This window comes from Chanodichthys erythropterus, chromosome 5 (assembly GCF_024489055.1).
Source record: "Chanodichthys erythropterus isolate Z2021 chromosome 5, ASM2448905v1, whole genome shotgun sequence".
Taxonomy (NCBI): Eukaryota; Metazoa; Chordata; class Actinopteri; order Cypriniformes; family Xenocyprididae; genus Chanodichthys; species Chanodichthys erythropterus.
The window spans coordinates 9,633,941-9,706,029 of record NC_090225.1 but is presented as its reverse complement, the minus strand read 5'-3'; the positions used below and the strand labels follow the sequence as shown (position 1 = coordinate 9,706,029).

Sequence of the window (72,089 nt, the reverse complement as noted above, 5' to 3'; positions counted from 1 at the left end):
GCACGCAAGGACAATAGCGAAAAATGGCAGATCGAACAATAATAACTGACAGGATTCATGATAACATACGTTTAGTGATATTTGTAAATTGTCTTTCTAAATGTTTTGTTAGCATGTTGCTAATGTACTGTTAAATGTGGTTAAAGTTACCATCCTTTATTACTGTATTCACGGAGACAAGAGAGCTGTCGCTATTTTCATTTTTAAACACTTGCAGTCTGTATAATGCATAAACATCTTCATTCTTTATAAATCTCTCCAACAGTGTGTAATGTTAGCTTTAGCCACGGAGCACCATCAAACTCATTCAGAATCAAATGTAAACATCCAAATAAATAGTATACTCACATGATCCGACGCATGCATGCAGCATGCATGACGAACATCTTGTAAAGATCCATTTGAGGGTTATATTAGCTGTGTGAACTTTGTAAATACACTGTATTATAGTCGAGAGCTCAGGGGGCGGGGAGCGTGTGATTTAAAGGGGCCACGTGCTGAATCGGTGCATAGTTAATGATGCCCCAAAATAGGCAGTTAAAAAATTAATAAAAAATAAAAAAAATCAATGAGGTATTTCTGAGCTGAAACGTCACAGACACATTCAGGGGACACCTTAGACTTATATTACATCTTGTAAAAACTGGTTCTAGGGCACCTTTAAGCAGCACAGGTGTTTTCAATTTTGATAAATGTTTCTTGAGCAGCAAATCAGGATATTAGAATGATTTCTGAAGGATCATGTGATGCAGAAGACTGGAGTAATGATGCTGAAAATTCAGCTTCGCATCACAGGAATAATTTACATCTAAAAATATATTAAAACTAAGCTGAGACGAGCTGAGATGTTGCATTTAAGTCTGGGGTGCTAGGCACTTACCATCAGGTACCTGCACTTCCCTGTAGCGAATTAGCTGACTCGGTAGCAGGGGTTTAGTGTGAGCATGCTCAATGAGAGTGTCCTCCAACATTTGCATCATGCCCAGAGCAGACTGGAGACAACAGATGGATGGACAGACAAACAAATCACATTGTCATATACAAATATATTGGGATGTCAGTCACATTATGTATATCTATTTCATATCAAAAACAAGACTGAAGTAATAATGCTGAAAATTCAGCTTTACCATCACAGGAATAAATGATATTTTAAAATATATTCAAATATAAACAACAGTTGTTTTAAATTGTAATAATATTTCATAATATTACTTTGGATTTTGATCAAATAAATAAAGCCTTGAGGAGCATAAGAGACTTCTTTCAAAAACACTTAATCTTACCGACAAATTGTTGAAAGGTAGTGCTTCTTATTAAAAGTGTTTTAAAATACAAGATTGACAGATACAAACATGTTCCAAATCATGGGTAGCGAATGGTACATTTCATTTATTTTTACAGGAATAGTTCTTTCCCTACCTGCCTTTTCTCTACCCATCATCTAGAAGAAATTATTTTAAATCAAACCTGTTTGGTAATGTTGCCATGCAGCAGGGCTTCAATGTGTAACCGTGACAACAGCTGAGGTATGAACGCCTTCAGACGAGGTAATGTCACATCTGAAAAACAAATTTACAGCATGAACACACATACAGGAGATCACTGCGCTCATATTCACAGAGCAATGAAAGAAAGCCGCACCATCCAGAGAGTCTCTGAGTTCGTCTTTGGTCCAGGCCACCTCAGTCATGAGCAGCCGAAGGTAATACATGGCGTGCTGGTGGGGCTGCTCAGCGCGGAAGTTATTCAGTGACCTCATGTACTAAAAAAAAAATAAAAAATAAAAAAAAAAAAAGACGATAAGTCTCACACAAGGTTCTTTCAGATCACATTTTTACAGACCAAGCACATTTTCTCTTGGTGTTTACATCTGTATTTATATGATTTCCAGGAGGAATCCACAGATATTTCTGCATTTTCTTCTGGGGAAATTCTTGGTATAAACATGGTGAAATGTGTTAAGAGTAGGGCTGCCCCCTAACAGTCGACTAAATGTTAGTTGATGAGAAGAGTCGGTTAGTCGCAGAAAATCAAACGAACAAAAAAAAAAAAAAACCCCAGACAAAACACCCCTCCCAGTATATATTTAAGTCACTGAATTTAACAAACATGTGGCTAGTTGACTAACGGCTTAAATGAAAGACTACTAGTTGACTAGAAAAACTTTAAATCAGGAGCAGCCCTAATTAAGAGGAGCTGAAAATTAGCCAAAATAAATTACAAGTAAACTACTGCAGAAACCTGCAGAGATTCCTTTGGTTGTGCATTTTGTGTTATCTGTTGTTCTTATTAGTATTTTAAGGAGTGTTTGTGTATGCGTGTCTCACCGCTTCCTTAATGATATCAAAGCGCTTCTCATCGATCTCAAACGTGGCCATTTTCTCGATGATCTTCTTCAATAGTATGTGTTGTTTGTCATTATAACCCTTGACTGACAGCTGATACACAAAGACAAAGCCATGAATATTCATGAGAATGAGCGATGATAAAAAGTTCAAGAACTGAATTTTATCTTTACAATTGTGAAATGACAAAATGGAAGACACTAAGAGACATACACAGCTCAGCACAGATTTATGAGCTACTGCTGAACAGACTAAAAACAACGTTTTAAATTTAAGGATTAAATCTTCAGACAACCAATGCAGTGCATTCGGACTGTGATGAATGTGTGTGCAAACAATAAGGAGTAAGTGAATCACACAGCAAGTGAGGTTACAAACAGCCCAGCTTTGCAACGTCATCCAAACCTCAGTCAACCATTTACACCTGTTATTAACATCCATCTCAGTTGATCCTATCCAGTGATGGGGAAGCTACAGTTCAAGCAGCTGAAACAGTCAAGTTACCCATTAAGGCAAGACATTACAAGCAAAACCACCGTTTTATGCACTAGTCAATTTTGTGAATTTGGGCTATTTTCGTACAATAACATGTCTTCTTTCAGACAAGTGGAAAGAAAACCTCCACATTTAAGATTTTTTTTTTTGTTTAACTACACCTTTTCTATGTGCATCTTTAAGCTTAAATTACAATATACATCTTTAAAAGCAGTTTCTTAAAAACTTTAGTTTTATTCCTATCTATAGTCTTTAAGGTTAAGGGGTATGTTTGTATATAATTTACCTGATTTATAATTCACATCTCTCTAATATGCCAACATAATGAACCAAGAATTCTGAACCTCGCTTAATCCAATGTAACCTAGTAATATCTAGTTAGTACCTACTAACAAAACAACATTAACCACAACAATTTGTTTGTTTTTTGCAGTTAAAGTAGTATTTGACTGGCACAAACAAAAAGGTCTAAATTTATTTAATTTTAAAGCAGTCATCCAATGTGCAAATAAAATTCAGAGCTACAAAAGAAGGGAAGATATTTTGCAAATAACTCACTCAGTCTGTTCCTTGCACAAATCAAATGTATACAAGAGAATTGAAATAATGGTCATATGGACTACTTATAAAGGTCATTTTATTTTTGCAGCTAGACATGATTTTACAGTGTTTGTTTTTTGTTTTTTTTGTATATACCTTCACAAAGATGGGCAACAAACAAACACCTAAACCCAGCACAAAATACAACAACCCTTAACAGTTTCCAACTACCCAAGCAGACAGATCAGAGATATTTTGAAGGCAAAACATCACATCACCATCTGCAGAAAGCAGAAGAATAGACAAGCGACTGGCACACTCAAAAGCCGCAAGCTCCACCCTTCACCCAGTACATCGCCCGTCTCTCGAAAGGCTTATCACCATACTTACAAGGATGGCATTCATTCCCGAGGCTATGCCATAGACCAACCCTGCCAGGCGGGCTGCATATGTATACTCTCTCAAATCATCCTTCAACAACCTGAGAAACAGGTAAGTCATGTTGCAGTGCAGCGGGTCTGCATATAGGTAGCGACTAACAGGATGGAAGAAAGAAAAGGGGGGGGGGGAACAAATGGAGGGATATTTATATGAAAGGGTCATGACAAAACAAAAAGAAACGGATTGAGAGGGACCACAGACAGAGTATGAATATGCAGCCTCAGCTCCGGCGCCAATCTAAAGCTAGTCTACTGCTACTAATAGATACGCAGAAAAAAAAAAACACCACGGAAACAATCAGAAGAGTTTTGCTGTGTAAAGGCCACAAACAAATCTACATTTGTGGTTACTTTTACAAAGACAGAAACCACTGGTAGTCATTTGTTTGTGCGTGAAGTTGGACTGTTACCCTCACAGGAAGAGCATATTAGCGAGGGGGATATTAGCATACTTACATACATCCCATAGACGGTATTTTGAAGGTCATAGTTCAGGCCGGCTAGCTCGGCTGCATATGCATACTCGTTCAGGGAGTCCTTGAGCAGCTCAAGGTACAAATACGCCATGTTACAATGCAACGGGTCCACGTACGCAAACGGGCTGTGGAAAGAACGCAAGTGATAAACCCTGGTACTTGTAACTTCAATAAGGAGGGTAATGGAGAACCTTTCAGAGTAAAACAGAATTTAACAGGAATAAATGTATTTCAATAACTTGTATAAAGGAGTATAAAAAGTAAAGAAAAACAGGCTGACATTGCAGGTTTTACTGATATTACTGACACTAAGTAACATTAGTGCAGTGCAATGAACATTAACATTAACAAGTCAAGTAGTACTTTTGGGTGAATCTCATGACACTGGTCAAAACATGTCCTGATCATATTTCACCTAGAAAGCAAAACTAATATTTATTTTTATTATATAATTATATATTGCATATATTAAAAAAAAAAAAAAAAAAACAACAACAAAAAAACAATTAAAACCATTCTTAAAGATTTCTTCCTGACACATTTAGTACCCTCCTACTAGCTGTTACAGTTATGCAAAAAAAATAAAAATAAACACCACTGCATAGTTTTTAATTTATTCTAAACCTACCTGAAAAACTCAAAGTTTAAACAAGCCTTGGGCAGGAAAAACTTGTCATCCTGTTTGAACCAAACTTTGCTCATTGCGTTGTCCTAAAAAAATAAAAATAAATTAATATTTAGGAACAAAGAAAAGCCAGATGGTCCAGTGTTTGCAAGTTTGAGAGACTTTCAATTTTGCTCCAAGTAAAAACTGTACAAAATGAGTTTCAGCAAAACATACCTTTATCAAAGTGGGGGCAGATGGGGAATCCTTCTCTAGAGGGTAAATCTCAAAGTTTGTTGGGATGAATTCATTCTTCATTGGCAGTTTGAATTTTCCATTGAGGTCTGCATTTTGCCATTTCTGGAAAAATAAAAGGAAAATGATTTTATTTTCTTCAAATTAGGGTGGTCATATTAGAGTAGAGGTTAAGAAATTTAGCACAAGGCCAATCTCCTTTGATAAAGTATATAATGCTCAAAGTACATGGATCACCCATATTTTTATATATAGATACTGAAATATCTGAAAAGCTTCCAATACTCATTTTCCACAGAATAGATGCACAATACCAGCTGTGCTTTCTCACTCATCTCTCCAACAGCAAGTTAACACACACACCTCCCCTTACTCACTCGTTTTATATGCTCCAGATGAATATTGTTGGCCTGTGCTTGAATTTTGGTGTGGGATTCCACATATTGCACATAATTTTACTCATTATTGCACTTAAACAGTCAAATACAAACAAAAAGTCAAAATGCAGGTCTTGGCGAGCATTCACGTAAACACAGTCAGTCATGTTAAGTGAACGTAAACAGTTGAGAAAAAAAATTAAAAAAACACTTGTAACAGTATAATGGATCTGTGTGTCAAGTCTTAAAGTGACAGCAGCCTAATATACCTGCTTCCAAATTATGAGACAAAAATATCTATATTGCAGTTTTTCTCCATGGTATCTATCAAAATTGTGGCCAGTGAAAATGCTGAGTGGTTAGAAACTTTGGAAAACCACTAGCCACAGTGACTGTGAGCAGAAAAGTTAATGTCAAGCCCTGCATACAACCATTTTAGTTACCCATACATACCATTTACCACTAGTTTCGAATTAAACCAAAAATAAAGTTTGTGTATGTACATTCAACAGAAAAAGTATTATGGCACACATACTATGGCAACCTTTAAATCAGAATATTTAATGAAATCAAATGTGTCTCACCTTAATAGCCTCATCAGTAATGGCTTCCTGTTTATACTGCGTGCCATACCACTCCTCAGTTCGGTCCGTCTGTCCTTCAAATGATTTGGAGACAACAGCGACCCTAAAAGAAAAAAAGAAAAATGGAGCAAGAAGAATTGTAAGATCACTGCACCAGACACGGCATGACACCAGCAATTTCTCATGACTCCCTCGGGGAAAATGGGCAGTGCAATTTTGCTTTTATCAGATCACTGGCTCTATAAATAGATTGGGGAATTATGGTCATTACATCAATCAAAGGTTCGAGTTTCCCGGAGCTTCTCAATCTGTTGTGCAGGGCTCTAGATCAATGCACCATTTCTAGATAATTTAGACCGTCCTGATCGATAGAGAACTTTTGGAACAATGACATGCTATTCTGGAATCTCCTGCATCAATCAATTGCATAAGAGAGCTAAGAATAGGTTTCATCTAAAAACCTGAACACTCCTTTCCAGTCTAAATCACACAGCAGGATATAGCAGTCTCAGACCATTCTCACACCGTCTGATGCTTAGTGCACACAGAAACAGCAAGTGCCTTCTCAATCTGGCAAGCTTTAATTTGATTGGTGCTACACCTTTTCCAGCACTCAGGGTGCACAGATTTTAATCGGCCCTCCAGGAAATAAAAGTGGTGTTTACAAAGTACTGGGTTGCTGCAATGCGAACTTCTGAGGAAGAACTAGTTGCTGGATTTGGCTTTTCACAAGCACTTGAACATTCACTTAAAAGTAAACAGGATACATGGAAATCTGAGTTCATTTTGATTTAAATGCATTTCTTTTTGAAGTAAATATCAAAGTGAAAAGGTAATTTTGATTTCTGATAAACCCACAGCTAAATGACAATAACTGGTTGGTCATTTTAAATATGGTTCAAATGGTTTCTACCTGTCTAAGTTGGCAGTTCTTGGCCAGAAAAAACTAGATCAGATTTTACACCGATAGCCAGAAGCCTGGCTGTGTGAGACTACGGTCTTCTAGTGTTGCAATACTTTCAGAAAGGTCAGCAATGTAGTCAATCAAACAAAAAGAATTATGACAAGTCACAAATCACCAGATATGAAATCAAAGTCTTTGTCTTGATCTGAAAAGTTTGGAAAAGCCAAGACAAAATGAAACACAGGAACCCTACAAGTTCTTCCATCCCAAAAACAACATGAGTAGCAACGGTAGGGTTGAGATGAAGTTCAAACGGAGAGACAATGCTCTTTTAAATCTTGAAAGGAAATTGAATTTGAAAACCTTCATCACATTTGTAAGGATCTGAAGTGGGATTCTTACAAACACAGCAAGAAGATTCAGCTTCAAACACCACTTCAAAAACAGATAAAAAGACTAAGCAACCTGAGCCCAGTTTGGCCCTGAGCAGCAATGCATTAAAGAAACTGATATTTGCTTTGCACAGGTTCAAATATGAAGCTTCTTCAGTGGGTCTTTGAAGAGAGTGGCCAATGGCTGGACATCTGTGTTAAACTAATCTCATCCTGAGGGAACAATAAAAATCTTTTAGGTCCATCCACAGGTGCCATGACATTGTTTCAATTTAAGATTTAGGATTTGGGATTAGTGATTTGAACAAACCTCAAATCCTAAGTTCAAATCCTCAGAGCAATATTAATATATCCACCAATATGTAGAAAAAAAATAATATAAAGTGCTTTCTTTTACAGGTTATCATATAAAAGTGTGTATACATGTTATAAAACAGCAAGAAGCCCTTGTATGTGTGCTCACCTGACATTCTCCGGCCTCAGTTTATCAAGCACCATCTCAATGAGGTCTGGCCTGAACTCCTCCAGTAAGTATTCTGCAGCTAAAATTTCCTCCAGCGGATAGTACTGACACACAGAAAGGCGATTTCAGCGTCATACACAAAAATAGGGTGATTAAATTTGTGTATTGATGTGTACTGTTCCACACACCATTTTTGAAATGGACAGAATATAGTATACTGTACAGTATTCAGTACACTAGTATGTCATACCAAACATAAAATACTTGAAACACTGGCTATGATCTCTTGATAAAATACAAAGAAGCACCCTGATGACACAAGCACCTGTAACCATGGCAACAACCTTTTAAAGTCTTTCATGAGAGAGACACCTACATGCAGTAGTCCAGCCACTTTAGACGTGTATCCACGAGGACGCTCCTTATCCTTAAATCTGAAAGCCACAGTGTTCAAATCCTGCAAAAAACAAAATGTAGAGACAAATCTGTGATGTCCTAAATACCAAGTTACATGGTTCCATTGTCATCAGCAGTAGTAGTGTATGAAAATTCACCTGGTGTTTGTCAGAGTTTTGGAATGACATGAATTGATGATGAATTTTAATTATTGAGTGAACTAGCCTTTAATAGGGCACTATGAAATCATATTGATTTTTTTCCATTTTATTTTGTCTGGATTCTTTTATTAATGGTTTAATTATACTCAAATAATCAGAAAGCATGTCTCATCAATAGAATTAATAAAACTTTATAATAATCATTTTAAAGTCCCTGTAAAGTCATTTTAAAGTATGTGTTTTGAGCTTGTCACACCACAGAAAAATGTTATTAACCACCCAGCCAAATTTGAATGATTAAAAAAAATCTGCAAGTAAATGAAAGAAGTTATCAAAATCTCGAAAAAATAGGCAGCGCTCTCTGCTCTCAAACATTGGGGGTGTGTCCGCTGTCGGCGCTGAAACCATCGTTTACATATCGTTTTAGGAAATTTAAATAAGGAGACCGAGCATATTGTATATTTTAACAACCATGTAATATGCATTTGCGTGACGAAGGCATTACTAGCTAAATGTACAAAGATCGGTTTACAATTTTAATTAAAACATTGACAAAGATGTCTTGTTATATTTGTATTATAATGAAAACTCAAACATTTATATAAAAAAAACATTGACAAATAATTGTGCGATTTCCTAAGAGAACGTTTTAATAAACTGTATTCTTTTTGTTATATTTTGAGAAGTACATTCCATTGTACAATAGTAATATATTTCTGTCAGAATTTCATCAAATTAAACCAAACCTTTATTTTCAAAGGTTGCACAGAGTTTGTGTTTTTGACAATAGTTTTATTAAATGAAATGATGAAATGTGCAGCCATACTTTGAATTTGGTCAAATTTGAATGAATAAATCAAGTGACATTCCACATTACACACTAAATTCGTCATGGATTCACATCATGGAAATCATAGGGCCCTAATTGAACAAGAATGTTCATACCTTGCACTCCTGAAAGACCCACTCTTGAGGGCCCTCCGTCCGCAGCTTCTGAATGTACTGGAACATGTGGAAGATGATATCCTCGACATGTACTAGAGACAGAATATACAGCTCAATCAAAAACATACAGACCAGCACAAATAGACAAAAACATGCCATGTCCTTACACAGCCCCTCTTCTGTCAAATCCACATTAATTATAAAGAACATGAATCCTCTGGCTCCTTCTTTCTGGCCTCCGACTAGCGTGTTCACCCATCCTGAGGAGAGAGAGTGCTTCCATGAATCCATGGACACAACACACAACTGAGAACTAAAATATATGGATCCAAGCCAGTGTTTTACAAGTCAAATGCTATTTTTGATTCTTAAGTCACATGTTACTTAAGATTTTGTCGTCTGTTTTATCATTTGGACACTTAAAGCAAAATCTATCTTTCCTGACAAACTCTCTCACCTTTAGCCTTGAGCTCAGACAAAAGACTCCCTGGACCCTCATGTCCGATCAGATGGCCCAGATAATGACCGGGATTTGATTTGTAGTACTTCTGAAGGTCTGGGATGGGGAAGGTCACGTATAAGTTTCTAATGTCCTTGATAGGCACGACTTTATAAAATTGCTGTGGGGGAAGAGAGAAGAAAAGAAGATTGAGTCAGACGCTAAGAAAACAGTAGCAGCGAACACTCCTTAAGAGGAAAATAAAGGAAATTATGTGCTACAAACATAATTTTAATATCGATAGAATTAATTCAAAATTATTCATTCACAAAAATAAGTCATTGCTCTACACTAACGTTCAAACCTTTGGGGTCAGTATGATTTTTTGTGTTTTAAATTAATACTTTTGATCAATTTATTGCGTCCTTGCTGAATAAAAGTGGCAGTATGACATTTTAAATAAATTCAGTTCTTCTAAACTTTCTATACATGAAAGAATCCTGAACAAGATATATCATAGTTTCCACAAAAATATTAAGCACAACCCTTTTCAACATTGATAAGAAATATTTCTTGAGCAGCAAATTAGAATGATTTAAGGATCATGTGATGCTGAAGACTGGAGTAATGATGCTAAAAATTCAGCTCAGCATCACAAATATACTTTCAAATTATTCTTAAATAACAGTCATTTTAAATTTTAATAATATTTCACAGCACTACTGATTTACTGTATTTCTGATATATACAAGCATAAGAAATGTCTTTTTAAATACATTAAATATCAGTCCCACATTTTTGAACAGTATTGTATAATATTACAGTACAGCATTTCCATTTCCATTAGCAGTTTTAGGGTGTAGAGTGCACGATTAGGGCTTAGAGCTCACCCTCAGGTGTTCCTCCTGGAAAGGGTGTGTTGGGAATTCTGGGACAGGGACATTCTTGTTCTCTACCTCTCCGAAAAGCTTCACCACCATAGATGTCAAATCATCTAGCGTCTCTGTCAAAATGTGTCAGACACAAGGTTAAACTCAGAATGAAAGCACTTCATCTCAGCAGCCTTCAGAATACGTACTCGTCTGTGCAAAAACAAACTATGAATCATTCAAAAGAATGACAAAGAACAAGGCAGATCTCATGAAAGATTCAGCGTCAGACTGAGACCAAACTGAGAAATCTGCTGTGCACTGCAAGGCGCTCACTGATCGTTGCATTAGCTGTACATTTAGGTACAAAACTCTGAGGATTCAGATATTTTTATTGAAGAGTGTATGTGAACAGCTGGCAGATTGAAATGAGGAAAATGTTCTTTATCCACTAGTGAGTTCAAAATGTAAGAAAATGATTTAATGCAGCTGGTGACTGACCTCTGCCTAGCACACACAATCCCATCAGATTTGAGGAGTAGTAGGTGGAGTGAAACTTAAGCAGCTCCTCACGGATATCAATGCCCTGTTGAGACGGCCTCGTCTCAAGGGTTAACTTATTGCCTGAACAAAAGAGACAATCACAGAAAACAAATTAGTGGAAAAGAACCTACAAGAATGGCAATGTTCATTTGACAGTTTGTTCAACAGATAAAGTGATGGTTTCTCCTGAGAAAATTTTGGACTAAACCGCTTAATTCATATGGATTCATTTTACGATCTCTTTATGAACTTTTTGAATTGTCAAAGAGTCTGTTGAGTAGCTGTCTATGGAGGGACAGAAAACTCTCAGATTTCATCAAAAAGATCTTCATTTGTGTTCTGAAGATGAACGAAAGTCTTACGAGTTTGGAACAACATGAGAGGTAGAGTAATTAATGACAATTTTCAATTTTGGGTGAACTAACCCTTTAATTTCATCAAATTAATTCACATCTGCTTTTCTCTGAATGGTGCTGGTTAACAGAACAAACCACTTTTTTTAAGAGCAAGCCAGCCTTATTTAACTCAAGACCGCCACCATCTGGCTATTCTGGGCACAGATAAATCTTCTCAGAGTAGATTACGCTAAATTGATCAGACATTATCCTCTAGCTTTCTGCTGTCCTTCACTGAGAATGAAGTATAGACAGCTTTTACAGTACTCTATGGGGAAAAAGGGATGTTTCAAATGATATTAGGTCTGTAAGGACAATATCTACATGAAAAGGATGCAATCAAATCAGATGTGCAGCATTTCCATACCAGTGCCAAACTTGCTAAAAGGGTGTTTGGGGTTCCCAGTGGCTTTCTCCAACTGAAACAGCCGCCATGCATCATTCATGAGGTTCTTCTCATGTTCTGAATCCACTGCATTCACCTCTCGGTCCTTACAGCTCTCATCAAACAGAGGGCAGAGGAAGAACTGGGCAAACCTGGGATGACAAAGTCAAATGCCATTTAATGCAGTACTTGATGAAGTTTGCTTATACAGTCAATGTCAGCTTACAGCTGCAGAACACTGTTAATCATTTGAATAAATAAAATCTGATCTTAAAAGCATGCAAATTGACATGAATGGCAACTGCCATGCAAATAAACACTCTTGACTCTTGACACTAGAGCTTTGTCCCAAATGGCACACTTTATGTGCACTTGCAGTCTTGTGGACTTACAATACTGTAGGGCAGGGGTTCCCAAACACATTCCTGGAGCCTCCCTAACACTGCATGTTTTCCATGTCTCCTTGATCAAACACACCTGATTCAGATCATCTGCTCATTAGTCGAGACTCCAAGACCTGAAATGGGTGTGTCAGACAAAGGAGACATACAAAATGTGCAGTGCTGGGGAGGCTCCAGGAATGTGTTTGGGAACACCTGCTGTAGGGTGTCCCATTTGTATTCTACATTTCAGAAGGGTGCCCGCGAGCGCCCCCGCAAGGGCCAATATGCACCCTCAAAGCACAAATTCGCTGAGCCTGCAAGCTCCACAGCAGACTGTCAAAGCAGCATCACATCACAAAAGTGTTGACTCGGAAGATTGTGAGGGCTTAGGGTTCAATTTGGGACAGGGCCTAGCACTGCCGCAAGTTACATGTGTATCTGCATTTTTTTTATTTTGTCGTCAAATATGTAAAGCAGAAAACACCTAAATTATGGCACAGGCAAGTATAGATTTCAAATCAATAAAAATAATGCAAGGTAAAGTATCATACCATAATAAAGAGTTACCATAATCACACTATATTCTGGTGAGCCTGACATTAAAAATGGACAAAATAAATAAATAAAAGTTTAAGTGTGCCTAACAAACTAAAGTTTAAGATCTGTCAAAGCACTATGTGAATCCCCTGACTGCAAGGATTGTACATTGCAAAAAACATGCAACAGGCAAAAGTGACATTCCATCATGCAAACAACTACTGCTGGAAAAAAAAAAATAATAATAATATACAATATTATAATATAATAATAATATAATAATATATATATATAATATAATATTAATATACAGTACAGTCCAAAAGTTTGGAACCACTAAGATTTTTAATGTTTTTAAAAGAAGTTTCGTCCGCTCACCAAGGCTACATTTAATTAATTAAAAATACAGTAAAAAAAAAAAAAAAAAAACAGTAATATTGTGAAATATTATTACAATTTAAAATAACTGTGTACTATTTAAATAAATTTGACAAAGTAATTTATTCCTGTGATGGCAGAGCTGAATTTTCAGCATCGTTACTCCAGTCTTCAGTGTCACATGATCCTTCAGAAATCATTCTAATATGCTGATTTGCTGCTCAAACATTTATGATTATTTTCAATGTTGAAATGTGTACTTTTTTTTCAGGATTCCTTGATGAATAGAAAGTTCAAAAGAACAGCATTTATCTGAAATACAAAGCTTCTGTAGCATACACTACCGTTCAAAAGTTTGGGGTCAGTTAGAATTTTTATGTTTATTTTTTTTTTAAAGAAATTAAAGAAATTAGTACTTTTATTCAGCAAGGATGCATTAAATCAATCAAAAGTGGCAGTAAAGATTAGATTTCAGATAAACACTGTTCTTTTGAACTTTCTGTTCATCAAATAATCCTGAAAAAAATATTGTACAAATATTTTTTACAATTGTACACATTAAATGTTTCTTGAGCAGCAGATCAGCATATTAGAATGATTTCTGAAGGATCATGTGACACTGAAGACTGGAGTAATGATGCTGAAAATTCAGCTTTGCCATCACAGGAATAAATTACTTTGTGAAATATATTCAAATAGAAAACAGTCCTTTTAAATTGGAATAATATTTCACAATATTACTGTTTTTACTGTATTTTTAATTAAATAAATGTAGACTTGGTGAGCAGACGAAACTTCTTTTAAAAACATTAAAAATTTTAGTGGTTCCAAACTTTTGGACTGGACTGTACATCTGTCGACCAATGAGAATTTCAGAAAGCCAGGTCCAGGTGTGCTTTCAGTGCATACCTGATTGAATTCAAATGAATTTGGCTCTTTGTACACCCTCAAAATGTATCTTACACATTCCTACTTGTTAAACACTTCAGTGCTTTCCAAAATGTCCAGTCTGATTGGATTTGAAATTATTGTGAATATTTTTTTTAATAAAATTCGGAGTCATGACCCAGTTTTTGGAGATTAATCAGGAATCATTTAAATGTTTCAATGAGCAGGTGGTGCTCTGGGTCCCAGGAGCAGATGGGCTCCGGGAGAAACTCTCCTCTCTATATCCCAGCAACCCGATTCCTCCTGGACATGTAACTCCACACCGAGAGACACCATGACACCTGAAGGTCTGAACCCTGTTCACCCTTTCACAAGTTCAAACAGCGCACGCATCTCTTCAGCATCTAAAACAGACCAGCATTGCAGATGACTCTTTAATAATTCACCAATTGCCCTTTTTTGGATTCATTTACCTGTCCAATGCCCCTTGTAGATGCTCATGGGATACATCAAAATAGTAATTTGTGTGCTCTCCACTGGTGAAGGCGTTGGAGCTGCCGGCATGCTCGCTCAAAAACTGGCTGTACTCGTTCTCTTTGGGGTACTTCTCAGTGCCCAGAAACAGCATGTGCTCACAGAAGTGGGCCAGCCCTGAAATGTTTTCAGGATCTGACAAAGAACCTGCAGGGCAATTAGAAGAGAAAAGCAGGATATCAGAAAGAGCAATAAAACACTGTTTGTACTCTTGACACAAAAATTAGACAATCTTGAGCGTTGACAAACTTGTAAAATCGAGTTGACTTCAGTGGATGACAACAGGTTCAGGCATATTCAAGAACCTCATGCTTACTAAAACCCTTATATTTACACAAAGGTCTGCATGAAGGTAAGCTACAGTATTAAAAAGCATAGACAACTGACTGCATCATAATATACTGTCAGGCAGGTTTGCAAGTATTTAGCCATCATTCAGACAGGCAGCACAAATCTGTTTGAAATCTATTGAGTTGTTTCTAGTCTGAACAGCAAAAATAAATAAAAATAAAATATAACAAAACAGAAAAAGCATCACATATACATGAACACATTGATAGTAAACCACTTTTCTTCCCCATTTCAATTGTTACATTGAATTAAATAGGACAACGCATGTTAGAATCATTTTATGAATCATTTACTCCAGATTCATGTGGACTCAAATCAGACCGTTGAACACTTTCAAGAAAAAATGCAGAACGAATGTGCAAATCACTCATAAAACATCTTTTACACTGAAATAAATGCAACAATTTACACAAGAACTGATTTATGAATGACAAATTCATTCTGCTTGATTTTTAATGAATGAGGGCCACTAACAACCCTACCATTGTGCAAATGATTGGATCATTTAGTCTACTTTTCGGATCTGAAAACTAATCGGAATGGTGTGCAGCAAGAACAAAGCCTCAGAAAAGAAAAAACTCATGACCTCAATGCATTGAGTTGTGATTTTGGCCATATTAACAAAGGCTCTTTTACAGTGTAATGATTGAGTATTTCAGATAAGCAATGACACATCTTTTTATCTGACCTACATCTTTACCTACACATTTCAACACCATTACATGCAAAGAATGGTTCTTTACATACTCATGCGTTATAAAGTGATTCGATTGTTAAAATCCAAGTTAACCCCACCCATATGTCTGTGTTGACACTCTGGGCAGAACTCCAGCTGTAATTCAAATCAAATGTTTTTTCTTAAATATAGGGCAGAAAAGACTTAACTTGACAAAAAAAGCTTCAATGACTTTTACAGAGTGGCCTGTTCAGAAACAAAATTATTCAAAACTCCTGTGGGCTTTCTGAGTGTCTCTCCACAACTGAGACATAAAACCAGGACAAGGGCAGCCACCAAGGTCTGGATTATTAAAAATTGCTTTTAGTGGAGGGGAAAGCTACAGAAAGACAGATAGAGACAACTCAATCAATTAGTTATTGATGCCCAATAATGAAGACTTGAGGCCAGGATGTCCTTGAGGTTAATAATAAATGGTCTGCATTAAAATAGAAGGGAGCAGAAAGCAAGTGGAGTAATATATCAATCAGATGTGTGCAAAATGGAGCAAAGAATAAGGAAATTCCAATTTACCTATGTGGACATCCAGTGCCGCTGATGATTTGTCAGTTGTAGGGTCACTGATGAGAATGGCTTTCAGCCCATTTGTAAACTCAAGTCCTCGATACTCCCGTTTGTCTTCTGGAGAACGAATGATATCACTCACCACCCTCTTGACAGCCGGATCACTCATTCTGACGGATAGAGTCGAGACACGCCTAGATACACATAAGACGTTAAGAAATCAGGCATGCATTATCAAACAAAGTCAAAACACACTTCATGTGACAAGTAAATCTTAGCTCCACAACACAAATACAGTCCACCACAAAAACACAATCAGACAGACATATTCAAGTCATTCAGGGTAAAATGTGAATTAAATCATTTTTAGTCATTTAGTTTCAGTAAAATTAATTATTTTGTTTAAACATTACCATTACCATTAATTTAGCTTAAGTTAAAGTGTAGTGCTAGTTTAGTTCATTAAGATTAGATTAGTTTGGCAAGTTTAGTTTTCCGAGAAACTGCCTAGCTTAACAGTTTGTACTTTAAAGGCCTGGTTTCATAGACAGGGCTTAGATTAAGCCAGGATTAGACCTTGGTTCAATTAGGACATTTAAGTAGCTTTTATAAACATGTCGTAGAAAAACAACATTACTGGTGTTAATCTTGAAACAAACAGTGCCACTAACATATTTTAAGATATGTCAATGCAAGTTGCTTTCAGTTAAAACAGCTCAAAATAAGTATTTTAATCTGGGACTAAGCTTAAGTTTTATCTGTGAAACCGGGGAAGTTTCAATTTAGTCCACTAGTTTATTTTAAACGTAAATTCAGTCCACTAGAATAGCGGTTCAGTTTAAGAGCAAATTTAGTCAGTTTAAGTTAAACGTTAATGCTTTAGTTGAAGTGTACATTTAATCTGTTTATAGTTTAAGAGTAATGCATGTTGGGGGCTTTCGTTAAGCTTGAGTTTAGTGTAGTTAAAGTATAATTTCAGTGATTTCGCTATTTGTCGGTTTAGTTTTAGCTTAAGTTTAGTCTAGTTTAAACAGTCCAGTCGGCTTCCAACGTTTTCGTGTCTTTTTATTTTTATTATTTTTACATTTAATCAATGCGGAGTTAAATAAAACAACAACAATGACAAATTCTTAAAACTCAAAACATTAAAAAATGTTTGTGAAATACTGTGTCACGAGCAAATGCTATCGCGCGCGAGAACAACACACGAGCTCGACGCCAGCGAACAGGGCCGCTCGCTGAACGAACTAAAAAACAAAGCAGATATTTGACACTTACCTAACACTTCGAATGAAAACTGTGGATAATATCATAAAATCTGAAGATAACTCGCTGTAAGGGCCCACCGGCTAACACATTTCTGCATACTTCAGTGCTGGATATCAAAACTCTGTTTAAGACGTCAGGACGCCATGATTTCTGTAGACGTAACCAATCAATCTCAGAGCATGCAACGCAGCTTTTACGCACCTTTCAATAATTTACATTTAATATGAGATATTACAAAAGACGTGAAATATATACGCACCCGAAACAAGTATTCATATCAAATATATATGTGTAAAATACCCTTTTGTTTTCCTGAAGTTGTTGGAATTGCTTAGTCACGCCTTGCCTACAATTGACGTTATGAAACAGACCACACCCACATCCAGGTTTAGTGGAGCGCACGTTGAGTATTTAAAGAGACACATGATTTAACCGTCCGGCTGTCGCTTTCTCTCCCTACTGTTTTGAATTATTTTATAATTAATACATGGTTAATTGAAATAACATGTATGTAAACATCAAGGTTTTGTTTAAAAAATGTATATATATATATATATATATATATATATATATATATATATATATATATATATATGCAGTTTTTTTTTTTTTTTTTTTAATTGAATGAACATGATTATGAGTGTACTTTCGTTTAAATATAAATAGTGAACATTATACAATTATGCATACAAAAATAAAACAGAACAAGAAAAAACAACTAAAATAAATAAAAAGTGCTCGGGGAGTCGAGTTGCACTTTTTAAAAATCAGATATGAGGTAAATAATTCAGAGCTGATTAGTGGTGATGACGAGCTTACAAATTTATGCACAAAATGCCTGTTTTACTATATGAAAATATGTTGCTATAACTGCTGTTCTTCAATATTGCAAATTAAAGCTGTAAAGTTTCGAGAAAATTCACAATTTGTGCCTGCTTTAACCATCATACCTGTGAATTTCATGCTTTACGTCCGTCCTCCGAGTGGCGCGCCGTGATCGTATAGTGGTTAGTACTCTGCGTTGTGGCCGCAGCAACCCCGGTTCGAATCCGGGTCACGGCAGTTTTTGTTAGGGAAAATCCCGAAATCATTCTCACGGATTATGAATAATCAAATTTTGACAGATCACGACCGTTACAGAATGTATGATACACAGATACACATGACCGATAAAATCACTGACCCGTCTAAAAGGTCACGTTATCACGTTTTGGATGCGTCCGTGTTGTCCTGACGTCGAACACTAATCCGTGTAGTTCTAATCACTTCCACTAGGTGGTGATATTACATTTGTTAAAGAATTGATATGAGCTGAGTTTTAAACTCGGGTGTTTTCAGTGTTTCCACTATTGTTAACAAACTCTGGATTGATTAGAATATATTTTTACTATTATACTCTACTAATCTCACGTACATCGTGTGAGAGTGTGTGTCTGTAGTTTGGTTGCGTTAAATCATGATCACACTGTGTGATTAAAGGTCTGATAAACGGCGACCTGTTGATCCAGTTTTGGTCGATGTTTGACTTTGTGTCGCTCCTCCTTCATAACCACAAAACCTTGCTTTAAAACTCTTAGAAACTCATTCACTCACAGTCTGATTCCAGCAGACCCCCTTTAACTCACCCTATACCTCAGGACTGTTAAACATGGAAACTGTTTCCTCACACACACATGAATCCAGCAGCAGTAAGAGGAAAGTGATCGCGGTAGTGGGAGGCGGTTTGGTGAGAATCATTGCATCTTTATGATTTGATTACATATGTTAAAATATTCTCAATCTCCATTTACTGTCTATATCAAAGTATTTGAAGAATGAAAGCAAAAACTGAATTAGTAGTGACTCAATTCTATGTTGCACTTATTAGAGAATGTTTGCTATAAAAAACAAGTGGATAGTTATTTTAGAATGTAACCTTCGTTAATCACAGTAATTCGGAGATAGTAATTCTGCTATAACATACATGAGGAGCATGTTAATGATTGACAAAGTGGTTATGAAACTCTGTAAATGTTCTATTATATTACAGAGGGTGTTGACATTGACATTTTAAGATGAATCACATTAAAATGAGACTTTAGAGCAAGTTAGTTTATGCGTTTTATGGTAATCTGTAAGCTGTTGTAGGTTCATTTAAAATGCATGCCCTTCTTGTTAAGTAAAATGGATCAAGATACCAATGACTCATCCTGCACCACAGAGTTTTCCTCCAATCAAATGCTTTCTATAATGTCCCTGATGATGCCATTTGCTTTTGACTAAAAACAGAATTAAAGGTGATAGAGAGGATTTTTTCGTTGACTGAGAATCCAAAGACTGTTAGTGAGTTTTTGAAATGAGCACATGCATAAGAACAACCCCCCTCCTTCACAGCTCATTTCAAAGGAACGCCTCCCAAAAATCGTGCACGAGTATTGGAACACGAGTGTTTACCACCGGCATTCGCTGTGTCGTGTTTTTTGGATTCATTATGTCGGACTCACCGCAGGTAACTCATAATCTGCAGTTGTTACTCCTGTCTCCTGACAAAAACATTGCATGCGGCGCCTGTGGAGTGTGGAAAGTTACTGGAGCGCGCAGCCGCGCTCGTCTCTCACAAGGAACATCACGGCAGTGATTGACAAGCCAGAGGGCCAATCGTTTACGCGATTGGCTGATGTTTTTAAGGCCCTACCTTGTGCACAGATGATGTATATTAATATTATTCCTTTCAGTGCAGCTAATAAATAGTCTTTTATCCGTTAGTAAAGATAGTTTCAAGTAATATTGCAAAAATGTATAAAACAAAACATCCTCTTTAGCAGCTTTAATGAATAAATCTATTTGGTTATGTGTGTGCTTTTCTTATTTTCATCAAGCGTATTCATCAAGTTTGTAGAAGTATAAACCAACTTTAGGGTGAATGTTCTTCTGATTTCATGCTTAGTCTTACTAATACTGTCTTTAAATAACATGGTGCAATGATATTTGTTGGGTTTTGGGCCTGAGAAAGTTCAGCAGTACCCAGTTAAAAAAGAAAAAAAAGATTAAAATAAAAGTTCTGCTTTATCTCTTTAATTCCTCCTACTTTAATAGGCTTAGAAGTTTATAGTTAAGTATAAGTTCATCGGAAATAAAAATAGGTCATTGCAAGCTTTCCAGAAGCCCTAAAATCCAATGTAATTTTCAACACTCTTACAAAAATGTACTGTGACTGAATCATGGTACAATATGATGGTAAATTATTAACATTTTCAAATACCATGCACTCCAATGTATTTCAGTGCATATAATGCTATTATCATGGCATATATATATATATATATATATATATATATATATATATATATATATATATATTAAAAAAAGAAACATGCAATCACTTTGACACGTTTGTATTTTTTGTTAGTACATGCAGATATTATTACTGTCGTAACCTATTTCTTACTCTAACCTTATCTATTTAGGTTGGATCTTTGAACGCCTGTTTCCTTGCCAAACGAGGATTTGACGTTGAAGTATTTGAATCTCGGGAAGGTGAAGACATGATCTATCTCTCAAACCAGCATTAATTCTGCATCACAGTTACATCGCTTCACTTTTTATTATCTTTATCTATAAGCACACTTACAATCTTGTGGAAGGATTTTAGACCATTTTAGACAGGAATAAGGGATTTCAAATTTCTTCCCTACTTGTGTTTTTACTAACCCGTTCATTAAAACTTTTTATCCTCTTAGATATTCGGCAGGCAAAAGTTGTGAGGGGTCGAAGCATCAACTTGGCCCTGTCCCATAGGGGGCGCCAGGCCTTGAAACATGTGGGAATGGAGGATAAGGTGGGTTTAGTCGTTTAACATGTTTATTGTGGGAGTTTCTTGCAATTTACATACATTTATGTCCTCTTCATAAGAGGGCTGTTTATAGTTGCTCAAACTGGAAAGATATCATAAAAACAGATTTTCTCCTGAAACATATTTTCACTCATAAATAATGCATTGTTTTGAACAAGTAGTAGGCATTAGCAGATGCTTTTATCCACAGTGACTTACAGTTCAGGAGATTTATTAAAATACACAATACCTCTGGAGCTGGGTTAATTGTTTTTACATATTTCTATCACAATTTATATTTTTTAGAGGCATGAAATTGCTTATTCATAAAGAACTTGCCTAACTAGTATTTTGTATAACAACTAATGATGGCTGAGCTAGTCTCAAACTTTTCCACAGAGGGAAGTTAAGAAAATACCATGAGGAAGTGTGAAGATGTGAAACTAGGTCATATGGTGCTTACACTCAGTACTTACACAGTCATTACAGAAGTATTGAAATTTTAGCACAGAGTTCTAATATATTTTGTTGGCACATACAGTGAGCACTGTGATTTGGTTATTTTACAGTTGTGTGACTTTTCAGCCTGACCGAGCCAGGAATGGCAGACTCAGGAACCCTGAGTTAACACGATTTTTCGTATCTGATAGAGTGTGACAGTCAGTCTGAAGCTTTAGATGTATGAGGTGGATGGATGCAGCTGCTGTGAGCCCTTGTATTTGAAATGCATAACGTGATTTACCTAAGCAGGACATCTGCCTGGATCAACATCCTTTGTTGGTCCTGGAACAACATTCCCATCAACCCAGATCATTCCCAGATTAGATTTTAGGGTTACGTTTAGGGGCCTCAGTAATTGACTTTCATTGCCCTCTGGCTTTAGTTCCAAGTATTGAACTTAAGTAACTTGTAATCTCTTACAAGTTATTTATATTCTTACAGTATATATATAAAAATAAAAAATAATACGTTTACTCAGCAAGGATGTATTTAAAGTAGTGGTGGGCCGTTATCGGCGTTAACGTGCTGCGTTACCGTGAGACTCTTATCGGGCGATAAAAAAAAATATCGCCGTTAATCTATTCTCAAAGTTGGGTTGGGAGCTGGGTCTGTACTACGCAAGCTATGATGACTTTCACCTTGATATTTTAGCGCGGATGTATACCTAGCCGAATTGACCCTTCGCAAAGACCCGCCCCCTTTAGTTACTGTTGCTTTGTCCGACAAGCCATGGCGCTGTCACGCCGCACACAGTGATAAATGCATCGCGGAGCAAAGAGGACACTGACAACACGTTGACAGAAAAGACAGAGCAGGTTACTTATGATATTAAACAAAGTCCCAGCTTTAAAACTATGTAGTTTTTTTAAAGAAATTCAAACAATAAAAATCGCTTTGTGGCTCTTAAATATGTCGTGACAGATTGCTGTAGCGCTTCAGCTCAAGAGGCTCGTAAACCGATCATCTCTTACTGCGAATGAACATGAGAATGAATGTTGTTTCAAACGTGGAAAGATGTCAATACAATTTTTTCAAGTTTAACTCCACCGAGGTTTATCTTCTAACTCCTGACTGCTTTGTCGGACAAAATGGCAGATTACTTTTAGTCATTATTTGGGTAGCAACCAGGTAGCAATATTCTGAATGTCTTCGGCAGAATTCAAATGAGCCGTTTTAATCTAGATTAATTCCAAGATTACAGTGAGATTAATCTAGATTTAAAAAATTAACCACTAATTTAAAGTCCCCCTGTATTCAATCATTTAACTAAGTACATTTTTTACTTACCTTCGTAAATAGTTTTCTAAGTCCTTACGATGGTTAATTGACTTGTAGTGGTGTGTTTGAGGCGTGCACTAACCCCCTCTGGCACGTCTACGCCAGAAAACAGCACTTGCAAGTTGAGCTTCGCCGACCCGACACAATCTCGCCTCATGTTCACGTTCACGCGAGAGCGACAAAATGCTTTACGGTAATTCAAAAACAATGTATATATTATGACTTTATAAGACAATTTCGAAAATCACACACCTCCATCGAGATTTCTTGTACTGTATTTGCAAAACTACTGTGCTGGTGAGTGTTGTAGTCGTTGTAGTCCAGAGCTGCGCTTGGAGTATTTACGACAGTGTGATTAAATGAAGGAACCTGTAGAGGGAGCTTTGCAAATCTTACTGAGTTCCGCTTTAACCCTTAAAACCCTACCATATTTAATTTTTTTTTTTTTTACTTAAAAAATGTCTTCATGCCTTAAAAAGCTTGAATGTAACTCTACATCCTTCACTCATTTAGTATACGCGGTTCTATGATTATGCAAATTAGCCCCGCCTCCACTCATTCACACCAGCTCAGAGATCGACTCGTTGGCATTCACACATTGACGTGATTGGTTACAAGGTTGTTTGTGACGTCACAAACACCAGCGATTTCAAACCACGTTTTTGAGACTGTCTTTGGTTCACTGGACTTGGTGTTGACTTAAGAATTTGAACATGGTTTGTCTTATAGCACATTAAAAACACCACTTACATATAAACAACATTGAAAACTTGATTTTCACCATCGGGGACTTTAAGTGTTTTCAACATTGATAAGAAAAAGAAATGTTTCTTGATTTTAGAATGATTTCTCATGTGATCATGTGACAGTGAAGACTGGATTAATGATGCTGAAAATTAAATAAGTTAAATCAATTTCTGCTACCATTTCCTTGCTGATATAATGTATTTAGCAGTAAGTTTAGACAGTCAACTCTGTTTTTTTTTCTCTTTCTTTCTTGTAGATAGTCTCTAAAGGCATTCCAATGCACGCCCGTATGATCCATAATATGAAGGGAAAACGTTCTCCCATACCCTACGGCAAGAAGGGACAGGTAACAAATAACTATTTACACATCAGATCTACACATTCATATTCACATGGATGCAGTAACTTCAAACTGTTACCCTCTGGATGCTTGCTTCGGTCAAGTCAAGTCAGACTTATTTGTATTACACTTCTCACAATACACATTGTTTCCGAACAGCTTTACAGAAAATCATGATGGTAATGTTTATTATAACTTCATGCCTTATAGTTGCATTTAGCAGATTAGAGTTGAATATAGTTTACATTTTGCAACAATATATAAACAACCAAGGAGTGGATATGCTGTAGCAGTTCAGAAATGCTCTGTCAAAGGTTGTTGAGCAGTTATAGGGTTATTTACCCACTAGTTGAGAACATTTACATCAGACATACATTCATGCATGATGGTGTCTGCTGATACATAGCTTGAGCACCATGACCAGTGACCCCAGCAGAGTCAATACAACCTTCTCCTTTAAAACCAGTTTGTTAATCATTACAATCATAATACACACATAAAAGTGGCAATTAGGACTTTGCCATTGCCCTTTTTTCCTTCTTTTTATGAGAAATAAGCACTTCTTTTTCGCTTCCTGTCATACTGAATCTACACCATTCCATGTAATAAGGAATTATGACACAAAAAGATATTTGTCAAATGTATATAAATGTAAATAAATATTGAAAAGGGAGGAAAACATATTCTGTGGTTGACATCAAATGAATGGATAGTTTGCTTTACATTCCCTCATTATTGGAAAAATAAAACCTAATAACTAAAAAGTACATGACATGCAAGAAAAAAAAGTAAATTGTGTGCATGATTTACTAATCCGTTCCCTCGATTTACTAAATTGTGCGCATGATTTATAAATCAAGGGAGCAAATTAGTAAATCATTAAATTTAACCTACTGTTTTTTCCCTGCATGTCATGTGCGGGGTTCCGTACTATTTGGATAATTTTGCAAATGAATACATTTAGGCCATCATAATATTCACTGCTTTACAATAGAATATTTTATGTTAAATATTAAATATTAGTCATAAAGAAAAACAATTTGAGAACCACTGTTCTGAGTATCCTTGCTAAATATCCTGTTTCACTCAGAAATATATCACAGCCTGGAAATTGGTGGTGAAACACTGTTTCATGTTGGCTTTTGAGGCAAAAAGCCCTCAGATATGCAGATATGCTCAGATATAACAACAGTGCACATGGGAAAAGCTCTGACCCAGTGTTCATTTTGTACATCATGAGGTCTGCAGATATTGTGATTACTAGAAATCAGCAGATGGACAGAAACAGAACTGCGTTTTAATCATCATCTTTTTACTACTGCTGTGTAATCCCCTCATAACACACACACACACACACACACACACACACACACACACACACACACACACACACACACACACACACACTGTGTAATGGACTGATGGCAGTGATGTGTGTCATGGTGCTTTTAAACAGTTATGACATGTAAGCTGTAGTGTGTATTGGAGATCAGATGACTGAACTCCAAATCTGTCATAAATCCATCATTTCAGACTGAAAATATCCCATATAATCCAGAACATGCATAGTAGGGATTAAAGTTGTCATTCCACCATCTGACTGACAACACTAAGCATGACTGTTCAGTGTTATGGTGTTCTTTCTTTTGTAGTACATCCTCTCAGTGGACAGAGCCAACCTCAACAAGGAGCTGCTAACAGGTACAACTGTTCATTTAACCAACTTTATTCAAAAGCAATTTGAATGACTGAATCTGCCACTTTATATCAAATCATATTTCAATAAAGGTACCACTTTCATTACTTAAAATACCTTTTTGGGTTCTTTTGAAGAAACCCTGCGTCCCTATATTTGCATATCTATCTCAAATGCTATGCAAATGTTCCTCTTTCTTTTCAATTTCTTTATTCATTTGCCCACTTTTCAGGAACCGGTCAATTCCTGATGGATAAAATCAAGTACTTTCCTATTTTTCTTTTCTTGTTAAATATCCAGATTCAATCAGAAATAAACTACCATTCAAAAGTTTGGGGTTGGTAAGATTTTTTTAATGTTTAAATGTTATGTTCACCAAGGCTGCATTTATTTGATCAAAAATACAGTAAAAAAAAGTAATATTGTGAAATATTATTACAATTTAAATGAACTATTTTCAGTTTTAATATATTTTAAAATGTAGTTTATTCCTGTGATGCAAAGCTGAATTTTCAGCATCATCACTCTAGTCTTCAGTGTCACATGATCCTTCAGAAATCATTCTAATATACTGATTTGGTTAATATTTTAGTGGAAACAGTGATATTTTTTCAGGATTCTTTTATGAATAGAAAGTTCTAAAGCACAGCATTTATTGGACAGTGAAAAAAAATGTTTGTTGTCAGTTGTATGCATCCTTGCAGAATAATAATTAAAAAATCTAGTGTACATTAGACTATGGTTGCAAATTTGTGAACGTTGTTTAATGATGACTAAAAGGTAGTAAATGTAAGTAGTAATACCTGTAAATTAACAAAAAATACATTTCAAGTACATACTTTTTGTGCTTAGTACAAGTATGTGAACTGGGATGCGATCAAACGTGATGTTATTCGCTTTTATTTGCTGAATAAACATGCAGAATTGATATGATTTCTTGCAGCGGCAGAGGTATATCCAAACACTACACTGAACTTTAATCACAAGCTGCACGACTGGAGTCCAAAAACAGGAACAATGACCTTTATTGGGTAAACAGTGATCTCTTTCTCTCTAAATGTCTTTCTATCTCCATGTTGGACATGGCAATGTCATGTTTTGGGGCAAATAATACTATGATATTCTAAATATCCTGACATTATTTACTTACTTTCATGTCATTTTGTTTTTTCTTTTTCTTTTTTGGAGATGTCTTCACATAGATTTATTCCATTTATCAAAAAACAAACAAACAAACATGAAGGTTTGGAATGATGTGGGTAAATAAATAACGACAGAATTGTAATTTTAGGTGAACTATACCTTTAAGAATGTTACTTCCATCACTGGGGTCAGGTTTGGATGCCTCACAGGGTCATGTGATCACAAGAGTTTGTTAATTTACTTCAGTCTGTGGATATTCAATGTGAATTAGATTGTATTTCTGTACAGATGTAAATGAGATTTCATCTCTTAACAGACCTGATGGCCAAAGGAAGGAGATACAGGCTGATCTGATCGTAGGCTGTGATGGAGCTTTCTCTGCCGTCAGGAAGCAGTTCCTACGGCAAAGTCGTTTCAATTACAGCCAGACATACATTCCCCACGGGTATATGGAGCTCACCATGCCTCCTAAAGATGGAGATGTAAGCATCACAGCATGTTATCCGACAATCTTCCTTACATAACTGCCCCCATTTTGTCTATTTCACATCTCTCTTTTTATCTCCCTGTCCTCTAAGTTTGCGATGGAGCCCAATTATTTGCACATTTGGCCCAGGAACACTTTCATGATGATTGCCCTGCCTAACTTGGTGAGGTCATTTAATAATTTCCTTTACCCTGTTATATTGCTGTTTTTACTCATTTTTATTTTTATTATTTTATTTTTTAAGTTTTGTGATTATTATTATTATAACAATAAAATGTTATTTTATAATATTTTATTATTTTATCGACTTTTTGTGATTTTTTTATTATTATTGTTAAATATTAAATAATATTTTATCATTTATTAAAGTTTATGATATTATTATTTTTTGAATATTAAATATTTTATTTAATTATTTATTAACTTTATTATTATTATTATTGTTTTTTAAATATTAAATAATATTTTATATTATTGTTTATTAAAGTTTTCTGTCTTTATCTGTTTAGTTTTTTAAGATTATAATTATTATTATTAAATATTAAAGAATATTGTATCATTTATTAAACAAATTGTGATTATTCATTAGTTTTTGTGCTTATTATTATTTTAATTTTATAAAAAAATATTATTATTATTTGGATATTGTATAGAATTTAATATTTATAGAATATTTTATTATAAAGGTTTTTTGTGTATTATAATAATGATAACGGTATTTTTTAAATATTAAAGAATATTTTATTATTTATTAAAGTTTTCTTTCATTATTCAGTTTTTTAGATTATTATTATTATTATTATATTTCTGATGTGGTCTTTCAGCACAAATACAACTTTCTCACAATATTTGCACTTAATATTCCTCAAATCTCAACATAAAATATTCTATATTTTTCATAGTATATTTCATGACTGTGGTTTTTCATAGTATATTCAGGGTCTTTAGAATGACTGTTTATGACAGTGGTTTATGAATAATTCAAATAATTTGTCCTCCGAAAGCATTTTGAAGGTACATTATAGTCTTTTGCTTTGGTTATGTTGTAGTTTCCTTGTGGAAAATCATGTTCCTTTTGATTTTGTTTTTGAAGGACAGGACATTCACATGCACTCTGTTCATGCCCTTTGAAGATTTTGCGAAGATCCGTAGCGGTGAAGAGGTCATTAGTTTCTTCCAGAAATACTTCCCTGACTCTATACCCCTAATAGGAGTGTGAGTACAGCTCTTTCTCTCTCTCTTTCAGTCTCTTACTCACAGGTCTGAAGTACATCTTAGTGAGGTGTGAAATTGCAGTCTAACAGACCCACAAGCCAGTGGGTGTTTTTTTTTAATATGAATGCTGAAGGTGATGGGGAGATACAGTACTGACATGACAGGGGTGAGGACATTGAGTGATTTCAAACCTCACAGAACTGTAAATGAGTTTCAAACAGCTCAGTGTGCTGTTCAGCATTCAAGAGTCAACAGAAGATTTTCTCATTTTGCTCAAGGTTTACATTTGCTTGTAAAAATAATTTAGCACTCTATGTTACACAAACTTGAGCACTGAAAGATCCAACAAAACTACATGGATTTTCAGCATTGTTACTCCAGTCTTCAGTGTCACATGATCCTTCAGAAATCATACTTATATGCTGATTTGCTGCTCAAGACATTTTTTTCTACATTAAAAAAAATATTTTTCTTAATTTTTCTTTGAAAGATGAGTAGAAAGTTCAAAATAACAGCATTTATTTGAAATAGAAATCTTTTGTAACACTATAAATGTCTTTACTGCCACTTTCGATTAATTTAATGCATCCTTGCTGAACAAAAGTTTTTCTTTAAAAAAATCTTACTGACCCCCAAATTTTTAATGCTAGTGCATGATAATATTATTTTGACACCACTTACATTAATGAGCCACAGTCACCATTTACTTTTTTGTATCTATCCATAAGATGCAATCCAAAGTGAATGGCGACCAAGACTCTCCTTTTGTGATTCACTGAATAAAGGAAATCATATGGGATTAAAACAAGAATGATGATATTAAATGATCTTCTGCATCTTAATTTGACATTGACCTTTACATAAAATATTCCATTTCAGTCTTTCATAATATATGCTGAATAATAACTAGTAAATGTGCAAAATAATTATACAGGGTGGAATGCTCAAAACGTAGGTTTTTATTTTAATTCAAAGGAGGCTTTGGATGAGATTGTCCTACGTTAAATGTCATAATTAACATAATTAAGCAGTGAATCATTGTGCCATAAAGAAAAGAGCCAGTGTTGTATATGCATGTACATTATCTCCTCGTGCATGTATTCTGTCAGACTGAGTGTGTTTATGTGTGCTTGTGTTTTCTCAGTGAGGCTCTCAAACAGGATTTCTTCCGGCTGCCTGCTCAGGCCATGGTCTCGGTGAAGTGCTCCCCATATCATCTGTTTGATAAGTGTGTTCTCATGGGAGATGCGGCCCACGCTGTGGTTCCTTTCTATGGTCAAGGCATGAATGCGGTAAGTGTGGGTGGTAAGGACATTTATTCTGATCAACCTGCTTCAGTTTTTTTTCAGTTAATCTCCTGATGTAATTGCTCCCAATTAGGTAAACATAACCTAAATATCAATTTGCAATTTACTGCTGATATGCAATCAACAGTATACAGAAATTTAGATAAGTATAATAACCCTGATATGGACCTTATTTTAAAGGGGTCATGGCATGAGAAAACAAAATTTTCTTGATCTTTTGACATATAAGAGATCTTTGTACGATTAAAACACCCTGCATAGATTAAAATATCCTTATTATAAACAATTCATTTATTCCAAGGCCCAAAAACGGCTCGCTCTGATATTGCTGGATCTATGACATTTTAAGGGCAAATACATTTGCACATGACTGCCTCCAGAGTAAGCCATCGACAAATAGTTATAATCATTGCACCATAGGCCCCGCCCACTGCCGTTCAGTCGCTTAACGGCTGATATTTGCCTACACTGGATGTGAGCGGCACGTCAAAAGCAAATAGAAACCTTTTGTGTTGTAAATGAGGCACAGTGTAATAGAGAGTTCATCATTTCAGAAAGAGGGCCAGAATAAAGGCAGAAAATATCTTTTTTCACACACACACATTTTGACTTTTTCAACATTTGAGTGTTTTAACTGAAAGCCCAGAAAGCATTGTTTATTTCTATTCACAGGGCTTTGAGGATTGTTTAGTTATCGACGAGATTATGGACCAGTTGAATGAAAACATTGGTAAGACAGAACCAGCTTCACAAGAAAATTTTAAGTTCAAAACATTTCTGAAATTAAAGGAATTAATTAATTAATTTAAAGTAATTTAATATAAATGAATTAAATAAATGAATTAAATAAAAACATTTTTACAGAGTAAAATCACAGGATGATTGCTAGTTCTCAGTATGGGTTATAAATACTGTATAAAAGCTAAGAGAGACAAATATTTGGTCTTAAATTGCAGGGACACAAAAAGTGCTCACACCATATGTAAAACGTAAACATAAATAAAGGGGGAGAGCCGCTATTGGAGATACATTATAGAAGTACATGAATTATTTTCTTATACTCTGCCTGCAGCTGCTGTGCTTGAAGAATACAGCAGAGTCCGAGTACCTGACGATCACGCCATAGCTGACCTGGCCATGTACAACTATGTAGAGGTAATTCATATCAGCTGCAATACTGTATCTTGTATATCAATACTGTACCACATCACTTGCGGCTCAAGGGTAGTTCATTTGACATTCTTGTTCAAGATACTAAACTGGATGGATGGTGATGTTAATGGATAAATGGATGGATGGACAAAACACCCATATGGCATAAAAACATATATATTAAAAGTATATATCATATACACTACTGTTCAGAAGTTAAAAATACTATTACAATTCAAAATAACTGTTTTCTATTTGAATATATTTTAAAATGCTATTTAATCCTGTGATGCAAAGCTGAATTTTCAGCATCATTACTCTAGTCTTCAGTGTCACATGATCCTTCAGAAATCATTCTAATATGCTGATTTGCTGCTCAAGAAACATTTCTTATAGGCTAGGCTATGAACTTGAATAAATGCAAAATAATTTCTTTTCCTAATATAACATAACATTCCCAAACATAATATAACATTTCACAGGATATATGAGGATTTCATAAACCTATGAAAAATATATGAATGTAAATGTTTTAAAATCTAGATTTTCTCTCTCTCTCTCTCTATATATATATATATATATATATATAGTACAGTCCAAAAGTTTGGAACTACTAAGATTTTTAATGTTTTTAAAAGAAGTTTCGTCTTAAATATATTTGACAAAGTAATTTATTCCTGTGATGCAAAGCTGAATTTTCAGCATCGTTACTCCAGTCTTCAGTGTCACATGATCCTTCAGAAATCATTCTTATATGCTGATTTGCTGCTCGATAAACATTTATGATTTTTTTCAATGTTGAAAACAGTTATGTACTTTTTTTTCAGGATTCCTTGATGAATAGAAAGTTCAGAAGAACAGCATTTATCTGAAATACACAACTTCTGTAGCATTATACACTACCGTTCAAAAGTTTGGGGTCAGTAAGAATTTTTATTTTTTTAAAAAGAAATTAAAGAAATGAATACTTTTATTCAGCAAGGATGCATTAAATCAATCAAAAGTGGCAGTAAAGACATTTCTAATGTTACAAAAGATTACATTTCAGATAAACACTGTTCTTTTGAACTTTCTATTCATCAAATAATCCTGAAGAAAAATATTGTACACATTAAATGTTTCTTGAGCAGCAGATCAGCATATTAGAATGATTTCTGAAGGATCATGTGACACTGAAGACTGGAGTAATGATGCTGAAAATTCAGCTTTGCATCACAGGAATAAATTACTTTGTGAAATATATTCAAATAGAAAAAGTTATTTTAAAAAGTTATTTTAAATTGTAATAATATTTCACAATATTACTGTTTTTACTGTATTTTTAATTAAATAAATGTAGCCTTGGTGAGCAGAAGAAACTTCTTTTAAAAACATTAAAAATCTTAGTGGTTCCAAACTTTTGGACTGTACTGTATATATATATATATATATATATATATATATATATATATATATATATATATATATATATATATATATATATATATACATACAGTCAAACCAAACATTATTTAGATGTTTTTGATATTTTTGGTATATTTTTACTAGTGTGTGCAGGACACTATAGTTCATTTATGTAAGTGAGGATAGCAAGATAAAGTAAACTGTGGCATATTATACCCAAAAATTCTTCATACAGTGGACTACCAGTAAAACTGATAAACATTTGGAACCAAAAATTATTCAGACACTTCGACCTGACCATGTTTTGCTTAAGTGTTATCTGACATAATTAAGATTTATTTATTACTATTTTTTAAACTATAGTGAAAAAACTGTATTAATGAATGAAATGGTCAAGATGTCTGAATAAATGTTGGTTTGACTGCATATATATATATATATATATATATATATATATATATATATATATATATATATATATATATATATATATATATATATATATATATATATATATATATATATATATATATATATATATATATATATATATAACCAAATGGGAATTATGACATTTTAATGGTATAAATGAAGAATAAAAGAAGGAAATATGAAATAATATTCCTGTAGCTCAACTTGGAGCTAGCAATGTCAAGGTCATGTAGGCAAAGCTGTCCTCGTTTTTCTGTTCATTAAGTTGAATGCAGTATGAACACAAACATTACAGAACAAACACAGACTAACACTTTTTCACACTAGCAGTAATCACTCTGCCACCAGCTGATTGGATGCAACATGCTGACCACAGTGAGACAGGTCATGCTCATTACTGATGGCAGAGTGAAAAATACAGGCGCCAACACACACACACACACACACACACACACACACACACACACACACACACACACACACACACACACACACACACACACACACACACACACACACACACAACACATTTGTTTTCAAGAGGTTTAGACCAGACCAAGATCTAGACCATTAAATGCTGCCATTAGCTTCACTCACTATGTGATTTGTGTGGTAGATGAGGGCGCATGTCAATTCCAGTTATTTCCTGTTCCGCAAATACCTGGACAATATCCTTCACTTCATCATGCCAAAAACAATCATCCCACTTTACACAATGGTAAGAGCTTATTTGTATTGTGTATCATCTTGTTTATTGTTGATATTTTGTTCTCTAAATGATACGCCTGGTTACTTGCCTTTCAGGTCACGTTCACCAGAACACGGTACCATGAAGCGGTGAATCGCTGGCATTGGCAAGATAAGGTGAAGAAAAAATAAAACTTGTGTGTTGTAAAGTGCTCTAGAACAAATGACCTGTGCCAGTGTGAAATCAGGAACCGTGTGAGGCTAAAAAACAGAGTTTTAAAACAGCATTTCCATTCTGAGCTATTAACAAAACATTATTTCAGTGTGGAGATTAATTAATGCTTTTCATTTAATAATAAATGTACAAACTGAATGGAAATCACAGCAGATGCCTTTAGAAGCCTACATGATTCAACTTAAAACTTTCTCACCGCATAGTACAAAATTAATTGATTGTGATCCATCAGTAAATGTCTTGCTGCTCTTTTTCAGGTGATCACTCAAGGTCTGTGGCTGTGTGGTGTTGTGTCCGCAGCAGGAGGGACGTATGTCTTGGTCAGACACTCTCACAAACTCCCCAGCATCTCTGTAGAGCATTTATGGACCCGCATACTCGCTTTAAAAAGCTTCTAAAATAAATAGAACACAATGCACAGGAAAGCCTTTCATACTCTACTTCAGTACAAGTTAAGCTCTCTGTTTTGTGGCATGATTTTGTTTACCACTGGATATAATTTCGACTGGTCCCTCAGTATAGTGCACTTAAAATGGGAGTACACTGGGCCAGCTCTCTAAATGGTTTAAAAGCAGCAATGTGCAGCTGGAATGATTGTTGAAGCACTTATCTTTTCATCAACAGATGCTGTAATGCAAAGTGACTTATATTGCATTCAAGGTATACATTTTATCAGTTCATGCATCCCCTGGTATGCTAATCTTTAGCATTGCTAGCGCCATGCTGTACTTCTTGAGCTACAGGAATGCTGCGCTGACACTAGTTATTCTGTAAAACAGTTATTAGTTGTTTATTTACAAAGACATTTATTGCCTTTTTTGAAGTGGGAATAATTCCCAAAGTGTTTATTTCCTTGGCCTGTGTAGATCCATTTTAAGTGTAGATAATTCTGTATTTTCAGTGATAAACATATGTCTCAGGTTCTTTAACTTGTTCTAAATCCAGAATATTCCTTAAATAAGTCACCATGAGCTTGAAATTGTTGTGAGGGAGAAATAAAGGACATTCAGAGTGAACGTCTAATCTGGTTTGCTATACATCTGAATGGGTGTTGTGATCTCTAAGCATATTAAAGATATAATTAGGCCTACTGTTTTTAATTATTTAAAACTCAATCTGATCACTGTTCTTGTAGATTCAAAATGAGTTAAATGTGACTAAATAAAATTTTGATCACTAAATGCTTGAACTCTTCTGCTTCATGGGTCTGTCTTCACCATCTCACTTTCAGTACAACTAAAACAGTGTAATATATCCTTTTTTTCCTGCCCTGATGTTTGTCACTGAATTTAATCCTTGTTTGCATTTAACCCACAAATCCTCCTCAGACCATAATCCACGAATGAGACAGATGCCTTCTGAACCACTCAACTGGACATTCAGTCATTCAACTTTCATTTTAAAACATTAATTTATCAGTATGTCTTTTCTGTATTTTAAATTTCATGAAATTTTAATCACAAACTATCTATTTTAGTTTTAGGTTCATGTCAGTTATTTATTTAGAACTGGAAAAATCGTATGGTGCAGTCAAATGTATTGTTGTTCAGTGAATTTTACGCAGGGAATTTTACGCAGGGAAGTCATTTCAGTAGGAATCCTCGCAATTTGGAAGTTCGCACGAGGGTGAAATACACTATATTGCCAAAAGTTTTGTGACGCCTGCCTTTACGTGCACATGAACTTTAATGACATCCCATTCTTAATCCGTAAGGTTTAATATGGAGTTGGCCCACCCTTTGCAGCTATAACAGCTTCAACTCTTCTGGGAAGGCTTTCCACAAGGTTTAGGAGTGTGTTTATGGGAATTTTTGACCATTCTTCTAGAAGCGCATTTGTGAGGCAGGCAGTGATGCTGGCAAGAAGGCCTGGCTCGCAGTCTCCGCTCTAATTCATCCCAAAGGTGTTCTGTCGGTTTGAGGTCAGTCAAGTTCCTCCACACCAAACTCGTTCATCCATGTCTTTATGGACCTTGCTTTGTGCACTGGTTTCACTTGGCACAATGCAGTCAGGCAAGTACCGTTCTCCTGGCGACCGCCAAACCCAGACTCGTCCATTGGATTGCAAGACAGAGAAGCGTGATTCGTTACTCCAGAGAAAGCGTCTCCACTGCTCTAGAGTCCAGTGGCGGTGTGCTTTACACCACTGCATCCGACACTTTGCATTGCACATGGTGATATAAGGCGTGGACCCATTCCATGAAGCTCTCTAAGCACTGTTCTTGAGCTAATCTGAAGGCCACACAAAGTAAATTGGAGGTCTGTAGTTATTTACCCTGCAGAAAGTTGCTGACTTCTGCGCACTGTGTGCCTCAGCATGCGCTGACCCCGCTCTGTGATTTTATCACCTACCACTTCATAGCTGAGTTGCTGTTGTTCCCAATTGTTTCCACTTTGTTATGATACCACTAACAGTTAATATTTAGTAGAGAGGAAATTTCACGAATGGACTTGTTGCACAGGTGGCAGCCTATCACAGTACCACGCATGAATTCACTGAGCTCCTGAGAGCGACCCATTCTTTCACAAATGTTTGTAGAAGCAGTCCGCATGCCTAGGAGCTTGATTTTATACACCTGTGGCCATGGAAGTAATCGGAAAACCTGAATTCAATTATTTGGAGGGGTGTCCCAATACTTTTGGTAATATAGTGTATGTTCCCCATGCAGATTTCGCAACAGGTTCAAGGTCGCTGACCAACAGAAAGCTGCCTGGATTTAAAGTGACTTCTTTGTGAGTTGTGCTCCATTTTCACTTTGCTTTTAACAATAGCCAATGAACCTTTTTTCCCACGAAATTTCACTAAAGTGACCTTTACCACAACTCTAGTATACGTTTTTTTTCTTCATCAGAAATGTACTCTGTTAGATATTGCTGTTTTCTTTGCATTAATGTGGGTGGTTTCCAATGTGTTGTCATGCGGTTGCTGAGAAGTTGCTAGATATTTATTTACTGGCTCAAGTCAAAAGAGGCTATCCCGAATTTTCTATGATATTCTAGTCAATAAATGCAGCAGTGGAATTTTTTCACTCATTACATCATAAGTAAATCATAAGTATATTTACTATAATAGAAAAGGAAAAACACACCTCTTCTCAAGAAGGAACGCACATTGAGGTAAACTCACCAAAGTTTAATACTTAAGGGTTTGTACAAAGTGCTAACTAAAAAATGAGCAGTAAAAATAGTCATGATGCTTGACTTGGTTTCAAAAGGACACAAAGTTTTTCTCCAGGGGGTGCTGTGGATCTGACAGACAGTCTGAATGAGGTGCTGCATCCTTTGACAAATGTCCTCCAGGAGAGTCCTTGTATGAACACTGTGTTCCTAATGTATCTGAGCACACTCACTAATTTATTCTGCTCACGGACTGTGCGACCTAAACTGCTGGATATCTCACCATCCCATGGAATTGGTGTACTGGTGGAAGTTTCAGTGTCAGACGAGATGGAGAACAGGAGAAGTTGTAAATGATAATAAATAACTCAAAGTCATTTTCATTAAATACTTACAGCAGTTTCAAATGACATAATTCACACAAGTCCTGATCATTACACAAAAGTTAGTTTGCATTACTGCTGCATAAAGAAATCCTTGTTTCCATCTTTATGAAAAGAGATGTTGCTGTATCTTCTGCATATTATAAACTTTGAAATAGCATGATATTAATGAGCTTCAGTGCCATTCTTTAATATATCCACGGCAAATGTCAAAGGGGTCGGACTTGAATTGTATCGATGTCTGGTACATCATTGCATTTGGTGGTGATATCCAAAGGATGAGTGTCATTGCTTGCGATGATAAATACGATGGAGGAAGAGTTGAAGGTCACTCTCTTTTTGGGCCGGTCGGCGCGGCTATGTGACATCACAATGGGGCGTACTGGATGTTCGATGCGGGTCAGGGGGCGGTCCTTAATGGTGTGCTGCAGACTGGCCAGGCGAGAACAAAGCATCTGTAACATGCACCTGCGAAACTGACCAATAAGAAAGAGGAAATACATTCATCAAAATGCACTGCACAAAATGACATACAGTACATTCAGTAGCTTCATATAGACAGACAGATAAAACAGAACAGGTGTGGGTATTAATTAAAGGGTCAGTTCACCCAAAAATTAAAATTCTGTCATTAATAACTCACCCTCATGTCGTTTCACAACCGTAAGACCTTTGTTCATCTTTGGAACACAAATTAAGATATTTTTGATAGAATCCAAGAGGTATATGGCTATATGGTAATTTAACCGACACTTTCAAGGTCCAGAAAAGTACTAAAGTCATTGCTAAAACAATTGATGTGACTGCAGTGATTCAACCTTCATTTTATGAAGCGACGAGGATACTTTTTGTGTGCAAAAAACAAAACAAAAATAACGACTTTATTCAACAATCTCTTCTCTTTCCTGTCATTATCCTTATGCAGGTGATGGAGTAACCACAGTGAAGGCTTCCGTGTTTATATCTGAATGCCGGCTCAGTATTGGCCAAAGCTGATCATGTGAGCAGCACGACGCATGCGTGTGATGCTGACGCAGGAGCCAGCCAATAATGAGTCGGCGTTCTGACGTCGAACCTGGGAGTGCCTGGACGTAAACTACATATGAGAGTGACACAGAAGAGAAGATATTGTTGAAAAAAGTTATTTTTGTTTTGTTTTTATGCACAAAAAGTATTCTCATTGCTTTATAACATTAAAGGGATAGTTCACCCAAAAATGAAAATTTGATGTTTATCTGCTTACTCCCAGAGCATCCAAGATGTAGGTGACTTTGTTTCTTCAGTAGAACACAAATGATTTTTAACTCCAACCTTCGCCGTCTGTCAGTCAAATAATGGGAGTGAATTTATATGAATTTATCATATTTCTCGCGCTTATACTTCAATGAGTGATAGACATCACTTCCGTTGTCAGAGCGCGATCAGACCTCACTAAGCGAATGCTGAACGCAGTTGGAAATAGTGGTGTTTTAGAGGTAAAAAATGACAAATACTGTTCGGTTTCTCACACAAACCGATCGTTTCGTGTCTTAAGACATCAATGTGTCGTCACGAGCCGCAGGATTTAATTTGGATTTGTCTATAAAAGTTTTTTCGACTCTTATTGATAGAGTTCCCATTCACTCCCATTATTTGACTGACAGACGGCGATGGTTGGAGATCCTACATCTTGGATGCGCTGGGGGTAAGCAGATAAACATCAAATTTTCATTTTTGGGTGAACTATCCCTTTAAGGTTGAACCACTGCAGTCACGTCGACTGTTTTAACAATGTCTTTAGTACCTTTCTGGACCTTGAAAGTGTCGTTAAATTGCTGTCTATGGACGAATCATATACCTCTTAGATTTCATCAAAAAAATCTTAATTTGTGTTCCGAAGATAAACGAAGGTCATACAGGTGTGGAACGACATGAGGGTGAGTAATTAATGACAGAATTATCATTTTTGGGTGAACTAACTAAAACAGCAAATATACATTACAATATTTGATAACTTCCTTTTCAGACAATACAAAAAAAATGAATGATTTGAAGATTGATTATTTAAAACTTTATTATATATCATTATATACCATTAAAAAATTATTATGCTACCAAATTCATGGAATAATACAGGTAAAATGCAGCTGAATATAGTATAAAATTGTATACAATTATTTTATTTATAATTATGTTGTTATTTATATTATTATTTAACTGTATTACATTTATCTTAATTCTCAAAGGTTATTTATTATGCAATTTGTCAATGGTTTGCAACAGTTCACAGAACCACCCTATGTTGACTTGAGCTAGTATAGCTGCTTTTCATCCCAAATTACCCGGAATAATTTTGTCCCAGGAACGTTTCCCCCCAGACCTGTTGCTGTCTGCGTTTCCATCGCAGTCTAAAGTACCGTGAAGATTAAGATTAAGACCTGCCCTCACTAAATGCCTCTCCCTCAGAACCGAGTGACCCCTGCTGACCTTTCTGCTCATGAAGGCGTAGATGACGGGGTTGTAGGCAGTGCTGGATTTGGCGAAGAGAGAGGGAATGATGGCAACCGTGGGGGAGACTATACTCTTCCTGCCAAAGGCCTCCAGCATGGAGACCACAGCATAGGGTGTCCAGCACACCAGGAAACAAGAAATCATCATCAGGAACATCACCGCCACTTTCTTCTCATATCGTAGAATCTTAATCGTCTGAACCGTCTGCAGATCCTGGATAGACCGCAGCTACAGAAACAGAACAGATTGCATTTGTCATACATCAATTTAATTTGGTAAAGCACATATATCACACATCCCAAAAAAAAGATCAGGTCATTAGTACAGTACAGTACAGTAATCCAATTACACTGTTGAAGATGTAATTAGTAACTAGTACTTTTTAGATTAACATACTTTTAAAAGTAATGAGTTATAAAAGTAACTAATTGTGTAACTTTTTATGAAAAGTAATGCACTACATTAATTTTGTGCTACTTTTTGTCACCTGGGCTGAAAAAGTTCTGTATATTTTTGTCAAATGTAAAGGCCATTTCATACCAAAAGTGAAAATGCAGAGAAAAGTTAGTTCAACATTCTTACTTCAGCAATAAAATGGAAAAAATAAAAAACACAAATGTGATGTTTATCTGAAGTCATTTTTGCTTAGTAGTAGGGTTGAACTGGATCATCGATTGTCTGCAGCAAAGACATTGGTTAAAGTGAGATTAAATATATAAAGTATATTTGTGTTATTAAACATTTATTGCAGGTTTGTGTAATATTCTGAGTTTGCATTTCAAAAAAGTAACTTTACTTTAAAAAAGTAATCTGATTACTTAACTCACATTACTTGTAATGTGTTACCCCAACACTGACCATAACAGATTCCACATAATATATTGCACGTAATGTTAATGATGATAAAGATATATATTTTCCCAAGCTGATCGGCTTTAGACAGAGGTCATATGCTCAAAGGCATGATGCCCTAAGAAACCCTTATGTTGTTGCTTCTTTAATTAAACATTTTCTCTGACTTACACATACATTCATTCGTTATCATCACTCAGCTGCAAGAACAGCAATATAATTTGCTGAGTTTGACTAAGCATCTCTCAGAACTCCTGCCATTGTGTAACTAAAACAGAACTGGGTCACCACTTGGGGGCGCAATGTCGTTGATGGTCGTTCTAAGTTTTTTTCTGAAATTATTTTGTCAACCTGAAGATGGCTTTCCAAACCCAGTATAGCCAGGAGGATAGTTGTTTTTCCTTATGCATCAATTAAAGCTGTCATGCTGCTGACATGGCACGTATAAACACCTTGACTGAGTAACTGATTCATTATTTAGGTAGATGATCAGGTGTACATTTTTGGTTCATTTTTCTTTCACTAGTTCATAAATGGTCTTATAGTGGAACAAATGTTTTAAACTGTGATATAAATATAACCATATGTAAAAATGTACACATTTTTATGTAATCTGCCTTAATTTGTATAACTATCCATTTTACTAATTCATTCATGAGTGAATTGGTTTACTAATTCATTCATGAGTGAACTGGTTTACTAATTCATTCATGAGTGAATTGGTTTACCAATTCATTCATGCATTTATTGATTCCCTTATTGATTTACAGATTCATTAATACATTTATTGATTCCCTGATTAATTTATTCAGGGAGTTGGTACACAACCATGTTTACTCATAGAAAAGAATAATCAAGACGTGAGAAGCTGTTCTGTAACAACACAGAGGCAGCATGTTCCTCACAAGTCAAGCACATTAAATGTGCAGTCAGGGGGAAAAAAAACCTCAGAGCACTTTGTAAATCCTCACTTTGGCAACAGAGGAAAGATGAAATAGTGAATAAAAAGAAGCAGTCTGGATGATTAGGAAACCCCTGCTGTGCGTTCTGGGGTTGATTTCGGAGCAAGAATACCAACACTGTGTATGTGTTTATGTACTTTCAAGAGAACAGGGGTCTCGTCTGGTATTGTGCCTTAAGGATTTAACACTTAGTAGTATTGACTTGCTTTCTGCAGTCTGTAAAAAAATGCACTGTAGAAGCTTCCAAAACCATGTTGAAGAAATCTAAATTATTAAAGGTGCTGCCAGGTTTTTGGCTGTTTCACTGGATTTTCTTCATCTCAGTGGTGTTAGACTTTATATTGTCAGTTACCATTATGATTAACTTCACAACTGAGCTGTTTGTTCCTTTCAATCTATGCAATATTCTGTCTCAAATCAATAAAATTCTTGGATTCAATCCAAATGCAATTTTATGTGTTGTGCTGGTGTATAGTCTTCTGCTCATCTTCACATTGTGGCGTGTGAGCTGCGGGTTGTTGTGGTTTGTTTAATCGATTCAGCAGTTTTACACTTTCTGATAGACTGTTGGATTTCACACATACTGATCCACACCATGAAATATTATATATATCAGAAAAACAGATAATACCACACCATATGCCATTGCTTCAGCCAGTGTTTAGAATTTAAATGCTTTTTATGAGAATAAACCTACAAATGGCTTACTTATGTCTGTCTCTGTACATAAAGTGGAGATAAGAGACAGTATTTCAACATCCAAAAAAAAAAAAAAAAAATGTACACACTTCAGTTTATGGCAAGCGTATAATCACTTGCAGATCATTTTACAGCAGTCCTGCTCTCCCACCCCTGGGCAGCACACCTGATAATATCTGATGCACAGGAGCTGCGCCGATGAAAACCACAAGCTATTTACGTGCACAATCACCGTCTCTGCTTATTGTTTGAAGGCACCTTCAGACAATATGCTTTTAGTTGAAATAGCCCCTCACACAGAGTGTGTCGGCCCCATTCACTGCTAAATTACAGCAGTTTGACGGTGTGTTTAGAAAGAACAATAGAGAATGATGAAGGTTAAAAATAGAAAGAAAGAAACTGAGGTGACATGCAAATCACAGATCAGAAATGAGATGACAAGCTGTCTCAAGAAAAAGGTCAACAATGGTCAAATTTGCTTACCAGGTGATCAGGTTTGAAAATACATAAATGTACTAATGCCCTTTATTTGATTCAAAAACAAATGAGTTCACTATACAATTTTCAGTCTTGCTGTCTCTACATAGACAGCAACTGTGCACATCACACATACAGCCTTCCACATGTGAAACACACTAGAGACTCGACTCACAATTGATTCCAATACAGTGTGAATTTTTAATTAGATGGGGCTATTTTTATAGATACTTTGAAGAATTTAATGAAATATACACCTGACATTTCTTTTGACCTGCCATATTGGATGTATTTTTTTCACCAAGCTTGATATAATGTCTGTCATGAGATGTTTTAAAATACAGTTTTGTTTGTGCCTATATACTGTATATATATTGGGGAAAGTTGCTTTTAAAAAATAAATGAATTGCAATATTATATTACTCCCTAAAAAGTAAATAATTAAGCTACTTTGTTACTTTTTATGTAAAGTAATGTGCTATGTTACTTTTGCGTTACTTTTTCTCACCTGGACTGGGCTTGCTTGTTTGTTTTTAATAACAAAAAAAATTCTAGCGGCCGCAAAAGGGGGCGCTCGCTAGCACCCTTCTGAAACTTAAATTGATGAATGGGACACCCTACGGTCTTGTGGACTTAACGGACACGCACACGCGGCAGCCATTGTAAGTCCACAAGACCGAAAGTGCATAGAAGTGTGGCATTTGGGATTCAGCCACCATCATTCGGTATAACCAAAAGTGTAATTCGGTAAAACTGAAATTTTGGTTAAACCAAATGACTTTTTTGGTGTCCAATTTTGTCCATCTTGTAAAAAATGACAAAAACAGTGTTAATTGATTATAAAAACCACATAATCTCATTGTTAACACTTAATAAAACTTCAAAATTAATTATATCTTTTTTTCACACTTTTAAAAACCTTATTAGTCAATGACCCATATATATTAGGGCTGTCAATTTAATGCGTTAACTTAATGAATTAGCCTAGTTCTGGGGAAAAATAACACCTTAAAATTATTAACGCATTTAACACATTCGCCCTGCCCAAGACCTGTGCAGTTCATCTTACACAGTTGATTGGTGACAAACATGATTCAGGGCATCAGCTCACTGCGTGATGAAGTATATAGAATGCAGTTAGATGCCCCTAAAATTCAAGATATCAGGGGAAAAATGCTTGTGTATACGTTTTTGTCTCATCATGATATCATTTATAACATGATATAGTTAAGCAATACCACACAAGTGCTGTTTTTGTCCCAAGTAGCGCGAGTGCAAATGTGATATGTGATATTGAACAGTTCAATAAACAAGAAGTTAATATATTATGTTATATTTTAGACACAATATTGTCTGCTTTTGCTCAGTTTTGCCAACGAAAATATTACCTATAAAGCCATAGCAGAACGACACAGCGGTGATTTAACCCATAAATGTTGGTATAAATTAATGTATTTAGTCAATATTAAATAATATTTTTGACTTGAAACCAGTTAATTTAGATGTTATCATGTTTAGGTTACCATTTTTTCAGTGTGTGACACACATAATTAATGAAAAGTGTTTGTCTTACCATTTTCACTGTATACAAAATGTTTCCATAACAGTACGCCATGACACCCACAGGGACAAAGAAGCATCCGAGGAGGAAGAAAAGAATGAAGGAAGCATCGTTGGGATCTTTAGACGCCCAGTCCAGAGAGCAGCCTAACTGATGGACTTCCAGCGTGTAGCGGTTCCATCCCAGGAGAGGAGCTCCAGTCCAGGCCAAAGAGTACAGCCAGATGTGTGTGATTGCCCTCCAGGCCCAGGGGAAGTCAATGACCTTGGCATGAACCACACGGATGTAGCGCTCATACGCCAGGCCGGAGAGAGTCATGATGGACACAATACCTTAAAGGATGAGAAGAGAGATAAAGAGACAGTTGACCTAGATAAACAGTTAGTTAGATAGATAGATAGATAGATAGATAGATAGATAGATAGATAGATAGATAGATAGAAAGATAGATAGATCTTCTTTTACAGAAATCAAGCTTCCAGGACACAGTCCTAAGTTCAGCAGACAATGGATTACAGTAATTGGTATCATTTCTTTTTTAGAAGTAAATAACTGTATCTCTGAATGGCAGTATCCCCAGAGACTACTCTGGCAAGAGACTCACAGACACACTACCCCAATTACCCAGACATCCACAGTCCTCTATGACAGATGCAGGCCGGTGGGGAGACAGCACTAGTGTGTTTACTCTCAGTTGTCATAAGTATTCACACACAGACCTCTTTTTACATCACATAAAACTGGGCTTGGAAATTTTGATGTGAAATATGACGCAGAATTACACACTGAGCTACATCTCATCAAAACCGATTTTATTCAAATGAGTCAATTCTCAAGGGAGCAAAAATGGAGGTCAAACAACTGTAGAAGCATAAAAGGGAGCCAATTTCACATCTAAATGCATCAAATGAGGCAATACAGAAGCAATCTTATGTGATGATAGTTTTTGGACTTGAAGTGTGACCTTGGGGGCGCAGGTGCATAAAATGACCACCTATCTTTCAGAAATTAGATTACAAAGCTCTTCTCAAAGCATATCCTCTCACAGATGCGTTGATGATATTCTGCTGGTTATTTCTGGTCCATTAAAGAGTCATTATCTGCCTCTATTCGACTTTATCTTTCCCTGCACCAGATGGACATTTATTTTAATAAATGTGTCACAGTTGTTTACAAATGCTTAGAGTTGTGCCTTTGCCTTTTGTTGTAAACAATATCAAATAATTAAGCACAAATGTTCTTGAAGCTGCATCTGATATAATTAACTAAGTTAACCATACCATACATTTCCTTTATAACTAATTTGATTCATGCGCAAATCCCTCAATAACTTGAATAAGATTGCATCAATGAGTAGAGGATGATCATATGACATCATTTGGTATAGAAAAGACAAAATGACAGATAATTTTGTTGAAGTTGCCTTCCCTGAAGATTTTCAAGAAAAAGACCCTACAATCTCACTATTCACAAGTTGAAAAAGATAGCTCTCAACAATATATCAAACCGTCCTCTGATTTAGCCTACTAAGATCTTTCCAAAAGACCTCAATATGAACATTTCTCATCAAATTATTACAAGACCAAATGTTTTCAGGTATGCTAACGTTATCCAAATTCATTTTATGTCAATCGCCTATGTTATATTTCTCATATTTATGATATTACCAGCGATTCCATACTTACAGGTACTAACATACACCTAAAAGTCATGACATAACTCCAATTTTTTGTTATATACACTTAAGAAAAGATAATTTGAGGTATTGTCAGAAAATCCTGTCAGATTCGCTGCACGCGCTGCTCCGGTGAGTTTTGAATTTAAGGGAATGTTTCGTGCGTCCATTCAAAATTAGACATTCACAAAGCTGAAATAATGTAAAGATAATATAAATAATTGCAATCTACTTACAATTTACTTTATGTAAAGCATTTCTGGTAAATATCATCCCACAAACTAGTAATGCGGTAGGATCTACTGTACGTTAGTATTTTAGCTTCAGTTTTGGTCCGGTTTGGTTTCCGTAGTAAACCTACGCAGGTATGTTCACAATGATTTTAAATGATTTACTTTTGCTAATTTAATATGTGCTTTCTATAACGTTTTTAAAATGTATCAAGGTACCCAACTGCAGCAAAAATAGCTACAACACCGACTTGTAAAAACGTTTTGTTCTTAACATTTTCTCTGGATTATCACAGCAACCGCCTTCTTTCCTTTAATATGAGTCCATTTTAATGACAACTGACCAAAACACATTTAAAAATAACAAAGTTTTCAAATAGATCAGCTACAATCAGATGAATAGACTATGACCAAACAGAACAAATATGCTAATTAAGGGATATGTCTATTATGAAATAAACATTTAAGAAAAAAAGAAAAAAAAAAAAAAAAAAAAACATCTTGAATTCAAAGTATAGCCTGCTTGAAAACTTATTCAGGTGACTCTATCGATACATGAGGACTAAAGACAGAACTGACCGAATAAACTGTTGCTGAATCCATCCCAAACACATGTGGCAGAATTAAAGACCCATTCTCTCTTCACGCACGAGACGAATGTGAAATTAACTCCAGTGAGGGACACCAGCAGATCGCTGACACTTATATTCACTATTAACAAATTAGTTGGTGTTCGGAGTCTCTTGAATCTGAAGTAGAGAATAATGACGATGATGTTGTTACAGAAGCCCAGGACACCGATAGATCCGATGGTGAACGTCAGGAGTTTGTAAGTCTCATCGGCGAAGATATAGTTATAATTCTCCAGGTTAGTCTCAGTCGATGTTTCATTAAGAGAATTCATTTCTTTCCTAAGTGAATTTCCACCATGGTCACTGAAACGCCTGAAGGTCAGTGACCCGATTCAGCACCCCGCGTCCAGAAGGAAACAGTGCAGTCGATTGTAGTTCAGTGTGTCAGTAAGGCAGAGCTCGCATGAAAACGTCAACTATATCCAGAGAAATGCTTGAAAGTTCCTCCTGAATCCACAAGAGACCTTCCAGCGTTTGCTATGACTGACTGTCACTGCTGACTGAGTGTACATGTTCAGTGTGCAGTGCGCTGTTATGAACACTAATCAGTGTCGGTGATGTTGCGCATCTACTGCGCTGTTTTGGAAACTTGTAACAAGAACGGCGATGGTCAGCATTTGATGTGCTGAGAGAACAAATAATAGTGACGAATGACTTAAAGTGCCCCTATTATGGATTTTTGAAAATTACTTTTCATGTAGGCTAGTGTGTAACATACCTCTAAGTGAATGAAAATATCCTGCAAAGTTTTTAATCTGAAAGTGCACCGTATATAAAGTTATTATTGTCTCTCAGAAGTAAGAGTCGACTCTGAGTCAATTAAACGAGTCGTTTGTAAAACGAATCGCAAGCAGTTTCGTTGGCTGCGTCCGAAAACTGAAAAATGCTGCCTTCTGAGGACACATTTCAAGGTAGGAAGGCGTAAAGACACGTCCGAATCCAATGTTAGCTTCAGTTCCTGTTTCCTGAGATACCTTCATCTGATCGATTTTTGAAGGAAGCATAGATGTATCCTTAGCTGCCTTTGATATCCCACAATCCTGTGCTTTCCATTCTGTGACAGTTGAGCTAGAAAAATAAAGATGGCGTCCGAAAGTTGCGTTTGCTGCTTAGTTTGTGTACGATTTTGACCAACATATTTCAATTTTGATATAATTTCTATTGAGAAATTACTACTGTAGTAATTAATTATTTGGGTAGTTCTCACCAAAGCTCGCTCTATTTTATTGTAGATCATTAAACTGTTATGCTGCCTCACAAGTCTGTCCGAAATCAGTTTCGTGAGGTGTCTTCATGCACAAACGCTGCTGTACAAGTCATTCTCTTATAAGGCAGCGAGGCAGCAAGACCAGTGGCGGTTCTACATTGAAATACACCCTGGGCGAGACCCCTTTCGAGCGCCCTCCCCCAACCCCAATTGCACAAATCCTTAATTAGAAAGCCAGACTTAAGCGAATTAAGTTATTAACTATTGCAATTTAAACAGCAAACACACTTTTTAAGGTGCACAATTTCCACCTCCAACATTGCCAAAGGACAATGAACACCATTCTGCACAAAATATGAGTATAAGTTATCAGAACTTAAATAAATATACACTATATTAATATGCCAAAAATATATACAATCAGATATATAAATAAATAAAAAGTATAACAAAAAGTATAAAAAGTAACAAAAGCAGAGACCAACAATATTATTATCAACAAAAAATATTAAGAATATTATACAAATAAAACATGTATTATAACATTATGAATGAAATGTGCATTATTTGGAAGAAAGTCGAAGTGTGTGACTGACTTTAGCCTATTATTAATTATATGACTGGGCTGTGTTCTCGCGAACTTCCCTACACACTTCCCCTCGGGGGAATCCCTGCCGCCATTTTGAAGTGCGTTCCACTTCGTGACAGAGGGAGCGAGTCTACTTCATATGTACACTTCAGGCAGCTCCATAACCCACAATGCAACACGGTTGTGACGTCACCGCATATTGCGTTTATTTTACCCCACCACAAACAACTCTATGATATATTAATTATTTTTTAAACATTTAAAACACACATATATACATATAGAATGCTGTATTAAACAATTTTGTAAGGGGAAAAAATAAATAATAAATCAGCTCCATTGCGGATTCCAAGTGATCAAGGGCTTAGGACGTTCCAGTTCAGCCAGGTTCCGCCAGAAGTGGGCACTCGTGCAACGTAAGCAATGATGTACATCCGAGTCAACGAGACCGAGTGAAGTTAGCGAGGGAAGGGCATTTAAAAACCGAACTGGAACGCAGCCTTGGTGTGGATCCCCCGTCCCCGTCCACCCCCCCCCCCCCCCGCCCTGTACGTTCCATTTGAGAGAGACCCAGAGGTGAAATGTCGCCCGCGTCTCTCGCCCCACCCCCTTTTACACTTCTCTCACAACACACAGCTTCTGTGCATGGTACATTTTCAGCAAGCAGGGGCGCCGGCAGCTGCAGGGAGCGCCAATTTGCCAATTCAACACACAGTGAAATTATATAAATGATGAAAAACCGCCTCGCGACGTAGAGGATTTTTTTTTTTTATCTGCTCGTGCTGCCGCCCCCAATGTGTCACGAAAAAATTACGCCCCGGGCGGCTGCCCGGTTCGCCCGTGCCTAAAACCGCTACTGAGCAAGACAACTAGGTTTTCTGACGCAGCCATTGGCTGCGTCCGAAAACTGGAAAATGCTGCCTTACGAGGACACATTTCAAGGTAGTAAGGCATCAAGGCACGTCCGAATCCAATGTTAGCTTCACTTCCTCTCTCATGAGATACCTTCGTCTGATCGATTTTTGAAGGAAGCATAGATGTATCCTTAGCTGCCTTTGGTATCCCACAATCCTGTGCTTTCCATTCTGTGAAAGTTGAGCTAGAAAAATAAAGATGGCGTCCGAAAGTTGCGTTTGCTGCTCAGTTTTTGTACAAATGTACGATTTTGATCAACGGCTGCTTTCTAAAACTGGAAAATGCTGCCTTCCGAGGACACATTTCAAGGTAGTAAGGCAACAAGGCACGTCCGAATCCAATGTTAGCTTCACTTCCTCTCTCATGAGATACCTTCCTCAGATCGATTTTTGAAGGAAGCATAGATGTATCCTTAGCTGCCTTTGATATCCCACAATCCTTTGCTTTCCATTCTGTGACAGTTGAGCTACAAAAATAAAGATGGCGTCCGAAAGTTGCGTTTGCTGTTCAGTGTGCAGTGCGCTGTTATGAACACTAATCAGTGTCGGTGATGTTGCGCATCTACTGCGCTGTTTTGGAAACTTGTAACAAGAACGGCGATGGTCAGCATTTGATGTGCTGAGAGAACAAATAATAGTGACGAATGACTTAAAGTGCCCCTATTATGGATTTTTGAAAATTACTTTTCATGTAGGCTAGTGTGTAACATACCTCTAAGTGAATGAAAATATCCTGCAAAGTTTTTAATCTGAAAGTGCACCGTATATAAAGTTATTATTGTCTCTCAGAAGTAAGAGTCGACTCTGAGTCAATTAAACGAGTCGTTTGTAAAACGAATCGCAAGCAGTTTCGTTGGCTGCGTCCGAAAACTGAAAAATGCTGCCTTCTGAGGACACATTTCAAGGTAGGAAGGCGTAAAGACACGTCCGAATCCAATGTTAGCTTCAGTTCCTGTTTCCTGAGATACCTTCATCTGATCGATTTTTGAAGGAAGCATAGATGTATCCTTAGCTGCCTTTGATATCCCACAATCCTGTGCTTTCCATTCTGTGACAGTTGAGCTAGAAAAATAAAGATGGCGTCCGAAAGTTGCGTTTGCTGCTTAGTTTGTGTACGATTTTGACCAACATATTTCAATTTTGATATAATTTCTATTGAGAAATTACTACTGTAGTAATTAATTATTTGGGTAGTTCTCACCAAAGCTCGCTCTATTTTATTGTAGATCATTAAACTGTTATGCTGCCTCACAAGTCTGTCCGAAATCAGTTTCGTGAGGTGTCTTCATGCACAAACGCTGCTGTACAAGTCATTCTCTTATAAGGCAGCGAGGCAGCAAGACCAGTGGCGGTTCTACATTGAAATACACCCTGGGCGAGACCCCTTTCGAGCGCCCCCTCCCCCAACCCCAATTGCACAAATCCTTAATTAGAAAGCCAGACTTAAGCGAATTAAGTTATTAACTATTGCAATTTAAACAGCAAACACACTTTTTAAGGTGCACAATTTCCACCTCCAACATTGCCAAAGGACAATGAACACCATTCTGCACAAAATATGAGTATAAGTTATCAGAACTTAAATAAATATACACTATATTAATATGCCAAAAATATATACAATCAGATATATAAATAAATAAAAAGTATAACAAAAAGTATAAAAAGTAACAAAAGCAGAGACCAACAATATTATTATCAACAAAAAATATTAAGAATATTATACAAATAAAACATGTATTATAACATTATGAATGAAATGTGCATTATTTGGAAGAAAGTCGAAGTGTGTGACTGACTTTAGCCTATTATTAATTATATGACTGGGCTGTGTTCTCGCGAACTTCCCTACACACTTCCCCTCGGGGGAATCCCTGCCGCCATTTTGAAGTGCGTTCCACTTCGTGACAGAGGGAGCGAGTCTACTTCATATGTACACTTCAGGCAGCTCCATAACCCACAATGCAACACGGTTGTGACGTCACCGCATATTGCGTTTATTTTACCCCACCACAAACAACTCTATGATATATTAATTATTTTTTAAACATTTAAAACACACATATATACATATAGAATGCTGTATTAAACAATTTTGTAAGGGGAAAAAATAAATAATAAATCAGCTCCATTGCGGATTCCAAGTGATCAAGGGCTTAGGACGTTCCAGTTCAGCCAGGTTCCGCCAGAAGTGGGCACTCGTGCAACGTAAGCAATGATGTACATCCGAGTCAACGAGACCGAGTGAAGTTAGCGAGGGAAGGGCATTTAAAAACCGAACTGGAACGCAGCCTTGGTGTGGATCCCCCGTCCCCGTCCACCCCCCCCCCCCCCCCCCCCCGCCCTGTACGTTCCATTTGAGAGAGACCCAGAGGTGAAATGTCGCCCGCGTCTCTCGCCCCACCCCCTTTTACACTTCTCTCACAACACACAGCTTCTGTGCATGGTACATTTTCAGCAAGCAGGGGCGCCGGCAGCTGCAGGGAGCGCCAATTTGCCAATTCAACACACAGTGAAATTATATAAATGATGAAAAACCGCCTCGCGACGTAGAGGATTTTTTTTTTTTATCTGCTCGTGCTGCCGCCCCCAATGTGTCACGAAAAAATTACGCCCCGGGCGGCTGCCCGGTTCGCCCGTGCCTAAAACCGCTACTGAGCAAGACAACTAGGTTTTCTGACGCAGCCATTGGCTGCGTCCGAAAACTGGAAAATGCTGCCTTACGAGGACACATTTCAAGGTAGTAAGGCATCAAGGCACGTCCGAATCCAATGTTAGCTTCACTTCCTCTCTCATGAGATACCTTCGTCTGATCGATTTTTGAAGGAAGCATAGATGTATCCTTAGCTGCCTTTGGTATCCCACAATCCTGTGCTTTCCATTCTGTGAAAGTTGAGCTAGAAAAATAAAGATGGCGTCCGAAAGTTGCGTTTGCTGCTCAGTTTTTGTACAAATGTACGATTTTGATCAACGGCTGCTTTCTAAAACTGGAAAATGCTGCCTTCCGAGGACACATTTCAAGGTAGTAAGGCAACAAGGCACGTCCGAATCCAATGTTAGCTTCACTTCCTCTCTCATGAGATACCTTCCTCAGATCGATTTTTGAAGGAAGCATAGATGTATCCTTAGCTGCCTTTGATATCCCACAATCCTTTGCTTTCCATTCTGTGACAGTTGAGCTACAAAAATAAAGATGGCGTCCGAAAGTTGCGTTTGCTGCTTAGTTTGTGTATAAATGTACGATTTTGATCAACATATTTCAATTTTGATATCATTTCTATCGAGAAATTACTACTGTAGTAATTAAATATTTGTTTAGTTCTCACCAAAGCCCGCGCTATATTGCTGTAGATCATTAAACTGTTATGCTGCCTCAGAAGTCTGTCCGAAATCAGTTTCGTGAGGTACCTTCATGCACAAATGCTGCCGTACAAGTCATTCTCTTATAAGATGGCGAGGCAGCAAGACAGCTACCTAGGTTTTCGGACGCAGCCAACATATTTCAATTTTGATATCATTTCTATCGAGAAATTACTACTGTAGTAATTAAATATTTGTTTAGTTCTCACCAAAGCTTGCGCTATATTGCTGTAGATCATTAAACTGTTACGCTGCCTCAGCAGTCTGTCCGAATCAGTTTCGTGAGGTACCTTCATGTACAAATGCTGCCGTACAAGTCATTCTCTTATAAGATAGCGAGGCAGCAAGACAGCTACCTAGGTTTTCGGACGCAGCCATTGTCTTAGTGTATTAGCATATTCCCCGCCCACTATCGCGCGCGCGCAGAGGCCAGGGAAAAATCATTTTATCAACAATACCACAGCAGTACAATCTTTTGTTGTGTTCCCGTCATTTTACTGACCACTGCTTCTCGAACCTCGGGGAGTTTAACGCAGGATTCACAAAACGCTTGCTCTTAAAATATGGATCAATGATCAGTTTATTTGGATTAGCTTGCTCCTCTGAATCTCAAACTGTAAGTATAAATTGATGTTTATATTTTCTAGCAATAGTTCCAAATTCGTAGTTTTGTATGTTATGTTGTGTAACATACACCCCAGTCTGTCTCACGTTTCTGTAGATCTGCTATTCAGATGTGGGTCCAATATTGTCTAAAAATGTGTCGATTAATGCAGCTTGTCTGTCTTATTACTTGGAGTAATTATCAAGGATGGAGCACGACTTTTGTTTACAAAGTCTAATGCATTATTAGCTATTCACGTTTGTGCTCGGCTGTGGGAGTTTACAACATACAAAACTTGGTTTCTTCAGTAGAACACAAATGATGATTTTTAACTTCAACCGTTGCGGTCTGTCAGCCGTATAATGCGTGTCAATAGGAACTCCATCTATAAGAGTAAAAGAAAAACACCCACAGACAAATCCAAATGAAACCCTGCGGCTCGTGACGACACATTGATGTCCTAAGACACGAAACGATCGGTTTGTGCGAGAAACTGAACAGTATTTGTATCATTTTTTACCTCTAATACACCACTATGTCCAACTGCCCTCTACATCCGGTGTGAGGTCTGAACGCGCTCTGACAACGGAAGTGATCTCTCGCACTCGTTGAAGCAAAGCGCGAGACATCACTTCCGTCATCAGAATGCATTTTTTGACCTCACTAAACAAGTGCTGAACGCAGTTGGACATGGTGGTGTTTTAGAGGTAAAAAAAATTATATACATACTGTTCGGTTTCAAACCGATCGGCTCGTGTCTTAGGACATCAATGTGTCGTCAAGAGCCGCAGGGTTTAATTTGGATTTGTCTGTGCATTTTTTTTTTATTCTTATAGATGGAGTTCCTATTGACACGCATTATACGGCTGACAGACCGCAACGGTTGAAGTTAAAAATCATCATTTGTGTTCTACTGAAGAAACAAAGTCACCTACATCTTGGATGCCCTGGGGGTAAGCAGATAAACATCAAATTTTCATTTTTGGGTGAACTATACCTTTAAGTAAAATATAATGAAAGTAAAACTGGAGTGAACCCTACACTCAGTCACTTTAATGTTTCATATTTAATGCACTAATATGAGACTAAATAAATCAGACAAAATAACCACCATGAGTCATGAAAAGCCAAGGTTATGAACTTGAACATTTAAGGGACAGAGAAGAGGTAGCCTAGAAAAACTAACACAGTGTAAGAAACATTTTCAATGTGAAAGGTGTGATATTTTATTTATTAGTGAATATTTATTAGATCTTTTGAGAATATTTGTTATGCAGTTTCATCTGGCATTATCAGACTTTAAAATTAAAGCAAACAATCTTTACAAACACTCCCTCCAGTGTTGGAATTATTAAGATTCATAAATACATTTGAACAGTCATTTATGCTGTAAGAAAACCTATCTGTGGCCATTTTATAAGCCTATAATTAGAGCAACCTCAGACAGCCTTAGAGGTAATGCTTTTGCTCGCTTAATTACAAACATGCAAATGAAGCACAGGTGATTGCAGAGCATCATCATAATTAATAATGCCCTTGCAGCTTTGCCGGTGAAGGCTGGTTCAGATGATTCACTGCTCATTACATGTCAGCTGTTAACATCACATAATGCTCACCTCCTTCAGGCAAGATAGACGACGCTTTATTTACAGCTTGTTAGAATATATATTATATAAAGAAGTCTCTTATGCTCACCAAGGCTGCATTTACCTGATCAAAAATAGAGTAAAGATAGTAATATTGTGAAATATTACAATTTAAAATAACTAATTTCTCTCTCTCTCTCTCTCTCTCTCTCTCTCTCTCATATATATATATATAGAAAGAAAAACAAAACGCTCACAGGAATCAGTGTAATCAGTTATTAAAGGGTTAGTTCACCCAAAATTAAAAATTGTGTCATTAATTAGTTTTACACTCCAGACACAACTTGACAACATGCATACAAAATATTTAATCAAAAGTCTTAATAAAGTGCCACAACGACAATTTTCCTAACTTGGACATCCCCTTTTGGCCACTACTATACAGTATATATATATATATATATATAGTGAAACAGTATATGATTCTGAACTTTGCCATAATATGGCTGACCCATTTTTTAACCATTCTCCTTGTTTATGTGAGCTTTTTGCTTTTACCCCCAGAATTGAGGATTCACAGTATAAGAACATGAAAATGTGCTAAACTGTGTAATTATTTCAGCAGTTTTCTGTCGAGACTTTGAACATCTCATTAGATAACTTAAAGCCAGTTGATCCTATGCTCTTGCTGTGGTCTTTTCTATGTCTTGTTACTGTGAGAGAAACCGTTGGCTGGATAAAATGAGATTTCGAAGCATTTGAAAATGTGTTTCATAAGAGGTTCTCCTCAGTACAGCTCCATGTTTGTAAAGAAAAACCATTCCTCGTTGATGAACTGGGTCACTGTTATAGGATTTATCCTCATTTGAATTCTAAACATATAAAACATTCATTCATATTACATACAAATCTGTGTCCTTATTGGAACAACATTAGAGGATTTTATCTTCCCTGCCCAATGATATTTTCACAGCTCCCATCAGTGTTTAGAAGTAACTCTAGAGATGTGGAAAAAGATTTTATTTATTTACAAGCTTTTTGTGGGAGTGTGGAAAACAAAACATTAAAGGTTAGCTGTTGTACCAGTCAGATATCATTCACGCTTGTGCACACACAAAAACAATGACGCACATGGTCTGACGTTAACAACATCAAACGGCATAGTTTAAAACACGTATCGTCGCAGATTATGGTGATTAATAACTTTAAAAACTACACACTGTACATTTTGCCAAGCTTTTGAGAAAGTATACGTTTATAAGTATAAGTTTATCTGGCTTTTTATGTGACGGAACTTCTGATTTTGATGCCCTCGTGAAACCCCTTGATGATTAAACTCTGCTGTGTGTTTTCAGTAATTAACTAGAAAAGAGTTTGTTCCCCTCACAACATCTTCTGACTCACATTTCTGGAAACTGGGTCATTTCATCCATGCATCTGTTTTTCTCTCCTCTCCTCTCTCTTTCTCTAGTCTCTCTCTCTCTTTCTCTTTAATAAGCAAATTTTACAGTTTACGGCACAGCGCACCGACTGCTGAATGGAGTCTAATTATGAAGAGTTGGAATGTGAATGAGTTCCTACAAACCCTGCCGGGATATAAAACTACGCACTGGCCCAGTTCTCTCACTCCCTCTCTGTCTTTCTGTCATCCCCGCCTATATCTTTCCCTTCATGCACAGGAATGTTTCATGTAACTAAGTCCCTGCATGTATTTGCCATGCTATGTTTAGGCGATGGCATGTCTGCTCTTTTTCAGGCTGATGTACCAGCCTTCAGAGATCAGAGATCAAAGCTGGAAGGAATCTCCACTGGGGTAGTGCTAGTGAGGAGTTTGACAGAAAAGAGGGAAAGTGTGAAATTTTCCTAATTCTCATTTTAAAACTTCTTCTCTGCTGCATATGGAAAACAACATCTCTGTAATATTATAGAATCAGGAAAAAGATTGAGAGGAGAATATAGAGTATCCATTTGATTAGCCAGAAAAAAATACTATTTGTCAGGAGTAAAAATGTAGGTTAAGTCAAGGAATCGGGGATGAATTACTTTGTTTTAGCAAATGGATTCTGATTGGATGATTCATGTTTGATGGTGGTGTAAAATGCTGAAAAATTCTATATTAATGTGCCACGTTTTTCTGCTGCTTGGCCTAAAAGCAAAGTCGCTTTAAAGGTAGGAACACACCAAGTCGATGGTCAAGTCAAGTCAAATTTATTTATATAGCGCTTTTACAATTGGTAATTGTTTCAAAGCAGCTTTACATATTAGAAGCACAGAAAAAAAAAGGGAAGTGGTTAAAACTGTACAAACAAGCGTGGTAATATGTAACATATACAAGATGGTGCTACATTAAGCCAATGTCGGCTGACTTCCAGGGGTGGAAAAAACCCCCTAGGAGAAAAACCCAGCGTGCTAGCACTGGGAAAAAAGTCCTAGGAGGGAAAAAACCCCTTGGAAGATATATATATATGTAAATGTATATGGAGATCAAAATCTGAATTGTACATTTTTATTATAGAGTTTAAAAATCGATTATATATAAATATATGTAAGCGGATACGGGGATCCTGGGCTACGTTGTAGTCAGGTCCAGACGCAGGTTCTCCATCTGACCTGGATACGGCCTGGATCCAGCACCCGGCAAACCTCAGGATAAGCAGAGAGACAGATATTAGCGTAGATGCCATTCTTGTTCTGATGTACAGGTATATCTAGTGTTATAGGAAATGTTCTTGGTTCCGGCCGACCTAATTATTGCAGCGTAACAATCCTTTAACGGATTTGAAAAATGTTAATGTATTGATAATGTGTTATGTGTATGCAAGAGCAAAGAGATGTGTTTTTAGTCTAGATTTAAACTGACAGAGTGTGTCTGCTTCCCGAACAATGCTAGGAAGATTGTTCCAGAGTTTAGGTGCTAAATAGGAAAATGATCTGCCGCCTTCAGTTGATTTTGATATTCTGGGTATTATCAACTGGCCTAAATTCTGAGATCGCAATAAACGTGAAGGACTATAATGCATTAAGAGCTCACTTAGGTACTGGGGAGCTAAACCATTTAGAGCTTTATAAGTAAGTAGCAAGATTTTAAAATCTATACGATGTTTAATAGGGAGCCAATGTAATGTTGACAGAACTGGGCTAATATGGTCATACTTTCTGGTTCTAGTAAGAACTCTAGCTGCCGCATTTTGAACCAACTGTAGTTTGTTTAAAAGCCGAGCAGAACAACCACCCAGTAGAGCGTTACAATAATCTAGTCTTGAGGTCATGAATGCATGAACCAACTGTTCCGCATTTGTCATTGAGAGCATATGTCGTAATTTAGATATATTTTTTAGATGGAAGAAGGCGGTTTTACAGATACTAGAAACATGACTTTCAAATGAAAGATTGGTATCAAAGAGCACACCCAGGTTCCTAACTGAGGACGAAGGTTTAATGGAGCACCCGTCAAGTGTTAGAGAGTATTCAAGGTTTTTTCGTGAGGAAGTTTTTGGTCCAAAGATTAGGAAATCATTTTTTTCTGAATTTAATAATAAGAAATTTCTTGTCATCCAGTTTTTAATGTCAGCTATGCATTCTGTTAGTTTTGTGAATTTGTAGGTTTCGTCAGGGCGCGAGGAAATATAGAGCTGAGTATCGTCAGCGTAGCAGTGAAAACTAACACCATGCTTCCTAATTATCTCTCCTAAGGGCAGCATGTACAGAGTGAAAAGCAACGGTCCTAATACTGAGCCTTGTGGTACCCCATATTTAACCTGTGATCGATACGACATCTCTTCATTAACTACCACAGACTGATAACGGTCAGATAAGTATGATTTGAACCATGCCAAAGCAATTCCACTAATGCCAATATAGTTTTCAAGTCTTTTTAAAAGAATGTTATGATCGATAGTGTCAAAAGCAGCACTGAGATCTAATAACACTAATAGAGAAATACAGCCACGATCGGATGATAGGAGTAGATCGTTTGTAACTCTAACGAGAGCAGTCTCAGTACTATGGTATGGTCTAAATCCTGACTGGAAATCCTCACAGATTCCATTTCTTTCTAAAAAGGAACACAGTTGTGTTGAAACTGTCTTTTCTAGTATCTTTGACAGAAAAGGTAGATTCGAGATTGGCCTGTAATTTACTAAATCTCTCGGATCTAGTTGAGGTTTTTTAATAAGAGGTTTGATAATAGCCTGCTTAAAGGTTTTTGGCACGTGTCCTAGTGTTAAAGATGAATTAATTATATCAAGAAGTGGACCTACGACCTCTGGAAGCATTTCTTTCAGTAGTTTAGTCGGCATTGGGTCTAACATACATGTCGTTGATTTTGATGATTTGATAAGTTTAGATAATTCTTCCTCTCCTATAGCGGCGAATGATTCTAGTTTTACCTCAGGGACACTACAGTGCACTGTCTGAAGAGAAACTGTAGACGGATGCATGTTTATAATTTTCTCTCTAATATTATCAATCTTGCAAGTAAAGAAGTTCATAAAGTCATTACTGCTGTGCTCTATGGAAACGTCAGCAGTTGAATCTCTGTTTCTAGTTAATTTAGCCACTGTGTCAAATAAATACCTAGGATTATGTTTGTTTTCTATTAAGAGATTTGAAAAATAAGTAGATCTAGCATTTCTTATGGCTGTTCTGTACTCAATCATTTTTTCTTTCCACGAAAGGCGAAAAACTTCTAGTTTTGTTTTCTTCCAACTACGTTCAGCTTTTCTAACAGTTCGTTTTAGAGCCCGAGTGTGCTCATCATACCACGGCGTTGGATTAGTTTCCTTAATCTTCTTTAGACGTAAAGGAGCGACCGCATCTAATGTGCTGGAAAAGAGAGAGCCAATAGTTTCTGTTGCAGCATCGAGTTCTTCTAAGTTGTCAGGTATACTAAGGCGATGAAACTGCTCGGGGAGATTATTTATAAAGCAATCTTTAGTGGCAGACGTGATTGTTCTACAATATTTATGGCTGGGTGGTGGTTTTGTAGCCTTGGCTAATTGTATTATACACGAGACTAAATAATGATCTGATATATCATCGCTCTGCTGTAGAATTTCAACAGCATCAATATCTATTCCATGCGACAGTATTAGATCTAGGGTATGATTACGACAATGAGTGGGTCCTGACACGTGTTGTTTAACTCCAATAGAGTTTAAAATATCTGCAAATGCCAATCCAAATGAGTCTTTATTATTATCTACATGGATATTAAAATCACCAACAACAAGGACTTTATCCGCAGCCAGTACTAACTCTGATAGAAACTCAGCAAATTCTTTGATAAAGTCAGTATGGTGCCCTGGTGGCCTGTATACAGTAGCCAGCACAAATGTCAACTTACATAATGTTACATAAAGCACCATCACTTCAAAGGAATTATATTTGAAATTCTTTTGAATGATTCTGAATATATTACTATAAATTACAGCAACACCTCCCCCTTTGCCTTTCTGTCGAGGATTGTGTCGATAATCATAACCTTGAGGACTAGATTCATTTAAAGTAATGTAATCGTCTGGTTTTAGCCAGGTTTCTGTCAAACACAGCAAGTCTAGTTTATTGTCTGTGATAATTTCATTTACAATAAGTGCTTTTGAAGAAATAGATCTAATATTCAGTAACCCAAGCTTTATCATTTGTTTATCTGATTTATCTGTGATTTTCATTTTTTGAACATCAATTAAATTTTTACCCTTAAAAGGTTTTGGAAGTTTTTTGTATTTATTAGTTCGAGGTACAGACACAGTCTCTATGTGATAATATCTAGGTGAAAGTGTTTCTATGTGCTGTGAATTATCTGAGTTCTGTGACGTGAGGCGGCTAGCAGACGGTCGGTTTAGCCAGTTTGTCTGCGTCCTGATCTGGGCCCTGGTTTGTCATGTTTCAGCTCTAAGACTATTTGCCAAATTTCTAGAGAGAAGAGCAGCACCATCCCGGGAGGGATGAATACCATCTCTTTTCAACAGATCAGGTCTGCCCCAAAAGCTTTTCCAATTGTCTATGAAACCTATATTATTCTGCGCACACCACTTAGACAGCCAGCCATTGAGTGATGATAACCTGCTAACTATCTCATCACTCCGACGAACAGGAAGAGGGCCAGAACAAATTACTTTTGCTGACATTGAATTTGCGAGTTCACACACCTCTTTGATGTTAATTTTAGTGATCTCCGACTGGCGAAGTCGAACATCATTTGTGCCGACGTGGATAATGATTTTAGAATATTTACGTTTAGCATTAGCCAGCACTTTTAAATTTGCTTTGATGTCAGGTGCTCTGGCCCCCGGCAAACATGTGACTATGGTGGCTGGTGTCTCTATTTTCACGTTCCGTGTAATAGAATCGCCAATTACTAGGGCACTTTCAACAGGATTCTCAGTGGGTGCGTCACTGAGTGGGGAGAACCTGTTTGATGTTCTAATCGGAACGGAAGAGTGGTGTTTGTTCTTGCCATTATGCCGCCTCACAGTCACCCAGTTAGCCTGCTGCGTGGCTTCTACAACCGGAACCGAATGTGTAGTGTTTACTAGGCTAGTCGCATCCAAAGCAGTATCTAAGGCCCTTTCATTCTCACTATCCTCAATTAAAGTTTGGATGCGTGTCTCTAATTCTGAGATTCTCTCTGTCAGCCTGACAATATCCCTGCATTTATCACATGTGTAAGTCTCACTGCTGACAGAAAGAGCTAAGCTGTACATGTTGCATTTACTACACATGATAATCGTCGGACATGACTGACCGCGTGTTTGATGAACGCCGTCCGAAAAACTGCAACGCACACGGGACTCGCTGGCTGGATGTCTCGGTCGCTTGCCGGTGCCTGGGGCGAGGGTGATGTGCGGGACGCTGTACCTCGCGGTGGATCGATGAATGCCGGGCAGCAACGTCTCCACAGCTTCCCGATCTGGCGAGGACAGATCAGAATAACATACATCGGATAAATCCGCCATTCAATCGACAAGGAAGGTTGGTTTAGAGGGAAAAAAAAAGAAAGTAGACGGTAGCTAGCAGGCTATGGCTAACACTAGGTGATTACGCTGGTGGATTGCTAGTAATAAATCGTTCCGTTTAGTAATACTATGCAATAGGTTAAGTAATCTAGTGAAAAATAAGAAAGTTATATTATGCGAATAGGAATAAAGAGAAGGATTTAGGATAATCTCCACGAAGCTCCGAGCGTAGATCAGACAGCTGGCAGGCAGCAGCGTGTGTGACAATTCGGCTGTTTATGATGCTGCAGAACAGTTTTCCTAACGCACTGCCCACACAGATGCCACGATAATTATGATTATAATTATCTAATCATATATTAACATTATAATAATCATAATATGATTATTATGATTATACGATAATTATGGTCAGCCGTCGGGCAATTTTTCTTCGTCGGCCGACTAAGATTTCTCAGTGTGTTCCACACCTTCGGCTGAAGTTAGTCCTTGTCGGCTTTATTCGGCCAATACAACATTGAATCGGCGTCGGAGCTCGTCGGTCCATCGAGCCATCAGATCATTCTGATTGGCTGTTCAGCTACTGCCACCTGCTGGTTCGGACAGGCATTTCATCTTACGCAGGCGCAGAACGGACATGCTACTTGGCCGTCGACTGTCGAGCGTTGGTTTCGTGTGTCAGGGCAACTTTGGATACAGACGCTGCCGACGTGAGCCAACCCCTTAGTCTGCTTTCATCGCCACTAGTTCGTCAGTATCGGCCCGGTGTGTTCCTGCCTTAAAACAAATCAGTTCAATCATATTGGAAACTCCACTTGGCATTTCGGTAGCTTAAAGCGGTACCTACTTCAATGCTGGCAAAATGGGCTTTCAATAAAACTTGCTTGCCTATACAGTAAGAGAAAACATTTTTGAAATCGGTGTTACCTGACTAGAGAAAAAAGGCTGTTGTCTTCCCTTTTGCCAAAAAATTAGGAAAACTTCAACACCCCTAATGCATTAGGCATGTTGCCAACGGTCTGCTATGGATACATTTTCCCGGGGAAAATCACGCTTTGCTTTAGTAGTAAATACTGCAAACTTTTAGGCTGCTTTCACATGCAACTGGATTGTTTGGAGCGTTTGATTCGGAACCTGGTTCGGTTTGTTTAGGCATGAACACGGCAATGGCGCTCAGATCCAAACCAAAACAATCGCCTGAATGAGGTGGGCCCGGCACGATTGCAAACAAACTCTGGAGCGGTTTGGTTAAAGTGAGAAATCAATCCGACCCAACGGACCAAGCCTGCCTGAAATATGCATTGCAAGAATGACAATGATATCTATCTTTCATAAACACATTTTGGTACATTTTGAAATGTTGCCTTGAGAAAGTGAACCAAACCAAGAAGAAAATGCAACATTGTAAAAAATTAAGTCCCTGTTTCGGAACAAAGTAAACGATCTACAGGTCTGAAAACGGCCTTAGTCAAAATGGTGTCGACTTGTATTGTTCCCGGGTGCAAGAATTCAAAGAGTAAAGGTTTAGCGGGAGTAGGTTACTTTCGATGTTTTGCTTTGTTGGCAGTGGCTAAAGGCTGCAAAAAAAGATTACGTTGAGTTTGGCGCGACGGAATATCTGAAAAACCTCTGTTTTTTAGTCAACATTTCATACTGGATGACCACGAATAGTGTTTTATGTTGCCTTCACGTGCCATTAGAATTATCGTAAATACAAGTTTCCTAATTAAAATTTGAACATGAATGCCCTCTCAAGTCATATTTACCACTTGGAATCTCTGGGATAATTTTGATACCCAAGTTCCCAAGTTGGGTGGGCCATAAACATTAAACATGGGGGGTGGGGTGGGGAAGAATGATTGCTGCTATGACTGGTATTCTTTATTATTTTTTTCCACCACAGCTCATCAAGCAGTGCCTTGTCTTGATGTTAAAGTAGTGCATATTTACATAATCATTTGAAGTATAATGTATGTTACACATGGTGAAAATATCCTATATTTGACCAAAATTCCATAATTGTCAGCAAGCTGACTGTAGATATAGCGTGGTGAATATTTCAATGAATGAGACACTAAATATGTTTCATAGGATTTTCCCAATAAATAAGGAAGAAAAAACCTGATGTCCTCCATGATTTCTGTTGTTTCGAACATAAAGCACATAATTGTGACAAGCTTGCAATCACAGAAGTGGGAACGTGAAGGCAGCATTACGCCAAACGGAGGGGAAAACTAAAAGAGTTGCGAAAAATACCCCAAAGCAAAACGTCGTCACATGCAGGTAAGGTAATTTTCAGTGATAAACCTACGCTTAAAATAACTGTACTGTTAATAATTTTCACCTCTGATAACAGATTAATCTAAATTGTAATGATGACATGCATTCTCTGTAAAGCTGCTTTGAAATATGTATTGTGAAAAGCGCTATACAAGTAAATGTGAATTTTAGATTTTTGTCAATCTAACGGCAGGAATACAAAAATTCAATCAGCAATTACATCTGAAAATAATGGCATCATAATTTTTTCTTCTTTAGCTCAAAATTTCTAATATGATGGTTCAGCGTTGTATTAGGTTAGACATGTTTTATTTACTCACTTCAATTTTATGACACAAAGTTAAGTATAGGATAAGTACACCCTTGCCTATAGTAAAAATCAACTCATTCAAAGCAACATAAATTTGTTCACATGTGCATTTACAGATACATGTTGTACATGTGTACATTCAGTTAAATTTTTTGTTCCTGTGATTCTCTTATACTTTTGATTTGACTCATTAAGTGCCTTGAATTCTTATTAATTTGTGGCTCAAATTAAGTTGTGGCACAGGAGACTAAGCACTGGATAATTTCTCACACTGAGTGATCTTGACAACAGCCTAGAGGCATTCAGGACTCGTGTCTTCTGTGTGTGTGTTAAAATCATTTTCTCCTTCACTGCAAGGCCTTTAGTAATGTAGGACAACAAGGACACGAACCACATCATGTTCTGTGCGCTTATATAATAATTGCAATGTTCTTTGTATTTATAGAATAGGGAGTAATCTATTTATATTGCATAAACACCATGACTGATGAAATGGGTCGCAATTTGAATAAGCAAATGTAGCTGTCACCTATCAAGAAAAAAACAACAACAGAAAAATACCACTTGCCTCGAGCAAATTTCAAGACTTGCCATGCATAATACAGGAAAAAAATGGAAAGAAAAACATTTAAAAGTAAACTATGTGTTTTGTAGCCGATTACATCCTCAATGTTCTCAAAACGTTGTGTCCTCTAAATTGATTTCAGGTCCAGGAAAACAATTTGACCTTTTTCTCAAAGATTCAGCCTTAGATAGCTGTTTGTTGCTGATAACGGATAAGATGATGTGTGAAATATTGATTCTTTTCAGCCTGTACTTTTAGGTCTTTGTTTGCATCAGTTTAATTCACAATGATGTCTCATTTGTACTGATGTAAACACAGGAGTAATGCAAAAGATGTGCAAAAAACATGGTGAAGGGCATAAATAAAACAAAGGTTAATAATAAAAAAAAAAGTCTAAAAACTGAGCCCACTCAGCTAAAACAAGAAATATAAACCAGCAAACCTCATGTAAATATTATAAAATGCGTAAGAACACAATAAAAACAGTGATGAAAGACAACTTCAAGGTCTCTCCATCACAAGGTTTTTGCCAGACAAATTCAGCTACAGACTTTTATACTCGGAGTCAGAAGTTTTTTAGTATCTTTTGACTCGCTGTGGCTCCTTTTATAAAAGTGTGGGTGGATGTCAGCCAGCTGTCATACAGAGAAAAACATGAAAGGTTTTTCACACTGTGTCTCCTTTTATGCAACAGATTAACCTAGTTCTGGTTCTGAAATAAAAAGAGTAATAATGCCCATTGTATGTACTGTCAGGGTTATGTTCTGTTTTCTATGTTTCATCGTGCCTGTGTTTGATTGTTGTATGCAATTCACCTGTTGTCTATTAATTACCTCATTAGTTCCTCGTTTGGTTTAGTATTTATATTCCTTGTGTTCCTGCAGTCTTTGTCCTTTGTCTGGGAATTATGCATTTCTATGGCACCACTATCAACGCCTAAATTAAAGGAACACTCCACTTTTTTTGAAAATAGGCTCATTTTCCAACTCCCCTAGAGTTAAACAGTTGAGTTTTACCGTTTTAGAATCCATTCAGCCGATCTCCGGTTCTGGCGGTACCACTTTTAGCATAGCTTAGCATAGTTAATTGAATCTGATTAGACCGTTAGCATTGCGTTTAAAAATGACCAAAGAGTTTTGATATTTTTCCTATTTAAAACTTGACTCTTCTGTAGTTACATCGTGTACTAAGGCCGACGGAAAATGAAAAGTTGTGATTTTCTAGGCTGATATGGCTAGGAACTATATGGCTCAAAACTCTTTGGTCATTTTAAAGTGCGATGCTAACGGTCTAATCAGATTCAATTAACTATGCTAAGCTATGCTAAAAGTGGTACCGCCAGAACCGGAGATTGGCTGAATGGATTCGAAAATGGTAAAACTCAACTGTTTAACTCCAGGGGAGTTGGAAAATGAGCCTATTTTCAAAAAAAGTGGAGTGTTCCTTTTTAATCTACAGCGGTCAGGTGGTACAGTGGCCACGCGGGAGCTTTCAGAAAACTCCCAGCTTACAAACTGTAATTACGAGCTCTACGAGGACGTAAACGCTTTTTATGAGCCAGAATCTCATAGTTACAGTAATTATGATATGGCATGAACACATTTCAATAAATGTTTCTTGAGCAGCAAAACAGTATTTTAGAATGATTTCTGAAAGGATCATGTGACACTGAAGACTGAAGTCAGGACCACTTAAGTCAAAAAATTACCAGAGACTAAATTTTTAGTCCATTTTTTTATTGCCATATTTTGCACAAGTTATTTGACAGTATGGCTCTGTTCTAAATTCCCCGTCCTTTTCATGAGCTCCATGAAAGCTAAGACCGGGAACAGCAGCAGCTTCTGGGACAACCTCCCTTTTTTTTTTTTACTGGGAGAGCAGCACAAAATCCCCGTATTGAGAACATAGCATGCGTCAATAACAACAGAATGACACTGATTAAGTTAAACACAAGTTTAAGGATGAGCTGGGTTGCAAGCAGCGTGCAGTGGAAGCCGCTAAGCAAGCAGAGAGACGGAAGCTGCATTTAAGTAATGCGCCTTGTTTAAGAGTTGCAAATTGAGTCCATAGAAATCAGATCAGCTGATATGGGTGGGGTTGGGATTTGCAAATCAGCTGATAGCGGAGCTTGACTACGAGGCCTGTCTGAACTAATGCAGAATGCTTGATTTATGTCATCAGGAAAATGTACATTTTAATATATTAAAATACAATATTTTAAATTGTTATAGGCTATTTCACAATATTACTGTTTTTACCGTATTTAAAGAAGAGACTTCTTTCAAAAACATTAAAAAAATCGTACCCCCAATCTTTTCAACTGTAAAAATGATTATGACTGAATGATATTCATATGATGACATGTTTTGTTTTTTCTGTTCCTCTCCATCTCTCTGTCTCACCCTCTCTCATTCTTGTCTTTCTCTCACCTTCGCCAGCACAAAAAGCCTTTTTCTCGCTCTGGTTCCTCAGGGAAGCTGTCAGCTTCACGTGTATCTCTTTGCTCTGTCATCCATTAGCACCTCAGCAAACACCATCCGTACCCTGTTCCTGACATCTGTGCTGTTTGTCATCATTAGTGGTCATTAGTCTGAGTCTTATGACACTGTGGACTGATTTATAGTATGACTGGAGTGTGTTGTGTTCACAAAGCTTCAGCTGAACTTAATTCAGTTGTAGACAGTGGTTCACATGCTTGAAAACTATATCTAAAACCTATCATATTTGATATGGCCTCTAAATGATCATCATGATCAACCTGTTTTACACAATGTACCACATGGCTTCTGTCATCTGATTGATTTTTACAGATTTTTATAAAGTAAATGTAAGAATAAATGTTATATTTCAAGATAAACACTTACTGAACTGAAGGAATAGATTTATTTATTTATACATCAGGCTTTTCAGGACCATTTATTTGTACATCTCGCAAACATCACAGTATTGCATTGCATTATTTGCCTATAAGCATATGAATATCATAATAAGACATATATGATTGAGAGTGACAACTGATTTTTATATGCATTTTATGCAAGTAGTCTGCTGTTAAAGGGTTACTAAAGGGTTACAATCATTTACTCACCCTCGTTCCAAACCCGTAGGACTTTCATTCATCTTCAAAACACAAATGAAGATATTTTTAATTAAATCTGAGAGATTTCTGTCCCTCCATAAGACAGTATATGCAACTATCACTTTGATGCTTCAAAAAGTTCATAGAGATTGTAAAACTAATCCCAAAACTTGTTTTATATGATGAACAGATTGAATTTTATTCATATACAAACATTGATCAGCAAACAGAAAGAGAAGCTCAACTGAACCTACTTGACGCGTGAGAACAAACCTCTTCGTTTGTTGCATGGACTGTCAGGAGGGAAGAATCTTAAAGGGTTAGTTCACCCAAAAATTCTGTTACTTATTACTCACCCTCATGCCATTCCACACCCTTAAGAAACTTTGTTCATCCTCGGAATACAAATTAAGATATTTTACTTTAAATCCGATGGCTCCGTGAGGCCTCCATAGGATAAATGTCATTTCCTCTCTCAAGATCCATAAAGGTACTAAAAACATATTTAAATCGGTTCATGTGAGTACAGTGGTTCAATATTAATATTATAAAGCGATGAGAATATTTTTGGAGCACCAAAAATAACGAATTATTTAGTGATGGCCGATTTCAAAACAGTGCTTCAGGAAGCATTGGAGCACAATGAATCAGTGTTTCAAATCTGCTGTTCGGAGCGCCAAAGTCATGTGATTTCAGCCGTTGGCAGTTTGAAACGCGATCCGAATCATGATTCGACACACTGATTCACTTGTGCTCTGATGCTTCATGAAGCAGTGTTTTGAAATCGGCCATCACTAAATAAGTCTTTATTTTTGGCTCTCCAAAAACATTTTCGTCGCTTTATAATATTAATATTGAACCACTGTACTCACATGAACCAATTTAAATATGTTTTTAGTACCTTTATGGATCTTGAGAGAGGAAATGACATTGTTTCCTATGGAGGCCTCACGGAGTGTGAAACAGCATGAGGGTGAGTAATAAATGACAGAATTTTCATTTTTGGGTGAACTAACCCTTTAAGATTTCAATATCTTCATTTGTGCTCCAAAGATGAACAGAAGTCTTATGGGTTTGGAACGACATGAGGTTTAGTAAATTATGACAGAATTTATATTTTTGGGTGAACTAACCCTTTAATGTCATTGATTTACATTACAAGCATTTCAGAAAATAATCGTACATTTTGTCCATATAAATATCAGCAACTGCACTAAATAGCATAGTTTTGCTCAGTTGGGTCCTCTGAATAAAATAAGCTGTTTTTTCCCCCTCCTTGAGTATAAGTGCCATAGTCTCCCACTATATATGAGCAATAAAATTCTGATGTATCAAATATGATAACAACAACAAAAAGTTCTCTGTTATCTGCTAGCACTTATAAACACACTTGTTTATTAAAGTTTCTCACCTTCACGCATTTCTCATTTTTCTCCATTACTCCTCCTCCCTGCTCTGTAAAAAAGGATTAAAGAGTGCCTGTTCTTTTGTCAGCTGTAACATGATGTGCTACTAAATCTTTGAGCATGTCTGTCCCACAGTGCTCCACTCCACCCAAGTGACAGCTCTGCTCCACTAACCTCCCGTTAAATGAAAAGCACATTACACGCTCCTCCATACTCATGAAATGACAGGAACTGCGCCACGTTGGCAACACTGGAGTATGAGGCTGATTTATGTGGAACAACTGAAGATCACAATATATTGAAACTGTCAACAAGCTTACGTCTGCTCTTACCCTGACCTGGCGCTAAGCACTTTTCCACATCAAAAAAACGTTTTTATAAATATGAGTGTTGGCGTGGATTTAAGCGTACGCACACTCTAAAATCAAATCTGTACATACGCATGCTTTATAAATGAGGCCCCTTAGCTACAACTGACTTCAGCCACAGACTTAGATGAAATCAACTTAAGATAAAAGAAGACATTAAATCTCTGCAGAGGAGGATTAAACAACTCCACAAACAGCATTACAGCTTCATATGTTACTAACCAGATTGATTTTGTTTCGGATTTCATCTACAGAAGTTCTTATTGAGATGTTTAATGCTCATGTTTGTTTCATTTGAACTCACCATAATGGTGATTGGTATTTCCATTAGTTGGGCTCTTAACTCTTTTTTTTTTTCACGAGTTCACACTTGCAAATAAGTCAGATAAATAAATATTTGGCGCGCTGTCCGAGGAGAGGGCTCCGAGCTCGGTATTTGGCCCGAACCCAGTGTACTCCCCTCGTATTCTGGTTTAGGAAGATAAGCAGGAGAGTGTGAGATTTGGTCAGGAAGATAACCGTGTGAGTGTGAGGAGACGGGGTGGTGGAGGGATGCTGAAAAACTGCATTGCATGCACCCTTTTTGAGATTCATGTGCTGATTCTTTGTGTGTCATCTTAAAGTAATTATTTTTTTTTTTTAATCTAACTGATTTGTGTAATATAACATGATCTCATGTTGCAGTAACAGGGCTTGTAATGTAAATGTATTAACTGCACAACAATTATTAGATACAAAAGACATCAATTACTTGCGCTATTTCATTCATGTGTTCATTCTCAATAAGAACTTCTGTAGATTTGTAACAGAAATAAAGTCAGTGGTTAGTAATAAGTTAAGCTGGTAAACCTGTTTGTGGAGTTGTTTAATCAGATCTTGAGATTTAATGTCTTCTTTTATCTTCAGTTCATTTCATCTAAGTCTGTGGCTGAAGTCAGTTGTAGCTCTTGTGTTTCTGTTTGTCTCTTTTTTCTGTTTTCTTCTTTCCTTCAGTGATTCTGCTTATTAACATGCTTGTAAATGCTGAGATGGTTTTATAAATAATATATAAAGATTTATGGCTCATATAAGGTCCAGTTCTGGTTTATTTCTTTGCTCTTGGCTGACATGTGGCAATGCTATAGCCTGCTAGTGGCCCAGATCTGGCAAACAGGAACGGTCATTCCACGTCACATGGGCTGGCACAAAGTTGCTATCTGGGGATACACTGACAGATACTGCAGCTGCTCAATCACACACACTCAACAACAGACACTCATACAACCAATGTAAAGATATTCTTTCAGAATGCTTTCTTTATATAAATGTAAATCAAAACATGATCACAAAATTTTAACAAAAGCTGGGTTGTGCATGTTCATCACCTGTCAATCCTATCTGCTTAGGTCACTCCAGTGAGAATATTCCAGCATCACTCCATCTCCACCTTTACCTAGCAGACACAGGATGCAGACTCCTGTCAGGCACTCCCCCTGACAGCCTGCTGACAAAGTTGATTGTCCTCCATTTGTTTTTCTTCTAAAGTCACGTTTGATCTCGCGAGTCTCTTTGAGATCTTATGTCACTGTGAAATCATTCCTGCAATCAACAGGTGTGGTCTTGAGGACCGTCGATTGAAAATTGATTGAAACTGTCATTATGTCTGTGGTCTCCCAAAGTTTTAAAATCGGTTAAAATTTGAAAATCATCTAGTGTGTTCCACTAAATCAGACTAGAGATCTTCAAGTGTGTCACCAACCTGAAGGTGAAATTAAACCAACCA

At 36.8% G+C, this 72,089-nt stretch overlaps 4 protein-coding genes and 1 non-coding gene across 10 annotated transcripts in view; 2 read left to right on the top strand and 3 right to left on the bottom strand.

The window, feature by feature from the left end:
• The window catches only part of ide (insulin-degrading enzyme), a 25,178-nt gene extending 7,196 nt beyond the window's left edge, over positions 1-17,982 (bottom strand). Inside the window, exons 1-20 of one of the 5 annotated variants that reach the window (XM_067385988.1) lie at positions 17,851-17,958; positions 17,601-17,741; positions 16,332-16,516; positions 14,671-14,878; positions 11,994-12,163; positions 11,190-11,312; positions 10,710-10,822; positions 9,838-10,000; positions 9,548-9,640; positions 9,381-9,472; positions 8,255-8,335; positions 7,879-7,982; positions 6,120-6,222; positions 5,141-5,263; positions 4,928-5,010; positions 4,280-4,424; positions 2,331-2,441; positions 1,645-1,765; positions 1,471-1,562; positions 881-992 (exon numbers count right to left, since the gene is read on the bottom strand). In XM_067385988.1, the coding sequence (XP_067242089.1) occupies positions 881-992; positions 1,471-1,562; positions 1,645-1,765; positions 2,331-2,441; positions 4,280-4,424; positions 4,928-5,010; positions 5,141-5,263; positions 6,120-6,222; positions 7,879-7,982; positions 8,255-8,335; positions 9,381-9,472; positions 9,548-9,640; positions 9,838-10,000; positions 10,710-10,822; positions 11,190-11,312; positions 11,994-12,163; positions 14,671-14,878; positions 16,332-16,516; positions 17,601-17,635 (2,257 nt within the window). In that variant the 5' untranslated portion in view covers positions 17,636-17,741; positions 17,851-17,958. The other 4 variants (XM_067385992.1, XM_067385990.1, XM_067385993.1 and 1 more) reach the window with 4 other exon arrangements.
• Positions 17,983-18,581: 599 nt separating this feature from the next.
• Positions 18,582-18,653, top strand: trnah-gug (transfer RNA histidin (anticodon GUG)). Its single transcript has one exon. It is a non-coding gene; the product is annotated as a tRNA-His (tRNA).
• Positions 18,654-19,183: 530 nt separating this feature from the next.
• Positions 19,184-35,176, top strand: LOC137019996 (kynurenine 3-monooxygenase). Its single transcript, XM_067385168.1, has 15 exons — positions 19,184-19,317; positions 21,038-21,107; positions 21,311-21,408; positions 24,185-24,274; positions 25,921-25,969; positions 26,908-26,995; positions 27,424-27,589; positions 27,686-27,757; positions 28,688-28,809; positions 29,954-30,101; positions 30,789-30,846; positions 31,189-31,271; positions 33,721-33,822; positions 33,909-33,968; positions 34,284-35,176. The coding sequence occupies exons 1-15, from the start codon at positions 19,240-19,242 to the stop codon at positions 34,422-34,424; spliced, it is 1,425 nt and encodes a 474-aa protein (XP_067241269.1). The 5' UTR covers positions 19,184-19,239; the 3' UTR covers positions 34,425-35,176.
• Positions 35,177-37,151: 1,975 nt separating this feature from the next.
• On the bottom strand, positions 37,152-47,591 carry opn3 (opsin 3). The gene is made up of 4 exons (XM_067385167.1): positions 47,051-47,591; positions 44,579-44,898; positions 39,992-40,243; positions 37,152-38,001 (listed from the first exon to the last, which is right to left on the bottom strand). The coding sequence occupies exons 1-4, from the start codon at positions 47,373-47,375 to the stop codon at positions 37,735-37,737; spliced, it is 1,164 nt and encodes a 387-aa protein (XP_067241268.1). The 5' UTR covers positions 47,376-47,591; the 3' UTR covers positions 37,152-37,734.
• Positions 47,592-58,584: 10,993 nt separating this feature from the next.
• LOC137019994 (uncharacterized) lies at positions 58,585-71,884 on the bottom strand. Of its 2 annotated transcripts, XM_067385165.1 has the most exons (3): positions 69,965-69,992; positions 68,563-68,594; positions 58,597-62,273 (listed from the first exon to the last, which is right to left on the bottom strand). In XM_067385165.1, exons 2-3 carry the CDS (start codon positions 68,588-68,590, stop codon positions 61,243-61,245), a joined length of 1,059 nt encoding a protein of 352 aa, XP_067241266.1. In that variant the 5' UTR covers positions 68,591-68,594; positions 69,965-69,992; the 3' UTR covers positions 58,597-61,242. The 2 variants fall into 2 exon arrangements, 1 of the variants encoding a protein (XP_067241266.1); XR_010895138.1 differs by lacking the exons at positions 68,563-68,594; positions 69,965-69,992 and adding an exon at positions 71,692-71,884 and having other exon boundaries at positions 58,585-62,273.
• Positions 71,885-72,089: the final 205 nt, after the last annotated feature.

What these genes read in the sequence shown, in the direction of transcription:
- LOC137019994 (XM_067385165.1), bottom strand. Translation starts at nt 68,590, where the DNA reads ATGAAAGTCCTACGGGTTTGGAACGAGG. An exon ending in CCTACGGGTTTGGAACGAGG is followed by an intron (nt 62,274 to 68,562) that starts GTGAGTAAATGA and finishes TGTCCTCGCCAG; the next exon opens with ATCGGGAAGCTGTGGAGACG.
- LOC137019996 (XM_067385168.1), top strand. Translation starts at nt 19,240, where the DNA reads ATGGAAACTGTTTCCTCACACACACATGAATCCAGCAGCAGTAAGAGG. An exon ending in TGATTGCCCTGCCTAACTTG is followed by an intron (nt 27,758 to 28,687) that starts GTGAGGTCATTT and finishes TTGTTTTTGAAG; the next exon opens with GACAGGACATTCACATGCAC. An exon ending in CCAGTTGAATGAAAACATTG is followed by an intron (nt 30,847 to 31,188) that starts GTAAGACAGAAC and finishes CTCTGCCTGCAG; the next exon opens with CTGCTGTGCTTGAAGAATAC.
- opn3 (XM_067385167.1), bottom strand. Translation starts at nt 47,375, where the DNA reads ATGAATTCTCTTAATGAAACATCGACTGAGACTAACCTGGAGAATTAT. An exon ending in ATTCAGCAACAGTTTATTCG is followed by an intron (nt 44,899 to 47,050) that starts GTCAGTTCTGTC and finishes TCATCCTTTAAG; the next exon opens with GTATTGTGTCCATCATGACT. An exon ending in ACGCCTTCATGAGCAGAAAG is followed by an intron (nt 38,002 to 39,991) that starts GTCAGCAGGGGT and finishes CTTATTGGTCAG; the next exon opens with TTTCGCAGGTGCATGTTACA.